The sequence below is a fragment of the Quercus robur genome, chromosome 3 (assembly GCF_932294415.1).
Source record: "Quercus robur chromosome 3, dhQueRobu3.1, whole genome shotgun sequence".
Classification (NCBI taxonomy): domain Eukaryota; kingdom Viridiplantae; phylum Streptophyta; class Magnoliopsida; order Fagales; family Fagaceae; genus Quercus; species Quercus robur.
Window position 1 is genome coordinate 68,908,339 of NC_065536.1, and position 72,089 is coordinate 68,980,427.

Genomic DNA, 72,089 nt, shown 5'->3' on the forward strand with positions numbered 1-72,089 from the left:
ACCAAAAGAAAAATATAATAATAGAAATAGAGAGAGTAATCATCTTTTATTTTTTGTATGGGCAGAACATGGAATGGATGGGAGAGAAAGTTATAGGGGAGTAATGATAGGTTAGATGGAAAATAAGATAGAAGGGGAAGAGTTAGAATTATGGGGGAGAAAAATAATCAAAAGAAGTAGAAAAAAGGTAGAATAAACTGCAACGTTAAGCTAAGATGGAATTAGAAGGATTGGGGCATGTGTGAAATTATGGGGGAGGAGAAGAGTTTAAAAATAAAAATAAAAATAAAAATATATCTAATAAGAAGAAAAGGTTGGATGAAGTGCAATAGTAAACTGGGAAATGGAATAGCCAAAAATTTAAGAAGACAGATTTTTTTTTTTTTTTGAAACAGAAACATATCATTCAATTAATTAACAAAATCAACATCTTGGTACACAGCTTCTCTAGCTATCAAAGGAACATCTTCCATCCAATACCTATCCTCATAAATATTCCTAGCAAATTGAGCTGATACATGTAAGAGTTTAGCAAAATAAAATGTAGATTCTCCATTATTATATATTGTATAGATCACTATATAAGATTTAAATGCCATAGGTTAAAAATCTCATATATATATATATATATATAAAAGATTTAAAAACTTTTGTATGTTTTTTTTTTTTTAAATAATTGCAGAATATATTTATTATTTTGATGTGATGCGTTTATTGTCATGTCAATTTCTAATTTTTTTTAATGCATTTATCACAAATTGCACATAAAAGTCGCAATAACTTTTAAATAATGTGAGACAATGGGAGAGGGAGATTCAAATCCTAGTTCTCCCAATGAAGAAGAACAAGCTACGTCAAAGAGTTATAAAGTTCTTGATGAATTTATAAGACTTTTTAAATCAAATTGATAACAGTTTTAGTATTTACTATTTTGCATAAAAATTCTCTTTGGAAGAACATTTGCGAAAAATGTATTCAACTATTTTCTCTTGATCAATCTATTATATGCTGCTTTGATACACTCTAGGCTAAGGTTTTCAAACCCGGATCATTCATTGAACTGTAAAAGGAAGAGGTTCAAGATTTTTAAGGTCGAACCGAGGTTGAACCGAGATCGAACCGTGATAACGTCATAATTAATTTAAAATATAAATAAATATATTAAATTAGTACATATAGAAAAATTAACTAAAATAATTCAATTAAATATTAAAACATATATTTCTTTATATATTATTAGTCAAAATCCATATAAGTTTTTCTAAGATATTTCAACTAATATATCAATATCAAACCCAAATCTCTGCTTCTCAATAATAATAATAATAATAATAACACCTAAATTTTTTAGAATATTATAATGATAATATGAACCTAAAAACAATGAAAAAAAAAAAAAAAAATTCGTTGACAATAAGATATCAATATCATATGGGCACTAGGGAGGGATTCAAAATAGAAATAATAGGTAGTCTTAACACTCTCAACTCCCACCATTCAATTTTCCACTATCCTTTGTCATTTCCAATGCAGTCACATGCTTGGGTTCATAAAACTAAAAATCAGTACAAAAGAAAGTAAAAAAAAAAAAAAAAAAAAAAAAGCAAAAGAGAAGTTAGCATCTGGAGGTGAGGACGAAACAAAGAAGAAGAGTAAGATGCTTGGGTTAGTCATTTGGAAGTTAGTCACATGGTTGGGTTCACATGATGAAGGCTGCTTGCTGTAAGGGTTGATTTCTTCATTTTTGCTTTTTTCCTTCTTCTTCGTTGTCTTCTTCTTCCTCTGCTTCTTCTTCTTCTCTGTTTTTTTATATATATATTTTTTTTCTCCCTTTCATTTGGTTCCAGATCTGAAAAAATCTGAAAAAACCCAAAGTACTGCTGAAAGTATTGGCTGAAACTTTGCCGAAAAAAAGGAATCGTTCGAACCTCAAAAACCGGTACCGTACGGCCCAACTACAGTTCGCACCGTCCCCTGCTTTTTTTCTCATAGAGCGGTTTTTGAAACTAAAAAAACCGCAAAACTGAGAGATTTGCGGTTTTTTCAGTCGGACCGTACGGTCTGGTCCGGGTTTTAAAACCCTGCTTTAGACATTACTTTCCTTTTTACTCGTATTGCATAAAAACTAGTGAGCCAGGTCGATGAATGACTCATAATTTTGCTATTATTTGCAGCTTTGCTCCATTGGTATTTGCAGGTGCAAATCTGCTGCTTAACTTTTCACTTAAATCCAAGGATCGTTGGACTATTTTACCCAAAAATGAAATCTGACGGATCTTATTTGCACATTGCCAATGCCAACAACTTCTTAACATTATTTTGCACATAATTATGTGAACCATGGCAATTGGGAATAAATGGCTTATTCATTTATAATATTCTCATTCCACAAAACATATCATCAGGGAGAAATTACAAATGGTATAGTATACAGAAACCAAGAAACGGAGTACAATTACACCAAAAAATCTAAAGTGGGAGAAAAAAAACACAAAAAATTCATAGGATACAATATGTGCAGTTGGAATGCAATAACTTCTGGTGTTAAGGCCATGAGGAAAGTTGGCCATCAAAACCAAATTGGAAATTCTGGTTAAACAAATATATTGCAGATACCGAAAGTAGTAAGGCAAATATTGCCATAAATATACAAATTCGGCTAGAGTGCCTGGTCTCTACCTTTTTCAGAGCCTTGGACTTTGAAACCTTGACATCAGCACTGTTTTCAGAAAAGGATGATCTCATTTTGGTCTCACGGATAGGTGCTTCTTCTGATGGTTTATCCAACTGATTAAAGAAAAATAACAAGGGGGAGATCTTTTAGATCATCAATCTGCAGTTACTAAATAAATCATAAATGTACAATAAATGTCAACTCACATAACTTTCCATCTAAACTATATAACAAGTCCAGCATTAGAATGTTTAATATCTGTACGAATCTTAAAAATATATAGAAGTTATCAGCAAGGTTAAACATTTAATTGTGGATAAGTTATTGATGAAATAAAATCTTTAATAGTTAACCAATCAACCAAATTTTTCACTTGACCTCAAGGTGCATCATTGTTGCAATCAGGTAGTGCACAAAGCTACAAAGGACCCATCAATCTAAGTAACAAACAGCAGCAAGGTAAGAGGATTAATTTTGTCAACAGTTTTATATACATTTTCAGAATGATGTATTCAATCTTTCACTACTAAAGTGACAGAAGGAAGAAAAGAGGAAAAATAAAAATAAAAAGAAGAAGAAGAATCATACTGAGGAGCAAAACTAGGTTTTAGGAATCATTTGTTTTGCTTTATTTGGTTGACTCCAGGACTAGCATCTCTTTCTAGTGTTTCATACACATTATCATATTAATGCTTCTCTAATCGCACATATGTTTTCTAAGTCAAAGAAGCCAGCAACAGATGACCCATTTGAAGTTGAGCAATAAAGTGTTAAACAGCAGAGAAGCAATTGCTTAACAAGACCAAACAGGAGTAAAGTGGAAGGGTGAACTATACAAGCACTGATTTTTAGCCAGCAATAACAGAGAAGTAAGAGACTATACTCTGAAGTTTTTCAATATGCCCTGAAATTATATTGGGCTATGTTTTGACTAAACCAGGCACATCATCAATCATGAACCGTGTACACACCTACACACACAGAGAGATTCAGACATATCATTCCAAACCAGCACTGACCAAAAATGTTTGTTTGGTTTTGCTGGGAAAGGTCTTTTGGTTACAATTTACTCTCACCATGATCCCCCAGGAACCTTTTTTAAATAATCAAATAAGAAAAAAAAAATGTTAACTGTTCTTGAGTAAAACAATAATGCTTGCCAATGAGCAAACAAGAATACTTAAATATAAATGATGTGAGGTTCCTCAAAGGACGGATTAGTGAAAAATAATTTCAATAACCTTGGTATAATGTATATGGTCATGTCCCAATTATGCAGAGTTCAGTCTTCCAAATGACAGAGACATAAGAACATCAAACAAGCAAAGTGAAACACATTTTTGTAAGACAATAACAATCAAGTTTTAATTAATTATACAGAGCAATACATCATAAAAATTATAAGCTTACACATATTATGTGATGTAAGTGCTATTTAGTCCGGTGCGGACCTAAATCAATGCCTATTTTCTGTCTCTGGCCTAATCCCATGGCTGTCTATCCTGGCCCATGGCCAGTTTTAATCTATAATCTATGAAAGAACATTGCAATCCCTACTTTCCCGTCAATCTAAAGACATACAAAGACACTTATCATACAAATTAAAAAATATCCAAGGAATACCTGCCTGGAGACTTTTATCCAATGACCCTGTGACTGCTTCCTCATATGTTTTTGCACAGGTAGCACTGATAGCATCACTCTTGGAAAATAGAATCTCTTTGTTGTCACCATCTATGTTGTTGTACATAATCTTAGCAATACGTAACTTCTCAACTAGAATTGTGTTCTCCTTTGCTAAATTATTTAGCTGCACAGAACATATTGTAATTGCAAACATTGAGATGAATGTTCAGTAAGTTTGCTATAACTATTAAAATTTGTTTATAGGAAAGAATAAAAAGAACTAAAAATACTATAAAAAAACCATTCAGGAGCCCCATGGGTTTCTCATGACAAGTGGAACCAACTCCTATTCTATACATTATCAGAAGCTACAGACTCATCATTTAAAATGGATTTAGAGGAACAAATGTGAGCAATCACATTGATAAGGTTTCTCATCCCATGACACATGGCCATTAGGATTTTCTACCATTATTTATGAAGGCTGCCATTTTCATTAGCATCCCTTTTCAGTTACAGACAGAACATAATGGAACAATTCAATGTCCATTGGAAATGCAAAAACACATTCAGCAAATGTAGTCAGTTCAACTTTAAGTGCTGACGGCAGAAAGAAAATTAATGAAATGATTATACGAGAATGTTGTACCTGCTTCTGGATGCGCTCCCTTTCAGTGGCTAGTTGCATTGCCATATCCTTAATAAACTTGGTCCTGACATTAATTTCTTTTGCACTTTCTAATTTTGTACTGTTAGCTTGATCCAGAGACGTCTCCAAGAATTCTATTCTACCTCTCAGGAAACTTAGTTCGTTACTAAGTTCTAAGTTACTTTCGGATAGTAGAACACATTGCTCCTCTGCAGTCTCAATCTTACTTTCAGCTTTTGAAACCTTGGATTTTAGATCTTCAATCAAAGTCTCCATATCCCATATTGCAGAATATAGCATGTTCTGCTGCTCTTGACTTGCTTCAGTGGAAGCCTTTGCATGCTGTAATTGGATCTCTAATTCCCTTGACTGCTTCTCAAGTAAACCTATCTTTTTTTCTGTGTTACTAGTACTTCCTTTATGAAAATTCAGTTCCTCAGTGAGCTCCATGTTTGTCTCTGTTAGCTGAGTAGCCTTGGCTTCTGCACTTTCAGCCCTACTTTCTGCGTTATATATGCTTTCTTTTAATGACTCAATTATATTCTCCATTTCACTAAGTTGCTCTTGACTTGCTTCATTGCAAGCATTTGCATTATTCAGCTGGAACTGAGATTCTTTCAGTTTTTCCCCAAGAAAATCCACCTTTTCTCTCAAAGTGAAAACTTCTGCACTTTGGGCAATATATTCTGCATTGCTGCTCTCAAGTTTCTCTAAAGCAATATCTTTTTCTTTCAGCTGTTCAATGCAATCTTCATGTTTAACTTTCAACTGAATTTCTCGTTGAATTGCACTGTTCATATTAAATTTAACTAGCTGGAGTTGACCAACCAACTCCTTTGAAATGCCCATGAGTGCCACAGAAGCATTTTCTGCCTCTAAAAACCTTCCCCAAACAACTTCTGCTGCTTCTTCCATGTGAAATGCTACTTTTTCTGTATGGTGTAACTTTAATTTTAGTTCTTCTTCATTTTGTCTTGCTTCTGCTAATTTCTTCTCAAGATCTATCTCCCTTGCAAGTGACTTTTCCAGCATCCGCAGCAAATGTCTTTGTTGTTTGGCCATCTGCATGTTTGATTTTGCATTTAGGTTTGACAGTTGACCATTTTCTGATAATTCCAAGGCCTTGTCAATTTCACCTGTGAAAATGCATGTTTCAGAAAGGCAAGAAATTTATAAGAAAAAAAATAGAAAAGTGCATCTTCATTATCTGAGGCAACCATCTAACTAGACAAGGATGTTAACATACCATTATCAGATTTGAAAGCAAAGACAGTTCCCTGAAACTTGGCTAACTGCACCTTCACCTCAAAAATCTGCCGTTGAGAATGCTTTAAAGATTCTTTGGAATCATGCAATTTTTCCTCCATCTTAGTAGAAAATTCTCTCAAATGTCTGCATGATGATATTTTATTATGGGCATCAACAATGTCTGCTTGAAGATTATCCATGAAACCACCCAGCTCTCTTACCTCAGAATCTAAAATGCCTGACATGAGATCAAACATCAATGCCTTCTCAATAGAGTCTGTCGAGACATAGTTCTTCTCTAGAGCCATAGCTTGAAGATCATTTTCATGAGCCAATAGGTACATCAAAATTATGTGCAAATTTACCAACTTCTCAGAAGAATATGCCAAGTCCAAGTCTACATTTATTAGAATTTTCTTGGACCTCTCTATCTCTTGTACACCATTTTCATAAGATGAGATTCCTAAATGTACATAAAGTTTTTCAGACTCCAAAGCCCCAGCATAGATGTCACCAACAGCTTGACTGTCCATTTCCACCGTTTAATTCTTGGTTCAAACCTGCTAAAGCAAGAAACAAAGAGGAAGGAAAAGTGAGGGAAAAAAAAGGCCCAACAAAATTAACCCCAGTAACTCTTTTTTTTTTTTTTTTGGGTGGGTTTGTGTGTGTTTGGGGGGGATGTTAGTATGCTACTTCCTTTTGGTACTACACACAACATAGCAGACTATAGGGAACTAATAAAAAACTAGAAATGAGCAATTTACTGTCTAGCATCAGTTCATTGCAGACCAAACACAAAGTGGAATTCAACCTTAGTCACCAATGGTCCCGTGATTACTCACTAGTTAACAGCCAAGACCAGTAATATGCAATAATTGAACGTGGTAGAAAATTGACCTCTTTCGAAAACCACTAGACTACAAGTGAAGTTCTATGATTGAGAACCAAAATTTATAACAGTAATGTCGTGGTCATATAAACATAATTTGCAACATCATTTTTTTTTTCTTTAAAATCAGGAACCCTTCTATCGTTGTAAATTCCAATACATTAATAATATTCTATATAGTGAATTCTTAGATCCAACAGGCAATAATCCTATTTCTCTCACGGCAGAACTTCTAAATTCTAATAGAGAACCCAAATTGTGAAAATGTCACCTAATGTCTCAAATCATTTAGAAAAAAAAAGTGATCATTAGTTTACCATTCACATTATAAAGAATTTGAATTATGATAATTAAGTATCCCTCTCCAACCATAAAATCTGAAAACTGAGTAAGATTCTGACTTTCATAATAAAGTTTAGACTCCAATGTCGTACATTTCTCAAACATCAAACAACACTAACCAGAAATTAGTAGCTGAATTCACCAAAAAAAAAAAAAAAAAAAACTACAGCTTAATATATTAGTTTCTAATTATATGCCTTTTAACTAAAAATATCAAATATAAGGGATTAGCAAGGCACCTAATTGGGAAAAAAAGGCCACTAATCCATGTATTATATTTCAGAAAGTACATCGAAGTTTCCAAACTAAGTAGTCCCAATTGTAAATGAGAATTCAAAACCCTTTTGAAGGTTGAACGCTTTAAACAAACACAGGAAACAAAAGTGGCGGAAATGCAATTACTGTGATGAATTTCCGGGGAAAACATAATCGATGGGGTTAAGAAGAAAGTACCTGCGGATTCGGGAAAATGTTTGGTGGATGTTGTTAGCTCCAGCCTCCAGCCTCCAACTCCACAGGCAAAGGCAAGCTGGGTCAATGATTGTTGAGAGAGAGAGAGAAATAGAAAAGGAAATTCTTAACCAACACCACTCATTTCCAAATTACCGTTAATCCGTAAAGACAAAATCTGTTGTGTAATACGGATGGAGCTTGGAATTGGAAGACTCTGTCTAAACTCCCAGTCTAACTCTTAACTCTAACGCTAACACTAACACTAACGCTAACGCGTGCCGGTGGGTTGGTGGGTACAGATCTTTATCACTAGTCAACCGTCAGTTCAGTAGTATTTTCGCTCGCTACCGTTTAATGCCAGCGCACGTTAGCCACTCCACTTCAATTATTGAGGTTTTAACATTAAATAGTACTCTGCCGTTTACTCTCAAAAAAAAAAAAAAAAACATTAAATAGTACAAGGTGGGTAAACGTACAATTTGTTCTCTTCTCCTTTGAATGGAAACTTGCCATCTTGCTTGCCTCTCACATTCACCTAGCCATGGCAAAACGGCAGTTTCGGGTCAATCGGGGTGCGAGTTAAAACGGATCAATCAGATTGTGGGTCGAGTCAAGTCGATTGACCTGTATTTTTCAAACGAGGTTTTTTTTTTTTTTTTCAATTACAAAAACAAATCAATGACAATCTATTTTAGAGAGAATGAATAAAATTAATGACAACATGTTTAGAAATAATGAATAAAATCAATTAAACAAATCAAAAACAATTTTGACAGTTTTGAGCATGACAAAAATTTTTTATAATCATAAATTCATAATGGAAAAAGTCTTCAATGTTAATAACTCACTGTCAAAATGCATGTAATTACAAGTATATATTTTAAGTTACATCACTAATAATATCACTCCCACAAAAGAGGAAAAAAAAAAAAAAAAACTACATTTCATGGACCATGTCAAGTTATCAGCCTCCTTAAGTACACTTGTTACTGTTACATTTAAAATAATAGTAAAGTTAGATTACTTAGAAAGATAAACTAAAAAAAAAATTAAGAATAAATATGACATATTAAGTAAAGAAGAATAAGTAAATATTTTATAAGAATTACACCTAAATCTCAATCTACTCAACGTTGGTAGCAGATTTAACACTGCAAATATTCATACTTGCAAATTGTAGCTCAAGTTGGCCAATTTCGTCAGCATTTTTATCAACAATACAATATTTTAATATAATTTAAGGTACCACAAAAGCAAATTAATAAAGAATTAAAATTGTATGATGGAGGCCGAGAAAAGAGTAAAGGCATAGAGAGAAAAGAGTAGAGGCGCAAGAGTCTTCTTTGAAAGACTAAAATTGTGAAAGGCTGAAAGCTCTTACCTCTTAGTGGTTTGTGCCTTTCAGCCTTTGTGGACTACAGCTACTACAAGTTTTTTTTTTTATTTTTTTATTTAATTTTTTTAGAATCAACTACAAGCCCTTAAGTCTAGCCATTTATTGTGTTAGTAAATAGTGAGTAGGTTGGTGTACTAGACTACTAGACTACATTTGATTGAAATTGTGAGTCAAGTTTGTGAGCTTAGAGCTGTGAAGTGTCGTATCATATTGAATGAGATTTTTTTTTTTTAATAAATGGGTTGTCTTGTCTTATGTCTATGAAGTGTGAACATTTATCTATAATCTATTGGTTTCGGTGCTTTGTGTTTTATGCACCTAACATCAGGACATAGTCTAAATATTTTTTTAGCGAATTTTTTAAACGGGTTGGGTAACGGGTTATCCGGGTCGGGTCGGATTGACCCGCAAAAAGTCGAGTTGGTTCACGGGTCAACCCGTTTTTTGCTTCGGGTCAAAAAAGTCAAGTTCGGGTTAGGTATTTTTTGGGTCGAGTCAGGTAAAAAAATTTTGACTCGTTTTGCCATATCTACATTCACCCATAGATATGTGCGAGTGTAACAGTTAATAAAGGATCAAAATCTCTTAGGGAGTAATTCCTAATTTTTGTGCATGTGAAACTTTCTACTTCACTCTCACCTATAAGCCTTTTCTATTTTTGTCTAATAAATAACTCAAAGCATTACCTATAAGAGAAATGCTACATTCATAATATTTTCATAATAATTTTATACTAAATTCTAGGTAACAAATTATTATTGGTTCCAATCTAAGCCCATCAATAATATTATTTTTTACCTACCACTAACAACTTACCATTTAAGATTTGCCATGCAATCGTTGAAAAAATATTGTAAAAATGTAACATTTTCCTTGTTTTTATATTTTACTTTACACTCCATCATGTATTTTATTTTATTTTTCTTTTTTAAACTTTGATTATTTTATTAGGAAAAAAAAATAGAAAACAAAAAATGAAACAAAAGGATTATATTCAATACCTAACCATCACAAATCCCCCCCCCCCCCCCCAAAAAAAAAAAAAAAAAAAAACCCTGAATGGAGTGTACACCTTAAAAACACATTAAAGGCTTTATTACTTAACTTATTTTTTAAGTCTCTTTCCCAAATAATTACTTACAAAATATATCAAAAATATAATCTATTAGAAAAAATCTTTTAGAATTATGAAATAATTATATTGTATTTGATACAATAAACTATACATGGGGTGCTTTTATATAGGAGGTAGAGTTGTACTAGTATGTGTGTAGTTATAGACACTTCATTTTGTATCCGTTAATAACCTTTAGTCTCCGGCCCCAATGATGAGCTTGATATATGTCAACTAAAGGTGATTGAAGTGTTCTCAATAATTTGGAGGTAATCACAACTCAAAAATGCTCCAAATCACTTTGAAAACAATGCTAAAAAATGACATTTGTTCACTTTTTTTTCCATAAAATTTTAACCACAATGAATATTTAATTAGGCTTTTTTCATTGGAAAATGTACATCTTGGGCTTCAATTTGAAAACAAATTGTAAGGTTGAATTTATTCAACCATCTAATTGGCTTTATTCCGTGCCAAATTTGCTTGTAATTCAGCATTTAGTAACCCTGTATTCAGGTGGGATTGTTGTAAGGGTAGTGAGTGAGATAGTGTGAAGATTGCTCAAGAGTGTGCAAGAAAACAGAGTGTCGCGGCTGGGACTCGCGGCTGGACTCGCGGCTTCAACCCGCCAGAAGATGCACACGTGCCAAGCATGCTGGAAGATGAACAGTCATGCTAGCTGGAGCACTACAGGACAAAACAGGACAACTGGCCATACGGTTAACTCGCGACTGGAACTCGCGACTTAGTCAAGCCGCGAGGTCAAGCCGCGAGCCACCCCTGTTTTGGAAAAACCTGACGTTTCGCATTCCACTCCACTTCAGTATAAATACCCTTTTAACCCACGATTGAAAGAGAGCTTCCAGAGAGAATTTTGAGAGAGAAACCCTAAAGAAAAACCAGATTGTTTCACCCACAATCTCTACCTTAGAGTCTCATCAAAATCCCTCACTCTCTTCCTCTCCATTGTCAAATCCTTGAGAGGCATTATACCAAACCTGGTTCTCACCATTATCATCTCTGTGAGACAGTCGTTTGGAGTTCTGGGAAGCAGTTAGGAAGGAGCCAATATTCATTGGTTGATGCTACGATGTAGTAGCGGAATCCGGAAAGCTAGAAAAGAAAAAGGTTCGGCGCAACCTCGTTGGAGCAAGAAGCTTGGAGGGCTTAGGTGCATTGGGTAGATTAGGCTTGGAGGGTCTATTGCTGTCCTTGTATCCCAACTGTATTTTCTAGTGGATTGATTACCGCTTGGAGGGCGGCGGAGAGGTTTTTCGCCGAGGTCTTCGGTTTCCTCTTCGATAACATATCTGGTGTTATCTCTGTGTTTGCATCTTCCTTCCTCTCTATCTCTGCCTTTACATTATCTGCTGTGGTTTATTTTGTTGTGGCTTAGATAGTTGTTTAATCAATTCCATGTTACAGCATATGTTAAGTTTCCGCACACTAGTTGTTTGACATATTGCTTGGGTTGGTTAAGTTGGTTTTTGGGAGTCTAAACGTTCAAAAGTGTATTTGTACACGTTTTTGAACTTTCAATTGGTATCAGAGCGGGTACACATCTGTTTGGTTTTATTACCATTGTGTGATCCTTGACTCCTTTTCTTTTTGAGATGGATAGGTCTCAATCCCTTAATGCACCTCCATATTTTGATGGAAGTAATTATGCATTTTGGAAGGTTCGTATGAGAGCCTTTTTATGCTCTATTGATGAATCCGTGTGGGATGCTGTAGAGATTGGTTGGGCCAAACCTGAGGCAGCCAAATCCACATGGGATAAGGCAGCACTTGCTGCATCTAATGCTAACAGTAAAGCACTAAATGCTATTTTCTGTGGTGTGTCTCCAGATGAATTTCACAGGATTTCTCACATTACTATTGCCAAAGATGCATGGGAGATTCTGGAAACAACTTATGAAGGCACGAAGAAGGTGAAAGATACCAAGTTACAAATGCTGACCACTCGGTTTGAGGAGCTCAAGATGAGTGAGGATGAGTCTTTCGACTCGTTCTATGGGAAGTTAAATGAAGTGGTTGTTAGTAAGTTTAACTTGGGGGAGAAGATGGAGGACTCAAAGATTGTAAGGAAGATCATTCGATCATTGCCGGAAAGCTTCCGTGCTAAGGTGACAGCCATTGAAGAGAGCAAGGATCTTGACGACATCAGAGTACAGAAGCTGGTTGGTTCTCTGCAGACCTATGAGATGTCGCTGCCAAATCAACGGAAGAGCAAATCCCTTGCTCTAAAGACCACTAATGAGAAGGTGGAAAATCAAGGCTCATCGGGAGAAGATATGGTGGACAAAGATGTAGCCTATCTTGTTAAAAATTTCAGAAAGTTTTTGAAATTCAAAAACAATGGAAAATTTGATGATAAGAGAAAATTCCAAAATTCTGGAAGGGAGAAGAGGGATTTCCAAAGGAAAGATGGAAAAGAATCCCAATCCACACAAGGTGTCACTTATTTTGAATGCAACGGGCATGGACACTTCAAGAAGGAATGTCCTAATTATTTGAAATCGAAAGGCAAGGTGTATGCCACGACCTTGAGTGATTCAGATTCGTCTGACTCAGAATCTGAAGAAAGCTGTGATGGAGAAGGGAACTACTCAGCTTTCATGACTATTGCTCATGATGAGTCTTCGGATGAATTGAATTTGCTTGTTCAAGACCTTGGAGAGCATAGTGAGGATGACTCACTGGGAATCGTTGAAGAATCGGAAGCTGAAGAAGAAGAAAGCACAGCAACTCTTCAAGAAAATTACAACTCACTCTTGGAGAAGTCAGGTGAATACACAAGGGTAGCCAAGGCTGCTGTGAGAAAGATGAAGAAGGCTGAGGAGGACTACAAAAGTCTCCTAATCCGGTATAGGGAGGCCAAATGCGAGATTGAAACTCTTAATGGTAAGCTGTCCGAAGCCTACACTAAAGTGAGATTCCTTGAGAATGAGGTTGTTCAAGCAAATGCAAAAATAGAGAGGGTCACCACCAAGAAGCTAGATGATGTTATATCTTCTCAAAAGAGCTCTTCAGACAAATCCGGACTGGGATATACCGGAGGAAGTAGCTCAACTGGAAATGTCACCAAAGAAGTGAAGTTTGTCAAAGCCAAAGATCCAGTTGTAGCTGACCCTACTAGTGTGAAGCTCGAGGTGGAGGAGAAGAAGAATGTGGTGGACCAACGGATGCTGAATCATCGTAATCAGTATGTGGGCAGGTCTGAGTCTCGTGCCAAGTCACGTCCTCGACCACAAAAAGGTCCTAGAGGAATGTATGTGTGCCATTATTGCGGGCTTCAAGGGCACACTCGACCAAATTGCCAAAAGCTGAGAGCAAAGAACAGTGCTACTCCTCAAAGGTCAGGAGGACCAAGATTTGATAGAAGAACTTGGGCAGGGGATCAACCTAGAGAGCAAAATGGAGATCCCGGAATGATGAACGTGATGAAGATGATTGGTGCATTCACCAACTGCTTGGAAAGCTTCTCACGAAGGTTTGAAAGCCCTAACTCCCGTACCCAATCCTTTAAGGAAATCACCCCAGACGCAAGTGACGTGTGGGTGAAAAGGGGTACTCATGCATAAGCATTACAACATGTCCATGCATTAATACTTCCTATGCTTTGTGACTATGTTTGTTTGGTATGCTTGTTGTTTTTGATTTTAGTTGTGTGCTTGATTATTCTTCTTGTGTTTATTTCTTAATTGTGTTTTATCAATCTTCTTGTTTCTTGAGTCAAAAATCCAAAAAATTACATAAAAATTTGAAAATCAAAAAGCTTGATTGACTTTGGTGAGTTTTGTCTTAAAACTCGTTTTGCCTTGTACCTTTGTGCTAATGGCTTTGTGCATTTTCGAGCATTGCTTGTTTTCATGCACTCATATCACTATGGGAAAAATCTTGAAATCTATGTGATTGTTGTAAATAGATCTTCAAACTTGTCATGAATGATTAGTGAATGGTTATGTTGATCTTGAAACATGCATAGACTTGTGTCTATATCTCTTCCCACTTTTTATTTTTTTGCTAAAAAGAGCTCACCAAATGTAAATCTCCAAATGAAAAGAGATATTGAGCTACAAAAGCCTGTCGCACATTCTAGTATTTGACTAGGAAAAAGGGTAAGCGACCTTATATTAAAAGTGAAATTTTATTCAAAAAGGCCAAAGGCCTGTTCTTCAAAGAGAAATGTTACATATCCCTCTCACAATGAGAGATGATTGTCTCAAAAACATCAAAAAGATCAAATGTTATGATTAAAAGTGGAGTCAAATGAAAGGCCCCAAGTTATGTTATCAAGTTGTGTGGGAGGTCATATATTCATATTTCTATAATTGAGATTGGTCACATGATCTAGTGCTAATTGTGTATGCCTTGGTTGAATTGATCATTGAAGCTTCACATTAGACAAAGGACTATTTCATTGTTGATATCCACACACAACACACAAGTTTATGTTCGATAAATGCCATATTCATTTGTGTGATTGTACTTGATAAAATGTGTTTTCACATACTCAATCTTTGTTAATTCAAGCACAAAAAGATTTTTGAGTGTTTTAGGTGTTTTTGGAAAGTGTTTTGTTGGAAAAATCTGAAAATCTCAAAAATACAGTTTTGCCCTGTTTTGGCGGCTCAGTCGCGGGTATGTCAAGTCGCGAGCCCCAATCGCTTCTTCGCTGGTTAGTTTTGGCGACTTGTTCGCAAGTGGAAGGTCCAGTCGCGAGGATCACTCAGAGATTTTCGCGGCTCTGCTCGCGACTCACTCGCGGGTAGACCTTCCAGTCGCGAAAAACACTTAGAAAAAATTTTCAAAATTTTCCTCTTGAGTGCTTTGGCGGCTTGAGCTGGCGACTATGTGGCGACTTAATCCAGTCGCGAAAATCGCGTGTTTTGCAGAAACAGGAGCAGTTTTTAAACCTCTTTCAGTTTTCCCTCGAACTTTTGTAACTGTTCATCTTCTCTTAAAACTGTTGTTTTCTCCCAAAACTCTTCGTGAATCCATTTTTCAAACCCTTTTGGTGCTTCGTTTCTTCTCCAAATCATCAAGAAAAGGTATGGGTTTTGCTTTCTCAATCTCAGTTTCTTTTTCCTGCATATTTTTGTTACTGTTTGGACTGGTATTGTGTTCGTTATTCTTATCTCTATGTGTATTGGGTATGGAGTGTCCTGTTTTGATATTATTCTCACCTGTTTTCATGCTGAGCAGTCACAATGTGTATTTCATTGTTCTTTTTTTTTTTTGCCTCTTATTGAATCTGAGAATTTTTTCTGAAATGGGTTTGGTGTTTATCTGTCTTACTCATTACACTTGCCTGATTATTGATGTTGGTGTTTGTTTTTGGTCACTGAGTGGTTTTGATATCATAATGTATGTCTCTCAACCACGTGCTCCAGTGTGGATGTTTTTTTTTTATTGAAATATTTTCCCCATGTTCATGTCTCTGTTGGAGTGACTTATGTTATTTGCTCAAAATGTTCTAATGCTGTTTCTTATTGCATATCATGGTCATGTTAACCTGTCTAAATGACAGTTGTGATGTCTTTCTTTGTCTTGGTGCACTTTTACCAAGTTTGTTGCACGTATTAGTTTGTGCCTCTGTGTATTGTTGGAAGGATTGGTTGGGTCTGCACTTTATTCAGTCTGGGTTTTTATATTGAAACATTGTTTTTACTGAATCTTGTTGACAATCTTTTGTGGGGTATTGTTGCTTGGTTCTTTTCTGTTGGCCTGTTTTCTTGCAGATGTCTCGTCGATCTTCCAGGGGTAAAGACATTGTTGCTGACGAACCAGCAACCCCAGTTGCTAAAAGGACTCGTCTATCATCTCAAGCATCTCAAGATCCCAATGAGGATAGATTCAGAGTTCCCCTGAACTCACACGCCTACTCAAATGTGTTTGACAAGTCAACAACTATAGTGGAGCGGGTAGTAGAGTTCAACACCTTAGGAACTACTTTCATCCCTCGAATCTTTGAGAATCGAGACTGGGAAAACTTGTTCGGAAACTTTGATGATCCAATGGATGAGCTGGTCAAAGAATGCTTCTCCAATGCATCTGATCTTGGACCTGTCCTTGTTTTCTGGGTCAGAGGAACAGAGTTTAGTGTTACCCCAGACTCCATCGCAAATCTTCTCGGCATCACCAGACCTCAGAATGTGAATTTAACTCCCTATGATGAACGAAATCCAGAGGTTGGAGAAATTCTACAAATCCTAGGACATGATCATGAGGTATCCAGTGCAGGAACTTCTATCAGCACCGCAAAGTTTGCACCTGAGCTGACCACATTGAAGTTGATCATGTTCACCAATCTCTACCCACTGTCCAACACTACATTCATCAATCTTGGGAGAGCTATATTTCTGTGTGATCTCATTACCGGAGCCCCCATTGATATATGTGCTCACATCTACTACAACTTGAGGAAGACCGCGTGTCGATCTACAGCTCGAGGAATCATTCCATTTTGCAGTCTTGTCATGAAACTCATTCTTAGTGCAGGCATTACTCCTCCTGCAGATGGTAAAATGTTGACTCGTCAACGTCCCATTTCTTTGTTCACTCTTCAAGCGAGCAGAAGTCACTCCTCCAAATCACCAAGAAGTGCTCACATCTCTCCGGTTCCTTCATTTGCCCCTGACTCAGAGACACCTGCACATACCACATCTGCTTCTCGTGATGTTCCTGAAGCTTCACCGTCTGGTATTCCGCAAGCACACACTGCTTCTCATACTGACAGAGTTGGCAGTGTTCTTGAGCATATTCAGAAACGCGTTGATGAGCTTGTGGCGCTTCTCTACTCCACAAACAACCATGTCCAAATGCGTCTCGAGACTATGGAGAATCAGCTTGATGAGATTCAACGGAAGCTGGACGAGAGTCTTTAGCTATTCGTGACAAAAAGGGGGAGAGCATTCAGTAAGGGGGAGAAAAGTTCAAAGGGAAGTGTGCATAGTGATAGGGGGAGTACACACATACACACATACTTTTGTCATTCCTTTGTTTTTAATCTTATCTTCTAAACTTATGTTTTTATGGTTTTAGATACACTGTGTTTTGGTGTATAGATGTTTCTAACACTTGGTTTAAACTTTAATATATGTTGTTGATGTTATTCAAGATATTTTGTTGGTTTGTACCCATATGCTTTTGTAAGCTTTTAGGGTTTATGGTCTATGCATAGTTTGTAGGCTTTATGGTATGTACCATGCTTAAGTGCAGCCTTTATGCTATATTGAAATCAGTACTTAATCTAAATGGTCTGCATTTTGGTTTGTGTACTGTCACTCTTGTGCCCTTGTAGGATTGTTCCTAGATGCATATGCCTTGTGTGCTATGCATTGGTTGAGTGTTGTACATACAAGTGTCTTGCCTTGTGCTTGTTAACTTGTATGTCCTTGTGTTCATTCCAAGTGTGAATGAACACTGTGATCACTACCTTGTGGTGTTCACTTGGTTGATCAAGCCATGGTTTGTTTATTAACTCCATCTTTGCTTGATCACATATTGCCTGTTTCATATGCATTTATAATTTTCTGCTTACAATGATCATGGTGTATTGTTGTGTTTCAGGAGTTTATGTTCATATGATTCAAGTGCTTCACAGCTTCTAGAATTAGGTGTGAGTGAGTTTTGATCAACTGTTCCCAACTCACATGTTAAGTCTAGAGTCTGTTTTAGGGTTTTGTCACGGAATAGCCAAAGGGGGAGATTGTAAGGTTGAATTTATTCAACCATCTAATTGGCTTTATTCCGTGCCAAATTTGCTTGTAATTCAGCATTTAGTAACCCTGTATTCAGGTGGGATTGTTGTAAGGGTAGTGAGTGAGATAGTGTGAAGATTGCTCAAGAGTGTGCAAGAAAACAGAGTGTCGCGGCTGGGACTCGCGGCTGGACTCGCGGCTTCAACCTGCCAGAAGATGCACACGTGCCAAGCATGCTGGAAGATGAACAGTCATGCTAGCTGGAGCACTACAGGACAAAACAGGACAACTGGCCATACGGTTAACTCGCGACTGGAACTCGCGACTTAGTCAAGCCGCGAGGTCAAGCCGCGAGCCACCCCTGTTTTGGAAAAACCTGACGTTTCGCATTCCACTCCACTTCAGTATAAATACCCTTTTAACCCACGATTGAAAGAGAGCTTCCAGAGAGAATTTTGAGAGAGAAACCCTAAAGAAAAACCAGATTGTTTCACCCACAATCTCTACCTTAGAGTCTCATCAAAATCCCTCACTCTCTTCCTCTCCATTGTCAAATCCTTGAGAGGCATTATACCAAACCTGGTTCTCACCATTATCATCTCTGTGAGACAGTCGTTTGGAGTTCTGGGAAGCAGTTAGGAAGGAGCCAATATTCATTGGTTGATGCTACGGTGTAGTAGCGGAATCCGGAAAGCTAGAAAAGAAAAAGGTTCGGCGCAACCTCGTTGGAGCAAGAAGCTTGGAGGGCTTAGGTGCATTGGGTAGATTAGGCTTGGAGGGTCTATTGCTGTCCTTGTATCCCAACTGTATTTTCTAGTGGATTGATTACCGCTTGGAGGGCGGCGGAGAGGTTTTTCGCCGAGGTCTTCGGTTTCCTCTTCGATAACATATCTGGTGTTATCTCTGTGCTTGCATCTTCCTTCCTCTCTATCTCTGCCTTTACATTATCTGCTGTGGTTTATTTTGTTGTGGCTTAGATAGTTGTTTAATCAATTCCATGTTACAGCATATGTTAAGTTTCCGCACACTAGTTGTTTGACATATTGCTTGGGTTGGTTAAGTTGGTTTTTGGGAGTCTAAACGTTCAAAAGTGTATTTGTACACGTTTTTGAACTTTCACAAATTTTGTCTAATTTGTGTTAGGACATATGTGTTTCACATGTTAAGAACATATGTCATGATTTTATGTAATTGGCTTATCTTTTGACAAAACGCACTTTACTTGTATTTAGGTAGATTTAGGATGTCTTTAAATACTTCAAGAAACCTTGTTTCAAGATTAAGAATTGAAACTTTCAAGTCTGTTCAAGAAAACAAGTTCATAGTACGAAATCATTAAAGCTCGACAGCTACATCTATCGAGCTTAAGAAAGCTGTTCTACATTCGGTGTGCTCGAAACCTGCTCGACAGTTGCTCAACACCTTCTATCTGTCGAGGTTTAAGATTTTCAGAATTCCAATATGATTTTCTTGGGATCCGTGAATTTGTCTTTGGGCTTTCTTTTCTCCTAACCCTAGACATATAAAAGGATCAATTTAAGGGCCGTCAAAGAGTTCACAAGTTGCACAAGCTTTGAGCAAACTCTATTCAAGCAAATTGTGACCAGAGACGAAGTTCTTGCCCTAATTCATCTCTTTCTCTTGAAGAAGTTGCTGTGTATGTGCACCGTAGGGTTTTGTGACCAAGTATCTTCTTGATCTTCATCATGTGGATGAACTGAAAAACTTTGCAACCAACAACCTTCTTAGTTGGTGATTGAAGTCGCATACTGGGATCTGCGCAATTGGTTAGTCACGTACTTGGGAGTCGTGCATCGAAAGGGGAACTGTCACTACAGAACAAGTCCAATTGGGTATTGGGATAAGGGTTCAACTGTAGGTTGGTAAGGTACTTGGATTCCATTACTTGTAACTGCTTGTTGTGATAATAGTGGAGTTTCAGGAGTGGTGACCTGAAAATCACCCGGTGGGGATTTTGCCGTTAGGTTTTTCCCATTCGTAAACAAATCACTGTGTTATTTATTTTTTGCTGCATATTTAGTTTATTGGTGATTTGTTTGTGCTACCACGCGTTTGCATGATAAATTGATTAATTAATAACTTGGCTAATTAATTAATTAATTTCTATCACAAGGGGTCATTCAGTTTGTGGCCTATCAATTTAGATTTAAAATGAGTGAGTTATGGTCATTTAAAGTCAGGCTCTTAGTGCTATCAGGAATTAGCATTATTGGTGTGTTTGCATACACGGCTTCAAGGCTGCGTATGCAACCTCACTTCCAGGGCCTTTTATTTTCATTTTTAAGGCCCCAAATGTCACGCCCCAAACTCAAAAGGGGTCCAAAGCATGAGAAATAAGGTACACGTATATTTTTCCTTTTTGACAAATCAATTCAAATAATCTATACCAAGCACCAACATCATGAGCTTTCAAAATAATTTCATTAAAGATACTCCCAAAGTAAGTCAGAGCTCTATACAATAATTACAAGGACCATTGGTCACAAAAGAAAGAAGGTTTGAATAAATATATTTATATATCATCAGCTTGTCCCATCAATGGGAATAAAGTCATTACCACTACTATTGGATACAAAAGAATGAGTCAAGCGTACTCTAGGATGTACATCATCTAAATATCACCATCACAAAAGTTTAGCCTCCATCTGTAGTTATTCTAACTACTGCTAGCCACAAAAACCTCTCTCAAAATAATCGTTGCCTACTTTGAAAAAGTTTGTAAAAGAATGGGGTGAGACAAAGCCCAATAAGTAGCATAATTAATGGGGTAAGGAAATGCAATTTTCATGATGATGAAAAGCTTACAAAGCATGTTATAATTTGGGAATTTCCAAATAAATTCTATAAAACCATTTCCAAAAATATTATGACAAGAATGATTAAAATGATACGGCACAATGCTTCTCAAAATACTCGCTTGAAACTACATACTATATTTTGTGAGCAATAAAAATACAATTCCAAACGCAAGGCCACATGACAATGCCATCACAAAGATAGAACTAATCTGCCATCACAAAGATGGAACTCTTCTCTGACACACAGCCGAAACTAAATATGCCGTTACAAAAACGGAACTCAATAATCATCACAAAGATGGGTATTAAGATACTAATGTCACATAGACTATAGTATATAGCTAGGTAATCACATGTTACAACACATGGGTAGAACATAAAGAGCTCACAAATTATATTTAATTCAAAATACGCAATTCACTTCCAAGTAGTTTCATAAAATATTTGAATACATAAGATATTCACAAGGTTCTCAAAGCCTTCAACTCATTTCTTACCAAAAAGATTTTGTATTAACTACCCAAATAACATAGGCCAAGATAAAACATCTTTATATTTTGAAAATAATGCAATAAATCCATTCTCAAGAATTTAATAAAAGATGCTAGTCTTTTCTATGCTAACAAATCATGCATTTCCCCATATGCAATAAGAAATATGATGCACTTTTATATATAATCATATATAGTAGTATCACAACACAACACTTTTTAGAAAAACATAGTTCTACAATTAATTTTCCAAAATGTGTTTGAACCAAAAACAATGTTTATGCAACATGGTTATTTTCCAAAAATACCATTAAAAAACTACTTACTTTGCAACCCGCAAAAGCATAATTTTCCAAGCTCCAAATAAGATTAGCTAGAACCTAAACAATACCAAGCAAACCTATCACAATAAGCATAAAGCTTGACATTGCATCTAGCTATAAATTAGAGATTTCTAACTAAGCAATTAATTAGGCAAGCCTAGTATTTAACCTCACAAATAATGTATTCCACTTCCAAAGTTTCTCAACAAATTAATTTACAAGGCATAGACTCCCATTATACTCATAAATCATTCAAGGTATTATCTCTAACATCAAAACCTCAACACTTTATGAGTAGTTCCGACAAGATTTATATAATATCATCAAGAGACCCATGACACCAAAATCATAATATTCTCCAAGACAACAATTAGAATCTTAACTAGCTCCAAATAATCAATAAAAATTATATTCTCCATTTATTTCACATTAAAAAGTCAAAACCCCTAAATCTTCATGAACTGGATAAAAGTCAAGGATGACGGATCCGTTTTAATACACCTGACGGTACTGAATTCGTTAGCTTTCAGGGATAAGGTAGCAAATGGGACGATGGACAGATAGGTCAAATGACGAATGGACCCCTTTCCATAGTAGACGGATTGTCCCTCTATATGGACGGATTCTGAGTTCTTGGGCCCAAGGTCGATGAACATCGAGGCTACATGGCACTCACTCAACGTGGGTAAACCCTACATGAAAATGTCTTGCGCCTTATAACTAACCCTAGTTGAGGTAATCCTAACATGGAAAGAATCTCGTAATATACGCACGCTTTATGAGGATCTTCCCCACAAGGAAACGCCTTCTTCACCAAGAAACAAAAGTCGATTCTACTACACTACTATAAAAACCCAAAGCTTTCAGAAATCAAGGTACGCATAATTCACCCCAACTCTGGCACGCTAGGGTTGTGAGAAGCTTTCTAACTTAACCTTTGGAGGGTCTTTGGCTGATACCATACTGGTACTCTCCTAAGGTCTTCTTGTTCTATGTTGTGTAGGTGTTGTCTTGAGCATGTGAGGATTGTGTGACTTACTGACAATTTTTGGCATCATCAATTGGCACCATATGTAGGGAAGAACAAGCACAACTTGCAAGCCATACAATCGCTTCCCAGACAAAGAGTTGCATGATGCTTACTCGTTCAATGGCGACCACCAACAATGTTCAAGGAGATGAACCACGCACCGCCACACTTGAGAGACAGGTTTAGACTCTTGCCACTGCCGTAGAATGCCTCACCAAGCAAAACCATGATCTAAAAGAGCAACTGTGCCAGAAGAATGCAGGGCTTAATACTTAGGAGGAGGATCAAGAAGGCACTAGTGCTGAAAGAAGGGACCAAGAGGGGTCAGAAGGTAGCAATGACGCAAGTAGACCAGAGCGATAAGACACGAGCCGTCCATCCATCGTAAATGCAGTTCCATATCATATAGTCGCGGAGATGCAAATGATGAAGGAACGGATGGACTTCATGATGAACGCCCTCAAAGGACGAGTATCTAGCGACCTCGATGACTTGGTCCATTGAACTGATTCACCATTCACCGCATCTGTCACTTCATTCCCCCTTCCATCGAAGTTCCGTATGCCTCAGGTGGAGAGCTACAACGAATCTAAGGATCTACTGGATCACCTGGAGTCTTTCAAGACACTAATGCACCTGCAAAGAGTGGTAGACGAGATCATGTGCAGGGCCTTCCCCACTGCGCTGAAGGGCCTCGCAAGGGTTTGGTTTAGCAGGTTGACACCCAACTCCATTGGTACCTTTAAGGAGTTGAGCGCCCAGTTTGCCTCACAGGTTATCAGGGGGCACAAGTATAAGAAATCCACTACATGCCTAATGAGCATTAAGTAACGGGGGGATGAGATGATGAGGTCGTATAGAGCCCACTTTAACAAGGAGGCACTCTCAATCGATGAAGCTAATGACAAGATACTTGTGACCGCATTTACGAATGGGCTACGGAAGGGTAAGTTTCTATTTTTCTTATACAAAAATGACCTAAAGACTATGTTGGATGCACTTTACAAGGCTACTAAGTACATGAACGCAGAGGACGCACTGTTGGCTCGCAAAAAGAAGCCTAAAAAGAGAGAAAGACAGGAGGAATCATAATAGGACAGGGGGCAAAAGATAGCAAGGACAGGAGATAGGAGGGAAGATAGGTGCTCTAAGCCTCCTACCAGAAGGTTCGCAAGCTTCACCCTACTAAACACTCCAATTAATCAAGTCCTTATGCAAATCAAGGACGAAGGAGTTCTAACATTCCTTGGCAAGTTGAAGGGAGACCCTAGCAAGAGGTCCAAAGACAAGTACTGTCGTTTCCACCGTGACCACGGTCATGACACATCTGATTGCTATGACTTAAAGCAGTAGATAGAAGCTTTTATTAGGCAAGGGAAGTTGCAAAGATTCATCCGTAAGGAAAGGACGGACCAGCCCCAAGAACCACCTACCCGGAGAGAAAATGAGCATCCCAAACCCCCACTAGGAGACATAAGGATGATCGTAGAGGGAACCATAACATTTGGCTTGTCCAAGAAGGCACGTAAAACCTACCTACGGATGGTTCAAAATGTCCAGTTGATGGGATTCGTCCCGAAGATGGCACGGATTGACAACCCTGTCATTAGGTTTATAGAGGAAGATGCAAGGCGTCTCCACCACTCACACGACGATGCACTCGTGGTTAGGGAGCAGATAATGGGAGCTTTGCTGACATCCTCTACTACCTAGCATTCCAGCAGATGAGGATTAATAGGGAATGACTGATTCTTGTTAACGCGCCACTTGTCGGATTCGAAGGAACAAGGGCACACCCCCTAGGAGTAGTTACTTTGTCCGTAATAGTCGGAGATTACCTACAGCAGATTACCAGGGATATCACGTTCCTGGTTGTAGACTGTTTATCCGCTTACAATGTCATATTAGGTTGTTCTACTTTGAATTCATGGAAGGCCATAACTTCAACTTACCATTTGATGATCAAGTTCCCAACAGAGTATAGAGTAGGAGAGGTACGAGGAGATCAAGTAGCGGCACGTGAATGCTACATTGCTATGTTGGAAATGGACGATCATTTGCAGACTATGTATATAGAGGAATAGTAGACGGTGGCAGAACCAGTGGAAGGATTGGAAGAAGTTCTCCTTGATGACTTTAAGCCTAAACGGATTACCAGAATTAGCACTCTGGCTAGCCTACCAGACAGGCAAGCATTGATGACATTTCTAAGGGAAAACTAGGACGTGTTCGCCGGAAGCCATGAGGACATGCTTGGAATTAATCCATCTATCATAGTCCACAGGTTAAATGTGTCTCCCTCTTTTTCTCCCATATGCCAGAAAAAACATGTGAACGCGCAGGAGTGCGACAAGGCCATAGCAAAAGAGGTTCGCAAATTACAGGAAGCAAACTTCATACGAGAAGTGTACTACCCTGATTGGTTGGCCAACGTGGTGATGGTTAAGAAAGCCAATGGAAAATTGAGGATGTGTGTGGACTTCACAGACCTAAACAAGGCTTGCCCCAAGGACAGCTATCCTTTCTTGAGGATTGACATCTTGGTGGACTCAATAGCAAGACACTAGCTACTAAGTTCATGGGCACGTTCTCTGGTTACAACCAGATCAAGCTGGACAAGGCCAACCAAGAGAAGACTTCATTTGTCACCAGCTAAGGCTTCTTCTGTTACAAAGTGATGCTGTTTAGGCTCAAGAACGCAAGCGCTACATATCAAAGGCTGATGAACAAAATGTTTGCACATCAGATTGGGAGGAATGTGCAAGTTTATGTGGACAACATGTTGGTAAAGAGTATATGAGAGGACGACCACTAGAATGACCTCTAAGAGACCTTTGACACCCTCCGATCTTATAACATGAAACTAAACCCAAGCAAGTGTGCGTTTGGGGTGATGGCAGGAAAATTCCTGGGGTTCATGGTATCCCAAAGGGGTATTGAGGTCAACCTGGATAAGATACAGGTCATAATGGAGTTAGTCCTGCCAAAGACCGTAAAAAAGGTACAGAGCCTAAACGGTAAGGTAGCTGCACTAAACAGGTTCATCTCAAGAGCGACATAAGTTCCTACATTTCTTCCGTACATTGAAAAAGTCCTTTGAATGGACAACTGAGTGTTAACAAGCATTCGATGACTTGAAGGCATATCTTTCTTCCCTACCATTATTGAGCCCGTCAAAACTAAAGGAAGAACTGTTCTTATACCTAGCCATCTCCCCTACCGCTGTCAGCGCAGCCTTAGTTAGAGAAGAGAATGGGGTGTAGAAACTAATATATTTCACAAGTCGAGCATTTCGAGGAGCGGAAAAGAGATACCCCCCGATGGAAAAGCTCTCCTTTGCATTAGTAACTGTGGCGCAAAAGCTCAAGCCATGTTTCCAAGCACATACTGTGATTGTCCTAACAAACAAACCCCTTTGAAAGGCAATGAGTAGCCTTGAAGCCGCTGGACGGATGGCGCTATGGGTGATTGAGTTGAGCGAATTGGACATACAGTACCAACCACGTATGGCTATAAAGGGACAAGTTATTATTGACTTCATCGTAGAATTCAACCTTGTGGAAGACTAGGGGGCAGAAGAGACTCCCTAGTGGAGCATCCACACGGACGGATCTTTCAGCAGGCAAGCAGGCAGAGCCGGTGTGGTACTCTATAGCCTGGAAAGGGATATGGTCGAATGCATCATCCGTCTTGGTTTTCCTATGACTAATAAATAGGCGGAGTATGAAGCTTTGATAGTAGGGCTGGATCTCGCCAAGGCGGCAGGAGCTATAAATATGGTCGTGTATTGCGATTGCCAAGTAGTAACCAACCAGGTCAATGGTGACTATGAATGTAAGAACGAACGGATGAAGAAGTACCTTGAGCAAGTGAGGGATCGAGTTAACGACCTCCAAGTGAAGTTTGTTCAAATACCAAGGGAGGAGAATGAGCATGCCGACTGTCTTGCTAAAGTTACCTCAACGAAGCACATGCTTATCCCTAGTCAGGTATTGTCTTTCGTTTAAATTTCACCATTGATAGACGGCACTAGTGTGCAGGAAATAGGTTTCGAGAACTACTGGATGACACCAATGACCTCTTACCTGAAGGATGGCGTGTTGCCTAACGACAAGGAAGCTGCAAGGAAGTTGAAGGTTCAAGCAGCTCGCTTCATTCTAATTAAAGGTGTTCTGTACAAAAGGGGCTTATCCCGACCATACCTGAGGTTCCTCATCCCTAAGGAGGAAGACTATGTCATGCGAGAAGTTCACAAAGGAGTATGCGAAAACCATTATGGATCACAGTCATTAGTGCACAAACTAATCCAGGCAGGATACTATTGGCCTACCATACAAAAGGATGCCCATGCATACGTTAAAGCTTGTGACAAGTGCTAGAGGTTTGGCAACCTAATCAGGAAATCGACAAAGGAGCTCACCCCAATGATGGCCCCATGGCCTTTCACTCAATGGGGGCTGGATATCATGGGCCTGTTCCCAATAGCGGTTAGATAGTTAAAGTTTCTAGTAGTCGGTATAGACTACTTCACCAAGTGGGTAGAAGCCAAAGCCCTGGCCACCATCACGGAGAAGAATGTGCGAAGCTTTGTATGGAAGAACATCATTTGCAGGTACGGTATACCTAGAGTACTGGTCTTAGACAACGGGAAGTAATTCGACAACAACGCATTCAAAGACTTTTGTTTACAGCTACGGATCAAGAATCACTACTCATCACGTGCCCACCCTCAAGCCAACGAACAGGTTAAGGTTATGAACCAATCCTTACTTAAAATCATCAAGATTCGGCTCGAGAGGGCAAAAGGTATATGGCCTAAAGAATTACCAAGCATCCTATGGGCTTATAGGACGACTATAAGGACGCATACAGGAGAGACACCATTTCATTTGGCATATGGAAGTGAGGCAGTCATCCCAGCCAAAGTAGGATTCACAAGCTACAGAGTAGAAAACTATGACGAGAGTAGGAATGATGAAGCTATGTGCTTGCAACTTGATCTGGTAGATGAGGTCAGAGCAACTGCCGAGCAAAGATTAGCACAATACCAGAACCTCATGGCCAAGCACTACAACTCCAAAGTTAGACACAGAGACTTCCAAGTTGGAGATCTTGTCTTGAGAAAGGTGATGGGTGCCACAAAGACATCTCCTAGGGGAAGTTAGGACCTAATTGGGAAGGACCATACAGAATTGCATCATGGCATAGGAAGAGGACCTACCACTTGGAGACACTGAACGGGCAAAAGTTGCATCACCCATAGAACACAAAACACCTAAAGAAGTACTACCAATAGACAGTTGCAAGGGCGACAACACTCCTCATTTCCAGTTTATTTCCTTTTAGTTTAATTTTTATTATCTACAATTTCTTTTAAGCCCGAAGGGTAGTTTTTTCATTTTTCAAAAGACAATTTTTATCCCCGATTTTTTCACAATAAGAGGAGTTATTTAGAAATTCCATGTGTATATTATCTACATTTCCACATTATCATTATTAAGTCCACAAGGTGGATAGGTTCATCCTAAGTGGTGATCGAAGATTATTAAGTCCCAAGTGGACGGGTTCAACTTATGGGTTGACCTTAAATTATGAAGTCCACAAGGTGGATGAATTCATCCTAAGTGGTGAGTTGAGATTATGAATTCCACAGGGTGGACAGGTTCATCGTAAGTGGTGATCTAAGATTATGAAGTCCATGAAGTGGATAGGTCCATCCTAAGGGGATGGCTTAAGTTTACCTAGTCCATATAGTGGATGGGTTCATAGCTTATGTTTAAACAAGTCCATAAAGTGGACAGGTCCATCCCAAGGAGATGGCTCAAGTTTACCTAGTCCATATAGTGGACGAGTTCATAGTTTCTGTTTAAACAAGTCCATAAAATGGACAGGTCCATCACAAGGGAATGGCTCAAGTTTACCTAGTCCATATAGTGGACGGATTTATCTTAACGAAATAAATTATATTTAAATAAGTCCATAAAGTAGACGGGTTCATCCCATAAGGATAGCCTAAGTTTGTCCCGTTCACTATGTGAACGGGATCATCTTAAATTGATGACTCAAGTCCATCAAAATAACACAGTGGACGGGTTCGTCCCATAAGATTGACATATGTTTAGTCTATAAAAAATACAGACTCATCCTAACCAATGCTTAATATTCATATCAACTAGACGGTTCCATCCCATGAATTAATTTACAAGTATTAAGTCCAAGGTAGACGGATATCTTGTAAGACAAATAATCAAAATATTATAAAAAGGAAGAAGTCTAGATACAAAAAGCAACGTTTACATTAACATAAATGCTATTCTTCCAAAAATTCTTTACATTGAAATAAGAAAAACTAAATTAAAAAAGAAAAAAGTAAAGGTTAATCCTAAACCACAAGGCCCTCTCCATCCTTCCCCTCAGCCGTCGGGTCCCCCTCAAGTGGATGAGCTTCATCACCAACAGGTTTGGCTTGATTGACAGGAGTCTTTCTGTCACCAAGTGGTTCCGTCATAGGGTTGTCAGCAAATAGGTCGTCGTACCCACAAAGGAGACGGGTTGAGCTGGAGTCTAGGGCTGGGCATCAATGGAGACGTGGGAGAGGTCAAGATTTGGAAAAGAGGCTTTGACCTAACGGATGCAGTCATCAAAACTATCAATAAAGGAGACGCCGAGCTCCCTAAAGAGGTCGTCGGAGTCATGATATTCCCTTATCGCAACCTCCTTAGCATAACGGAGTTGACTTTTAGCCTTCAAGATCTCCGCCTCTTTGTCCTTAAGAATTTTGTTCAATGCTTCAACTTGTGCCTTCGACTCCTTCAAGAACTGTTTGGTCAAGTCAAGCTTCCTTATTTGGACATCCTTCCAGGCTAGCAACTCCTGCACCTTTGTCTCCTTGGCACCTAGTTTTTCCCTCAGAGGGCCCAGTATTGTCTCATGTGACACACAACGATCCATGAGCCCCTTCATCATGACCACCCCCTGCAGGAAACAGAAACAATGTTAGGAGCAAGGCAATACAAGGACGGGACGAATAACAATGACGGATGGACATACCTGTGCCAGGCTGAAAAGGCCCGTCTCCCTCATGGCCTCTGTCGTATAGTTGCCCAGGTCCGAGTAGTCGTCGTCCTTAATGATGGATGAGAGCTGTTTAAGCGCATAGCTTAAGTCCTCGCGAAAGAGGATGGGGCGCTCTTTGGCGACTGGGATGGGGCCCTTCATCAAGCCTTTCCCAACCCCGGGGCCAGGCTTTGGGGCAACTTGGCTAGAGTCTCGCCAGAGTTAGGCCTCGTCACCACCCTTGGCTTCTTGGGTAGACAGTCAACCTTCTCTGACGGCTTCCTTTTGGTTGATGGGTGAGCTTAACCCGTTGCTTTAGGGGGTAAGCTCCCCTCTTGCTTTTTCTTTACAGCAGCTTGCTGCTTGATGTAGGCCCGTCTCCTACTATCTTCCATTTCTGCAAACGGATGGATAAGGAGTTACACAAAGTATTGAAGTAAACAAAATGAAGAAAAGCCAGGGTAACAAGCTTACGTTTGTGAACTTGACGGTTGTAGCGACATGTAGCTTCTGTAGGTTCTAGGCCGTCACAATACCAGTTAAGAGTATCTAAGGTAGCTAATTTAGCCCACGTCCTCTCTAACAGCTTGGTGGTATTGAAAATCTTTTCCAAAAAACTCCATTGTTCAAGGGAGATTTCTGGACGGTCCTGAGATGTGAAATGAACGGTTAGAACATTAAGGAAAGCAAGCTAGAAAATGGAACCTAAGGTAGACGGACACTTACCAGACAAGGGCATTATACCCCAGGTTTTGTCTACAGGCATATATTCATGGTCGCTGAGATGACACATCCAGTCATCCCCTTGGATGAAAAAATAGTGACTTTTCTAGTCTTTGTAGGAATCCGGCGTCTCGCATACTAACCTAAGTAGCGGACTCCTTGGTAAGAAATTGTACATCCCCCTAGACTGAATGATCTCAGACGAACAGTAGTAATGGAAAAACTCTTCCACTGTCAACCTATGCGCCCCATCAGACATCACCCTATATAAAACTTCCATGCCTAAGAAAACCCTTCAGGCATTTAGGGATATTTGGGTGACGGCCAGCCCTAAGTATTGAAGGAGATGATGGTGAAGGGCACTCAGTGGGAATCTGAGTCCTGCCTTCAGCATTTGCTCGTACACCTCGACGTCATCAACGCCCCTGTAGTAACACTTCTTGGACTTATTGTGGTCTCAATAATTATATTTCAGATTTCATAAGGAGTTATTAAAAGAATAAAAAACCTTAGGGTATAAGTTATTAGACTTATCACTTTAGCCTATGACCCACAGATAATTCAAAGGAGGAGACTTCTCAGAAAGATTTCAAGAAGAAGAAGACAAAACTCTCTTGATGTAAGATCCCTAGAAATCCATTTTTTCTTAATTGATATAGTCATCGGGGTAAATTTGTTATGCCGTTTATAGTTCCCTGGTGCCGATTTACTTCTCTTTTGACTTTTAAGGCAAAAAGTTTCATTTGTTTCTCTTGATAATGGAACTGTATTTGTCAATGGGTTGAAAAAAAAAAAGAAAAAAAAAATTAATTGGATTCGGCAAGCAACAGAGGTTTCACCAAATCACTTTTCTTGTCCACTTCTTTAGTGACACAAGTTGGAATCAATATAATTAATTAGTAGATATCTTTATATTACAGATGAAACTACATTGGACGGGTATCTCCATGTGATGTCAGTTTATTGCTAAATGTGATATCATTTATACAAATTGATACATTTTTAATTCTCAAAAAAAAAAAAATATATATATATATATATATATATATTGATACATTTTGGGTTTTTGAATAATCGATTTTTAGGTGAGACCTGTGGATCTTAAAAAGATTGCTTCAAGAGAAGCATTCGCATCATTATTTTCAAACCTGTAAATTTTGTTTTCATTGAAAATAATGTGTTTTTAGTTATTGATTTATATATTTACTTATTTATTTATTTATTTTTTATTTTTTGAGAAACATTTATTTCTATGTGTTTGATTTAGCTACTTAAGGGCTAAGGCTAGTGGTTACTTACTGAATTGTGAAACTCGTTGTTTGATGTCAATGATGAGTAGGGCTGTCCATGGGTCGAGTTGGGTCGGGTTTGGGCCTAATCCAAACTCGACCCGACTAGATCGGGTTACCAAAATTGTGACCCACAGTCGACCCAATATATGGGTCAGACCCGACGGTTCAGGTCATTAGTTAAACGGGTCAAATTCGTTGGTTAGGCAGGTTTGGGCTTTGAATTGGGTTGAATTTGTGAATTCACATAAATTTTTTTTTAACTCAATTTTTGACAGGCCTTTTGGGTCCAAATTAATGGGCTTACTTTTAACAAAGATTTATGTATTTTTGAATCATGTATATATATATCATATGTGCCTCTTTTCACATCCTTTATTTCAAATTGGGCCTTCAAGCTCAGCTTGTATGCCATTGCATAGCTTTGAATCTTTTGGGCCTCTAGGACTTATCAGTACAAATTTAATGTTTCTAGCTCACTCCTAATGACAACAAATACAGTAAATACATTAAATAACACGTAAAAACTTGGGCAATTAGCAAGCACATAAAAACACATATAATATCACTTTCTAACCACCTGTTAAAACCGCACAACACAAGAAAGAAAATTTTTTCAAAATGCCTTAGCATTAAGACCTGGGCAATACCTTAAAAATCCAAAAACAAATCAAGAAAGTCTAATAAGCACAAAAGCACATCTCAACCTATTAAACCTGCCAAGTTATGCCAACCATTCCATACATGTAACACAACTTACACAAACCAGCAAACAAATTTTAACAAATAATTCAATCACAACCACACCACAAGTATGGCAACAAAAGGTAACAAGAGCATCTTGCAATATTTCCATAGAGTCAGAGAAGGCTGAAAGGTAGTTACTTCAAGTGTTAAGGCAATAAACTACCAAGGCAGTAGCTAGTTATAATTAGTTACAATTATGAAATACCTAAGTATTTCCAAAAAAATAGCTTTTCTAAAGCATTAAAGAGCAACTACTCTATAGTTTAGTCCATGATTTATAGAAAAGAAAACCTATAAACTTAATAAGTTTTCTTTCCTATAAGCAAGAGTTCATTTATAAATTATAAGTTAGAAAAGCACTATGTCCAAAAGAACTTCCAATATGTATCCAAAAATTTGCCTCCTATACAAAATGTGTCCTTCCTCCTTCAAGAAAATGGGAAAAAAGATATTTATCAATAGAAATATAAGGACAAGACCAAAAAATACAAAATAGTAATAACCAAAAACAATAGAGAGGGCAGAGCCAAACTCAATAGAAATAACAGTAAGGGCAGAAACTTACCCGGTTAGTGATTAGTCATCAACACTAATTAAGATACGTTTGCTTGAGCTTGAACTTCCACCACTTGCTGCTGCTTGACGTATAACTAGAAAAGAGAAAGAAATGAAGACTATTAGATTAATTTTCATTTGCATAAGACACATTTAATAGCACTTAATAGACAAAAAGTTTGGAAATTAACATATTACCTAAATCATGAAATTCATCTTCCAAGGCCTCTAACTCATCCTTTGATTTGTGAAAAGAAATTGGAACCATGGCTTGAAGCCAATCTTGTGCACAAACAAGATTTTAAACCACGAGTGGAGAAAATGAACTCCGAAATGGATCAAGTATGCTTCCTCCGGTACTAAATGCTGACTCAGAAGCAATAGTAGAAACAGGTACAGCCAGCACATCCCTAGCCAATTTGGACAGCACTTGATACCTATTTGAATTGGCCTTCCACCACCCCAATATCTCAAATTTCACATCCCCCCTTCTACATTCACAATTTTTAGCCAAATATTTGTCAATCTTATCGCTACACCCTATGGACTGCTCAACCTCCAAGAAACGGTCAAACCTAGAATTAACCATCGCATTTGGATCGCTACAACCAATTGACTCACCTTCTATGTGTGTCCTCTCACTCCCACTTGGTACTTGTACATTTGGTGAATCAACACAAGAGTAATAATCATACAACTTGACCAAGGAACCCCTCACCAATTCAACCATCACATCAGCCACTTCATTCCCATAAATTTCAGAAAAGCAAAACTTCAAAAACCTCAACTTCTTTCTTAGATCAAGAACCACAGCCACATACAAGAGATGATTCATTTTGTCCCCTTTCCCCCAATACTTGTCAAACTTAGATTCCATTTTAGTTGCCATGTTTTTCAAGAGGTGGTTTTGAGATTTACCTAAATGGGAAATATTTTCTTGAATGACAAACACCTCCTCAAAAAAGGTGTTTGCAGTAACATACAAAGAACCAGAAAACTTTTTCGTTGCATTGTAAAAAAGCTTCAAAAAACCCACAAATGTCCTACAATTTTGGAAATCAATACCACTAGGAGATCCCATACCACCACTATTCTCCTTGTTCATAAAGTATGAAGAATAAATATCATCCTCAAAGTCCATTCGTATGAACACTTTCTCAAATTTTTGGGCGGTTTCTAACATGAGGTAGGTAGAGTTCCACCTAGTTGGTACATTTAAACAAAGAAGAGACTTAGACTCAATACCTAATCTCTCCACAAAACCCACAAAATTTTGATTCCTATTTGGTGAGTACTTCACATACCTCACAGCTTCACACACCTTAGCAATGGATGCATTAATTTCTCTCATACCATCCCTCACAATCAGATTTAGGATATGTGCATAGCACCTCACGTGTAAGAACTCATGTTCTAAAACAGTCCCCTCCTAATCTTTAGTTACATTTTCCAAAAACTTAATGGTGACACCATCTGAGCTAGCATTGTCCATTGTTAAAGTGAATATGCCATTAATACCCCACTCACGCAAACACATCTCAATCTTTCTACCTATAGTCTCCCCCTTATAGTCTTCAACTCGACAAAAATTCAAAATTCTCTTATGCAACTTCCAATCATCATCAATAAAATGACCTGTAAGGGACATATAACTCAGATTTTGAATATTAGTCCATGTGTTCATAATAAGACACACCCTACAACCCTTCAAGGCCCCCCTTAGTTTCTCTCTCTCAACATCATAAATGCCAATCACATTTCTAGCCACAGTTTGACGAGATGGGATATCCCTAATTCGCAACTTAGGTTGTCGAATATCTTTGAAATTCATAACCTTCAAGAAACCTAAAAGGCAACTCATCTATTATAACCATTTTAGCGAGTGCCTTTCTAGAAGCCTCAATAGTAAAGGTTGTTTGTACAAGCTGAAACCCTTCCTCCCCATCAATTTTGGGTTCAAATGCTAAGGTTTGTTGCACTGTAAGTGTATCTCTATTAGGGTTCTTAACACAAACTGGTGCATGATTCAATAAATTAGCAGTACCATGCCTTTTACTATCAGCTAGATAAGTTTTTGGTAGTAATTGCAAACAGTCTTAAAATGACCCTTATCAAGTCTAGTGAAAGAGTGCATCATATTTGAATCTCTATCTAATTGTCAAAGGATTCATATGAGTATCAAAATTACAATTAAGAATGGCCCTTTCTATAATTTAATAGGAAAAAATAGGACTTCTAAACTCTCGATTGATGAGAAGATAACCCAATCCTATTTAGTATGATAACTCTGATCAAGACATGAAGCAATGGATTGATATAACATTTTACACGTAAATAAACACTACATAGATTGGGTGGCCTAATAGCTCTGATGAGAAAGATAAAATAAAAGCCTCAAAAAGAAATTACAAAGACATATCATCGTCAATTTGCAAACACAATTATTGCAGTAAGATATTCCTCAAACAATGACAAAACTCAAAAGTAACACAAACAATAACAAGAAGTTAAAAGAGATACAACGGAAGAGAAATGATACCTTAGAGAACTCTTAGCTGTTAGGGATTCAACCTTGCAAAGTAAGCAAAAAGCCTACTTGAACAACTTTCAACTCCTACATAAAATTACGATTTCAAATTCTTAAGTTAGGAAAGCAAAATGAATCAAACAAATGAGCAATAAAATACAATTAGATAAGAAAATAAGAATGTGTTTGGATTTCATCTTTTTAAAATAGGGTTCATCTTTTTATTATTATTATTATTATTTTTTTTTTTATAGTGAAGATACAAGTATATTGATCATAAAAAAAAATAAAAAATAAAGGAATAAAACAGGCAGATAAGAAAATAAAAATGTGTTTGGATTTTATCTTTTTAAAATAGGGGTTCATATTCTTCTTTTACAGTGAAAGATACAAGTATATGGATCATAAAAAAAATAAATAAAATAAATAAAAAACAAGTAATAAAATAGGGCAGATACAAATCACACTCAGAGCACACTAAAATAATGAATCAAACTAACTATAATGTCTGTTTGTAAAGAGTAAACATGAAAATAAACACAAAGCACACTCAGAAAAGTGATAACTCAAGTCTTCGAAAAATGATAACACAAGCAAACACATTCAAATTAGGGGTTCCATCTATGAAAAGTGATAAATCAAGTCTTTGACCAACAAATCAAATAAATAAAAAATTAGGGTTTCATCTTTGAATCCAATCTATTGTTCAGTTTTGGTCCATAATCTTTAAGTTTTAAATCATTGAACAAGATCCCTTAAGTTGCTTTTCATATGATTCTTATTACATATCAAAAAATAAATTATTTAAACAAAATGATAAACCCATATCACAAACACAAAATATAGAAAAAGAAGGATGAAAAGGGAAAAAAAAATTACCTGATCTAAGACTAGGAAGCCGAGACTGAGAGGCTGAGAAGACCCATGGAGTGAAGATGGCGGCGTTAGGTGGGCTGTGAGGCGGCGGCAATAGCAACCAGCAACTCGGTGGAGTGAAGAAACTAGAAAGATTTTGATGTAAAGGAGTAAACGGCTTTGTTTGTTTCAAAATAAAAAGGAGAGATTTTGAAATCACTAGAGAGTAGAGAGAATGGAAAACACTCAGAAAAGACCAATTTATAAGAGAGAGAAATGAGCATTTTGAGTTTGAGCCGAGTAAGGAGGGGTATGGAAAATCTGATTTTGATTTTGATAAGTGTAGCTAAGTAGAGTCTTGAAACCCTAAACCTAAACCATGATTCATGACCAAAGGCATAGGAAAGTGAAAATTTGAGTTTGATTTGTAGGGTAGCCGACTAGCTGTTGGGGTGAGTAGAGAGAGAGTGTGTGTGTGAAGTGAAGACTGAAGTAAAGAGAGGCGTTCTAAATCTTCAAATGAAGATTTTCTTTTGCGCGGAAGCTGTGAAATTTCAGTACTTTTAGCCTTTTAGTCCCATCCCTTTTGCAGTCTTGTGTGTAGCACTAAACAATTCAGCTTTTAGTCCAATCAGTAGTACTCCTCTCTTCAGACTTCATGTGATCTACAAATAACCCACACACATATATATATAAATATATATTATCTTAAACCATCGGCCGGGTCGGCCTCTACCGGTTTTTAACCCATTAACTCGCCACCTGAACCGATTATTCGGGTTTTATTAGAGAGGGTCCCGAATTTGACCCATCATGGACTTTGAGTCCACCCGCTGGGCCTCGAGTCAGTCGGACTCGGGCGGGTTGGTTGGGTCTTTTACTCGTTGGACTCCCCATTGACGAGACATTCCCAGAGCCAAGAACTTGTCTCATATACATTTTAAATGGTTGGTTTCAAACTTCGTTGCTATACAAAAGGAATAAGAATAGAGTATGGAACTAGAGTTTCAGTAGGCAACCCCATGTTCGAGTGAAGAAGAAGAGGAGCTCATCAGGAGTGTGAAGAAATTCAAAGATAACAGTAGAGATAAGCCTTTCACCCAACCCCATAGTAGGCGAGCTATAAGGATAGTCTTATCGGGGCATTCCTGGCACCTACGCACAAGCATATTTAGTTTCAACAGAACTATGGAGATAGAGGATGAATCAGATTCTGAAATGGAAGATTTAACAGATGGTATGGCAGAAGTGAAACTTTCAAAGGAGACAAAGGCTCGAATTAGAGTTCCTTGGTCAAAGGCATTGATAGTGAAAGTGTACGGTAGAACTCTGGGTTACAACTATCTCATTTTCAAAATCAATACTTTATGGAACCCAATGCCGAAGATGGACTGCGTTGACCTAAGGAAATATTTTTTCCTGATTAAATTTAGTGATGAAGGGGACTATGATAAGATTTTGTGTGGAGGCCCCTAGGGAACATTTTTAAGCCATTAAACCATGGGAACCATACTTTAAAGCTTCAAAGGCCAGTTTCTCCTCAGTAGTAGTCTAGGTTAGATTCCCAGAACTGCCAATTAGGACATATGTGAATCATGTTAGGAACATATGTCAATGTAGAATTGGCTAATCCTTTGACAAACACACTTTACTTGTAATTGGGTAGATCTAGGATGTGTTTAATACTTCAAGGAACAAAGTTTCATGTCCAAGTGTTAAAACCATGCAAATCTGTCTAAGAATCAAGTGAAGAAGTGCTGGATTTTAAAGCTCGACAGCTATCTCAACAGATAGCATCAATCGAGGTTTAAAAGGCTGTGTAAGCCCATTGCTCGACAGATAACCTATTTATCAAGATTTACGAAAATCAGATTTTCAGTTTTGATTTCACTCCAATTCGTGTATATTTGTTTAGGCCTTCTTTTATCACAACCCTAAACATATATAAGGATTATTTTAAAGGTCGTTACAATTGATGCAACTTAATGCAAAAGTTTTTCACAATCATATTGTGACCAGAGACAATTTGCCCTAGTTCATCTTTCTCTTCAAGAAGTTGCTGCGTTTGTACGCTGTAGGGTTTTGTAACCAAAAAGTTTCGTAATCTTCATCGTGTTGATGAACTGAAGAACTTTGTAGCCAACATCTTTCTTAAGTTGGTAGTTAGTCACACACTTGGATCCGTGCATTGATTGGTTAGTCACGTACAAGGAGTCGTGCATTGAAAAGGAGAGATTGTTACTACAGAAAAAGTCCAATTGAGTATTGGGGTAAGATTCAACTGTAAGTTGGTATAAGGTACTGAGATTCCTTTACTTGTAACTGCTTGTTATGATAATAGTGGATTATCAGGAGTGGTGACCTTAAAATCACCTGGTGGGGTTTTGCCTTAGAGGTTTTCCCCATTCGTAAACAAATCACCATGTCAACTTTATTTTTCTGCTGCATTTAACTTAGTTGGTGATTTGTTTGTGCTACCATGCGTATTGCATGTTAATCGGATTAATTAATTAACTTGGCTAATTAATTAGTTAATTCATCATAAGGGGTCAATATATTCTTGGCCTATCACTGCCTATTGAATTCTATGATACTTCTGTTCTTATAGACATTGGAGGTGTCATTGGTCCAGTTCTCAGAATCGACTCCTTCATAGCCTTGGGCTTAAGAGGTAGTTACGCAAGACTATGCATTCAAATTGATATCATGAAGCGGCTGATAAACACAATCCAAGTGGGCCATTTGATGCAAAAGGAAATCTATGAAGGTATTTCTTACCTATGCTTTTACAGTGGTAGACTTGGCCATAAACAAGAAAACTGCTACTACAAAATTCACTCACAAGAGAAAGCCAGAAAAGAGGAACTTGCATCCCCCTCATTAGGAAGTCAGGAGGTACCTTTAGCAGATTCTAACTTCGGTGAATGGATGTTAATAACTAGGAAGAAGCATCTAGTCAAGAATGGACAAGCACGTGTTACTAATCAAATTGAAAACCAACCGGATAGGGGAATTAAGGGTAAAATGGTAAAACCAAGCCTTAACTTGGCTACCTATTCCGCATACAAGACTATGACTACACCTAGAAACTCCAAAGTAGCAGATTTGGCAAAGGTCAGACCTGTAAAACCACGTGAAAAAGAGACAAGTGGATGATTTGGATAGTATGATGGAGGTATGACAAAACTCCTTAACTAGTGAGTTGGTGTGTTAGACATCCCAATCTGATGGGACTGGAAGGAAAAATGCCAAGATCTTGAGATCTCCTCGTGAGATGAAAGGTTTTAGTTCCAAAGGATCAAAAGCATTGAAACGCTTAAGTCCAGGGTCAAGGACCAAACTAACTCCTTACCAAAATAATGCTCAACTAGGAAACAAACTCCCTTAGCTAGATGGAACCTCATGCCCGAGCCCTAACTCCTTTGCCCAAATTAAGGGTGGGCAATGTGGTATCAGGATCGTGCTATAGCTATACCAGACGAGATGCTTGCTTAGACCAGAGTAGCCCCCATGGATACAATGTGTTGGGTAGAGGAAGATCTTAGTCTAGCATGGAAGCATTTATTCCTGATCACATCTACCAATGTGAGAATAGGGAATCTTGTGCCTAATCATCTGGCATGGGGTGCAACCCCAAAACCTTGGTGGAAATTCCTTATAGACACCCTATTGATAACGGAAATAGAAGCAAAGGAGTTGAATAGGATAAGGAGGCCATTAATAATGCCACACTTGGACGAATCAGGGTAGCTAGTTCAAGAAAGGAAGGTGATAGATTTTAGGGGATCGATTTCATCCCACATAGGGAACTTCCCCACAATGAAATTGTTTCAACCTCTCAAGAAAGTGAAGAGATGCGATCTACTAGTATGTTGCATGGAAGACATACTAGGGATATTGAAATATATGGTATTATGGAAGCAAGATTGGGTAGCTTCCAAGGACCTTTTGAGGAGATTGGGATGGAGCATGATGGAAACTACAATAACGGGATCTAAATCGGTGCAAATTCCAAACAATTATTATACTAATGAATATCCTACTGTGGAATTACAGGGGTGCCTTGACTACAGATTTCAAGAGGAGGATCTTTGAAATGGCTGTCAACCATTTTCCTTCAATTATGGTTATCATGGAGACAAAGGTGAGGGGTGACAGGGCTACCAAGATCATTAAGGACCTTCCTTTTGATGGTTTCTTTACAACAGATACCATTGGTTTTGTTGGTGGCTTATGGCTGCTCTGGAAAATGAAGGAAATGGAGGTTTTTATGCTATCATCCACTGAGCAAGAGATCCATGCCACTGTAAAGGTATGTTCCTCTAACTTTACCTAGCTTATTTCCTCTATTTATGCTAGTCCTCGATTAGCAGAGAGAAGAATTTTATGGGCTAATCTCTCCCAAGTGGCCCAACTTCATAACCTCCCCTAGTTGTTGCTAGGGGATTTTAATGAAGTTCTTTGCGGAGATGACAAATTTAGGGGTAGACATATTAATCTTAATAGAGCTCTTGATTTTAATGAGTGTCTTGATGCATGCAATTTCCTAGACTTGGGATTCTCTAGCCCTAAATTCACTTGGTCCAATCTTAGACAAATCTCGGACCTAATACTAAAATGCATTGATAGATGTTTTGCCAACCCTGCATGGAGGCTCTTGTTCCCTGAAGTTGTTTTTACTCACCTCCCAGGGTATTCTTGAATCACTGCCCTATACTTCTAGAACTTACCAAACCTCCTCTTGTCCCTATTAGGAAACCTTTTAGGTTCTAAACTATGTGGATGCTCCACCCTGAATTCCCAGAGGTTGTTAAGGGATCTTGGGAGCAAGAACAAAACTTGTCCTATACTACTGTGAACTTTACCAACAAAGCTAAACATTTGAATAGAATTGTCTTTAGTAACCTATTTGCCCAAAAGAAGAGAGTTCTTGCTAGAATCACTGGAGCCCAAAAGGCCTTAGCCAATGGACCTAACCAGTTTCTTATTTAGTTAGAAAATAAACTCATTGAAGAATATTCCTTAATCAGGCAACAAGAGGAAGAATTCTAGGCTTTGAAGTCTCACTTGAACTAGGCTACTTTTGGTGATTGTAATACATCTTTTTTTCATGTATCCATAGTAGTGAAGAGACAGAGAAACAAGATCAGAGGTATTAAGAACCCTCTAGGTGAATAGGTCATGGAGGAAGAGGAGGTCAAGAACCTTATACTACTAGACTACCATGAACTATTTGCCATGGACAACCTATACTCTATCATCTCCTCTAACATTGATCACTTCTCATGTTGTTTCCTAACTGATGAAGAGAAAAAAAAAAGCCTCTGCCTCCGTATATCTAATGATGAAATAAAATGGGGATTATGGGCCTTAAAACCTTTCAAAGCCCTTGGTGTTGATGGCCTCCATGCAGGATTCTTCCAACACTTCTAGGGGGATGTTAAAGAATCAATGTGTAAGGATGTTAGTAGCATTTTTGAGTCAAAAGTATTGCCATAATATTTGAATGAAATGCTGATCACTCTCATTCCAAAGTGCCAAAGTCCAGAAAGTCTTAATAACTACAAACCCATTAGCTTATGTAACACTGTGTACAACAATGTGTCCAAAATTATTATTAGTCGCATTAGACCTTTCTTGGGAAAACTTGTTTCTCCAGTCCAATCTGCCTTTGTTCCAAGAAGGAAATACTTGGATTATATCATTATTGCTCAAGAGTTGATTCATTCCCTGGATAGTAAGAAAGGGAAGATGGGATTTATGGCGATTAATGTGGATCTTGCCAACGCATATGACAAGCTAGAATGGAATTTCATCCAGAAGATCCTAAAAGATTTTCACTTTCCCTAAGAACTTATTACTCTTATTATGAGCTGTGTATCCTCCACTAGCATCTCGATTCTCTTTAATGGAGGTAAGCTAGAGCCTTTTAACCCCTCAAGAGGAATTCGCCAAGGGGATCCCCTATCCCCTTATTTGTTCATCCTATTCATGGAGTATCTTGGATATCTCATCAAAAAAGAATGTATTGAGGGAAGTTGAGTTCCTAGCAAAGCCTCTAAAAGGGATGTAGGAATATCACACATATTCTTTGTTGACGATCTCATGCTATTTGCCAAGGTAAGTAAAGAAGGAAGTGAAGTTATTAAGGATGTTCTAGATAGAATTTGCTCTAAGACTGGGCAAATGGTGAGCTCAGAAAAATCTCGCATCTATTTCTCCCTGAACGTCTCAGATGAGCTTAAAGACAAAGTGTATGATTCTTTGGGCATTCAAGCAACCTCCAACCTTGGCAAATACTTGGGATTCCCTGTTAGACACAAAGGAGCACTTAGTAATCAATTCAATTTTGTAGCTGAAAGAGCTATCTCTAAGCTATTTGGTTGGTAGGCTAAGTTCTTCTCATTTGCTGGCAGAACTATGCTAGTCAAATTTGTGATGGCTGCGATTCCTAATCATGTTATGCAAGGGGTAGCCCTATCTGCACACTTATGTGAGAAGCTTGACAAGATCAATAGAGATTTCCTATGGGAATCTTCATTGGAAAAAAGAAAGTTACACTTGGTTGGATGGAACAAAATTGTGAAACCCAAGGAGGAGGGTGGCTTAGGAATTCAAGATGCAAGGGAAAAAAACATCAAATTGTTGGCAAAATAGAATTGGAGGTTATACCAAGAGAAAGAGGCTTTGTGGGCTAAGGTTATGTTGAATAAATATTGCTCTCAATCATGAAGAAGTTCTAAAGATCCTGACAAATTACCATACTCTCCCAACTAGATAGCTATTAGGTAGGGTTTCCCACATTTGCGAAAGGAATTTGTTGGAATGTGGGGAAAAATTCAAATCTCAAGTTTTGGGAGGATAGATGGGTGAAAGGAAGCCCTGTGAGAGAAATGATTGAAGATCCATTTACCGAGTCAAAGGCCAACCTTACAGTGGCTGAGATATTTCAAGTCGTGAGGTGGAACTAGGAAGCAATTTTTTTTTTTTTTTTTTGACTTGCTAAGGAACATTAAGGAGAAGATTTGTGCGATCCTTATTCAGATTATTGGGACAAGGAAGACTCTTTGATATGGAAATACTCTTAGGATGGAGAGTTTAACACTGCATTAGCATACTCTCTAGCTAGACTTGTGGAAGAATCTCCCCTACCCTTTGGGGGACAGTGGGTGTGGAATTGGACACATTGCCAAAGACGAGCCACTTCTTATGGCTTTGTCACCGTAGTAGTGTTCCTATGAGAGAAGTCATTGCAGCGAGAGGCATTAACTATGACACAATATGCCCGGTTCGCAAAGCAAATAGTGAATCCATTGTTCATAAGCTAAGAGACTACCCCTTTGCTTCCAATTTTTGGAGAAATATTGGTACTCCGTACCTAATTTTAAATTATCACTGGCTGGATCTCCTTCAATGGCTAGAAAAAAATTGTCTATGCTACCATCAATTCCAATCCTATGGAATTCCACAGAATATCTTATTCACTTTTGCGATCTGAGGCTTATGGAAACACAAATATAGGGTGGTTTTTGAGAACACAACACTCGATCCTACTCTACATACCTACTGTATTAAGCAAGCCACGAAATACTTCTTTTGTGGTAAACCTTTTAAAACCAAACATCATATGGCTATTCCAGTGTACTGGAACAAGCCACAAAAGGGATTGTTCAAATTAAACTTAGATAGAGCTTCTATAGGAAATCTTGGGGAGGCAGGAGGTGGAGGAATAATAAGGCACTCACAAGGAAAATGGGTGAAGGGTTATATGAGACATATTGGAACTGTGTTATTGCTGAATTTCAAGTCCTAAGAGATGGCTTACTATTTGCCTTTCAACTAGGAATCTCTCAATTAGCCATTGACCTATATGCCAAAATTGTTGTTGATCTTGTCCTTTCTAAATCTGTCACTAACAGAGCCTATTCTACTCTTTTAAATTTGTTAGGGACATATTTTATGTAATTGGCTAATCCTTTGACAAAATGCACTTTACTTGTAATTGGGTAGATCTAGAATGGGTTTAGTACTTCAAGAAACAAGAATTCAATCAAGTATTAAAGCCATGAAGATTGGACCAAGAATTCAATCAAGTACTTCAAGAAACAAGAGTATTTGTCTAGAATACCTTTTTTGGCTAGATTTAAGAATGAAGCTCAACAGAATCAGTACCTCGACAGAATCAGTATTTGTCTAGATTTAAGAATGAAGCTCAACAGAAGCTCGACAAAAGCTAAATCTGTTGAGATCTATGAAATCAGAATTTCCAGATCTAATTTTTGGCCTTAGCTGACATGTATGTGTAGGGTTTCTTTTCTCGTAACCCTAGACATATATAAGGCTTATTTTAAAGGCCGTCATACATGCAAAACACATGGAGAACACATGCAGAAAGTGACCTAGTGCCTTATTCTCTCTGCAAGAAGTTACTGTGTCTTTTGTGCCTTAGGGTTTTGTAATCAAGTACTTCTTAATCTTCATTGTTGATGAAGTGAAGAACTTTGCAGCCAACAACATCTTCAAGTTGCTAGAGTTAGTCACATATTAGGATCCGTGTAAAAGGTTGGCATTTATATATTGAAGAGTTCAGAGGTTCTGAAGTGGTAGAAGGTTTCTGCTGTAAGTTCATCTACTGGGATTGTAGAGTTTAGGGACAAAAGTTTTGTACTAGACCTGAAACTTCTCTTTACTATAGTGTATTGCTTTTCGGGAAGGTTTCCCCTCAAGTTTTTTATTGTGAAACTAGTTTGTTTCATTAGTTTTCTTAGGTCATCATATCTTTTCTTATTTACTATTCCGCTGTGCATGGTATTAACATGATATTGATGCTTGTTTGTTTTAACAAGGTTTATTCATAATAAATCTAATTAACAACTTGGGTTTAAAACTTGTTAATTCTATCAACCGGGGTCAAAATTTCCCAACAAAATTATTTTATGTTACTACTCGGAAGATTTTAGCAAGTCAAGACGAATCGTGTGTATTGGGAGGAAAATAGATGTGTGGAAACTCTTGCCAAAGGGGGCTACTCTTTATCCACTAATTTTGTTGTATTTGATCCCCCCCCCCCCTCCACCCCAAAACTTATTATTAATTTGAACTTAGATGTTGCTGGTCTATACTCTTTAAGGCTTTCAACCACTACAATACCTTTTTTGGCTAGTTAATCTCAATGCATTTTCCTTTTAATAGAAGAAGAAAAAAAAAAAAAAAAAAAAAAAAAAAAAAACTGTGAAACTCACCCCCCCCCCCCTCCCCCAATTTTTCCCCTATGGTTTCAAATTGATATGAATTTTTGGGACTTTTTCTGATGTTGAGTGCATTAAAGGAGCTTTGGAATTTTGGGATAATTTGGTCTTGTAATAATCAATACATTTTTTTGCTGGTTAGTATTAAATGTACATGTGGTTTGGAATTTTGTTCCTATATTGGTATTTTAGAGATCTTTTGACAATTGCAATATTGAGGATATTTTTAGATTTATTTGATGTAATTTTCTTAAGGATAATTGTTAGTCTCTTGCAAGCCTTGCACACTTGTAGAGTGAAAATTTTATAAGTATGTAGTCGTTGTCACATACCTAGTGATAGGCCACAAACTGAATGACCCCTTGTGATAGAAATTAATTAATTAATTAGCAAAGTTATTAATTAATCAATTTATCATGCAAACGCGTGGTAGCACAAACAAATCACCAATAAACTAACGGCAAAAACCCCACCGAATGATTTTTAGGTCACCACTCCCGAAACTCCACTATTATCACAACAAGCGGTTACAAGTAAAGGAATCCAAGTACCTTACTAACCTACAGTTGAATCCTTACCCCAATACCCAATTGGACTTATTCTGTAGTGACAGTTCCCCTTTCAGATGCATGACTCCCAGTACGTGACTAACCAATTGCGTGGATCCCAGTACGCGACTTCAATCACCAACTAAGAAGATTGTTGGTTGCAAAGTTCTTCAGTTCATCCACACGATGAAGATCAAGAAGATGCTTGGTCACAAAATCCTACGGTGCACATACACAGCAACTTCTTCAAGAGAAAGAGATGAACTAAGGCAAGAACTTTGTCTCCAGTCACAATTTGCTTGAACAGAGTTTGCTCAAAACTTGTGCAACTTGTGAACACTTTTACGGCCCTTAAACTGATCCTTTTATATGTCTAGGGTTAGGAGAAAGAAATCCCAAAGACACATTCATGGATCCTAAGAAAATCATATTGGAATTCTGATAATCTTAAATCTCGACAGATAGAAGGTGTCGAGAAGCTATCGAGCACGTGTCGAGCACACCGAATGAAGAACAACTTCCTTAAGCTCGATAGATGCAGCTGTCGAGTCCGCTATCGAGCTTTAATGATTTTTCACTCTGAACTTGTTTTCTTGAACAGACTTAAAAGTTTCAATACTTGATCTTGAAATAAGGTTTCTTGAAGTAGTTAAAACATCCTAAATCTACTCAAATACAAGTAAAGTGCGTTTTGTCAAATGATAAGCCAATTACATAAACTCATGACATATGTTCTTAACAAGTGAAACACATATGTCCTAACAATCTCCCCCTTTGGCAATCCGTGACAAAACCACAACAAACAAATGAACATATGAGAGAAGTCATAAATCACTCAACTCATATTCACTTGTTGAATACAATAAAATCTATTCTAACACAAACTCTTGAAAAACTTTGCAAGAAGAGAGTTTATGGCAAGTAGACTTTGACAACTTGTATTTTTGAAACAGTTAAAACAAAACTCATCAAGGCAGCTTTGTGTGAAACAGAAATAATATATTGCATACAAGTATAAGAAACATGTGTATAAAGAGAGAAAAGAAACAACACATGAAAGAATAGGTGAAAGAAAAACATACATCAATATAAATAAAGAGATAAGTACAATGTATGTCTATAAATGGTCACAAGACCTCATGTACAAGAGTAATGTATCTAAAAAGAAAGAAAAGAAAAGATACATACTATCCTCACTACATCCCTCAAAATGTATCAACACTCCCCCTAACAAAATGATCCTATACTAACTCTCCCCTTAAGATAGACTACTCTCATACCAAAACTACTCCCCCTTTATGTCACGAATGACAAAGGGTAAGAGTGTCAAGTAGACATCTTATCGGCAGAGCTAGCATCTCCATCAGCATCATCTAAAGCATCATCGTCATCACCATCATCATCATCCTCATCCTCAGAAGCAGAAGCCACGGGAGAAGGTGGTGAAGGAGTAGCCTCAGGAGCAAAGCCACCCATGGACGCCTGTCGTCATGCAATACGATCGACACGAACGTTCACCTGATACAACTCCGTAAAGAGTGTATCGAGGCGAGCATCCATGCGCTGCAGCTGTGCCATGATATCTCCTAAAGACACATCGCCCGAAGAAGAAGGAGGAGCCGATGTGGATGGAACCGAACGAGATGGAGTGGAACAGGAGGAAGGAGCTGCTAAATCCGACTACCGTGACCGAAGCTGGGCCTCACTACGTTTAACGGTAGTGTAATCTATGGCACACATGACGGTAAAGTGGTCGGAAGATGGAAAAGGAACAGAAAAATGGCGTAGAATCTAGATGAACATCTATAATAGAAAGAATGAAATGAAAAAGGAAGTCTATGGTAAGATGCTCAAGAAGAGACAACAAAAATCGAGCACGAGGCTCTGTGATGGAGTTATAGTGAGAGAAGGGATGCAAAACAAAAGTCATCACCATGTTCATGAATCTAAGACCTTTAGCAAAAGGTCAACATGGTGTAAAAAGACGCTCACCACAAGAAGAAAGGCGCTCACAAAAAGCAGACATGAGCTCATCCCTGGATACAGTCCTCAGACGCTCACAACTAGGATAATCAGGAAACTCTATCCTAGGGACCCGAAGCACATCCGCAATCAACTGCGGTGTGATAGGAATGCACGTACCTCAAATGCAAATGAAGAAAAGAGGTACAGACCGATCAATCCCGTGCATGTTGGAGTAGAACTCCTGGATAAGCATGAGAGGATAGGTGACCGGGACATCACACAGTGACTCCCATCCCCTAGTGTGAATGATAGAGGGAAGGTCGGTGTCTACAAAATCCGTCAAGATGACTTGGCGTTCCGAATAAATGCCTCGTCTATAAAAGTTCTCCGAAAATGCCTTAAAGGCATCATCATCACGAAACCGGATATGAGATAGAGTAGGATCAGATGAAGAAGAAGCACTAGAATGAAGAGGGTTCCAAGCTGGAGTGGATTTACGCTTAGGTGCCATAGACACAACTAACGTAAACAATAGAGAGGGAGAGAAAGAAAGAAAATCAGAAAAGTCCCAAACATTTTCAAATATATCAAATATATTGAAAAGAAGTATGTATGCATAGGAAATGCATGAACATGTGACATGCAAACGAAATAGCATCATGGGCTCAGCCCAATCCAAACCTATCAGCACACAAACATATAGCACACATTTAAATGCATGGCAATACCATTATAATGCTAATGTGATGCAATGTATGAGGTTTTACACACATTTAAGTGAAAACCCAACCCAAAATTTCAATGAAGTCTCATCAATTTTGAAAAACCCAAAAAATTTCCAAAAACCCCAAATCCTAGGTTTCAAAACATGAAATGCATGAATGAGAAAGGATTAGAAGCTTACCAAGTGAAGAAAAAACTTGAAAAACCTTGTAAAATCCTTGAGAACCAAGATAGGAGTGAGATTGGAGTGTTTTTGGGAGAGAAACAGAGAAGTATCAAGAGAGAGATCGATGGAAATGAGATCCGGATCGCGCAGAGGCTTTATATAGGAAAGCCAGTAAATCTCGACAGATGCAAGTACCGAGAGGTATCGAGCGGTCTGTCGAAGAGGTGTCGAGGAAATACATGTCGACAACTGAGGTGTCGAGGAGGTATCGAGGATCAACACACCAGAATTAAGAACAAAAGCTCGATCGATCCACCAGGTATCTAGAAGCTATCAAGCATACAGACCCAATCTCGATAGATCCACCAGGTATCGAGGTGTAGGCGAGATTCTGATTTGAAAAAGCTTAAGGAAGCTTGACAGATAGCCAGCTATCGAGGAGGTATCGAGGAGGTGTCGAGCCAGCTTTTAAAAACAGTTTTTCGAGATGTGAAGAACACAAACATGAATGCAATCCAACATGCAACTCAACCAACGATCCAATCAACATATTAAGCACTCAAAAACATCTCTCAAATGAAAAAATAAGCACATGGATCTTCAAAAACACACACACACTAAACACGTCTAACCAATTTTATATTTCAAAAACAAGTCTAGACAATTTAGTGAGCATACACCAACACATGTAAAACCTGGTGATGGCCAAATCATATTGTACCTGCACATGTATCAAGAATAGCAAAGAATATTGCATGTTGTGTGTGAAAAATATCGCAAGATTGCATAAGTGTATACATGTTATGACGATTTGAGATATGAGAAAATCACTTTAACTCACACACAATCATAACTGCTTAATAGGGACTATCACCTTTGAGGTACATCCTATAACTCCCACACCTCCTAGAATACACGCTTGCAATCATGTTTAAAGTATTTTTGATCTTTTTGCTTTTGATTCTTTGCATATTTTTTCTTTTAAGCATATCATGCATGGTCATATTAGAGAAGGAAAAGAAATACCCAATGATATTTGACGTTCTAATTTTGCTATGCCTAAGCACACAAATGTCATTGACACTGCACTTTTGCTATGCCAAAGCATACAAGTGTCAAATTATGATTGGCGAGCAACAGTGGTGAGATGGTTATTTATGCCTTTCTCTTAGGATTTTTTAGTCCTTCCCGTCAAAAAGAGTGATATGTGTGTTAAGTTTAAGAGACAACTTAATCGTACTCATCACAAACACGAGCCACAAAACTCACTTGCTTAGTTGTGCATAGAGATACTCATCTAAGCTACAAATGATACAAATTTTAGAAAACTTTGTTTCAATGGCCATCCAAGGTACACAAGTACCAAAGTACACAAAACACACTATTTTTGTATTTTTCTAATTGTTCATTTTTTTTTTTTTTTTTTTTTATAAAGAAAAAAAAAACAAAGCAAAAACTGAAAAATAACCAAACAAAAACATGTTAAACAAACAAAGCATAAAAACTAGACTAACTTAAAACATGAAAGTAAAACACATAAGTAATGCACACATAAAAACAAGAAGAGAGAGAGAAAAGTGACAGAATCAGTTGGAGCCCTTTTCCTTCCACACCTTGGAAGAATCTTTTTGTCTAGCAAACCCTTGGAGCGACGGTGAAGGGGAAGAATTAAAACCGTTCAAGTTCGAAAGGAATATGAGAGCTTTGAGAAGATCACTAAGGGGAGCGAGAGAGGATTGAAGCTGATTCTGGTTCCCAGATGCTATCATGCCGTTGCTTTGTTGAGTGGCAAGCCACCTGTAGTAATTTGGTTGAGTATGATCGGCAGCTCCATAATGATGACAGAGATGCTGCTTCTTTTGTTTAGGCTTTTGAGAGTTAGCCTTCTTAGCACTAGGGTTTTCAACATCTTTCTTCTCAAGCTTAGGGGGTGCTCCTAAGATAGATTTACCCTTGTCTAAGTTCTCACTAGCTAATTCAGTTTTAATCTCATTGTTCTCAGTTTTAACATTATTAGTAGGAGGAACAAAAATAGTGGTACTAGAAGAAGCAGTATTAGAGGAAGAAAGCCCATACCCTAAGCCTGTTCGATCTGAAGCAAATTTCTGAATGCTTAGCATCTCATCCTCATTGTCTGTCATCCTCATTGTTAGAATCATCCTCAGGCTCAGTGTCACTCAAGGTAACAGTAAGTGCCTTGCTCTTCCCAATGCTCTTGAGGTATGTAGGACACTCATGCTTCATGTGACCGAAGCCTTGACACCCAAAGCACTTAGGTCCTGAGGGAACAATGTACTGACCACCTTCCTTAGCATCATTCTTCCCTTTGTCTTGGCCTTTAAACTGAGAAGAATTGGATTGCCTGCGATCCTTGTCGAAACCCTTTCCATTGGCGTTCTTCATAAACTTCTTGAACTGCTTGGTGATGTAGGACTTCATCTTGGAATCTTCATCATTAGAAGATTCATCTGTTTCACTGCTCTTGGCCTTCAGTGCCATACTCTTGCTTTTATCCAACTTGCCTATTTTTGTCAATCCTAGCTCGTAGGTCTGCAAGTTTCCAACCAGCTCAGTCAGAGGAATCTTGTCAATATCCTTCGATTCCTCTATTGCTGTAATCTTGGCATGAAATCTCTCAAGCAGAGATCTGAGCACTTTCCTCACAATCTTGGAGTCAGGAATGGTTTCCCCAAGATTGAAGGCTGAGTTCACTATGTCCTTTAGCTTGGCATAGAAGTTATCGAAAGACTCATCCTCCTCCATCTTTATCTCTTCAAAGCTTGTAGTGAGCTTCTGAAGTTTTGAGTCCTTGATAGCCTTAGTACCCTCATAGGTTATCTGGAGAATGGTCCAAGCCTCCTTGGTAGTTTCAGTGGAGGATATCTTCTTGAACTCCTCATTGGTGACAGCACTGAACAATGCTTTCAAAGCTCTGCTGTTGGAGTTTGCCGCCTTAATCTTGGCATCATCCCAGTCGGCTGGCGCTTCTGTAAGCTTAGTCGATCCTATCTCCACAGCTTACCACACTTTCTCATCTAAAGACTGTAAGAAAGCTCTTATGCGTACTTTCCAGTATGCATACTTAGTGCCATCAAATAAAGGAGGTATGATTAATGACTGTCCTCTATCCATGACAAACAGGGGTCAATGGATTAACACAACAAAGATTAAACCTTAATCAGAGTGTGCCCACTCTGATACCACTTGATAGGCCACAAACTGAATGACCCCTTGTGATAGAAATTAATTAATTAATTAGCCAAGTTATTAATTAATCAATTTATCATGCAAACTCGTAGTAGCACAAACAAATCACCAATAAACTAAATACGCAGTGGAAAATAAATAATACGATAATTTGTTTACAAATGGGGAAAACCTAACGACAAAAACCCCACCAAGTGATTTTTGGGTCACCACTCCCGAAACTCCACTATTATCACAACAAGCGGTTACAAGTAAAGGAATCCAAGTACCTTACCAACCTACAGTTGAACCTTTACCCTAATACCCAACTGGACTTATTCTGTAGTGACAGTTCCCCTTTCAGATGCACGACTCCCAGTACGTGACTAACCAATTGTGCAGATCCTAGTACGCAACTTCAATCACCAACTAAGAAGGTTGCTGGTTGCAAAGTTCTTCAGTTCATCTACACGATGAAGATCAAGAAGATGCTTGATCACAAAATCTTACGGTGCACATACACAGCAACTTCTTCTAGAGAAAGAGATGAACTAGGGCAAGAACTTCGTCTCCGGTCACAATTTGCTTGAACAGAGTTTGCTCAAAACTTGTGCAACTTGTGAACACTTTGACGACCCTTAAACTGATCCTTTTATATGTCTAGGGTAAGGAGAAAAGAAAGCCCAAAGACACATTTACGGATCCCAAGAAAATCATATTGGAATTTTGACAATCTTAAATCTCGACAGATAGAAGGTGTCGAGCAGTTGTCGAGCAGGTGTCAAGCACACCGAATGAAAAACAGCTTCCTTAAGCTCAATAGATGCAGCTGTTGAGCCAGCTGTCGAGTTTTAATGATTTTGCACTCTGAACTTGTTTTTTTGAACAGACTTGAAAGGTTCAATACTTGATCTTGAAACAAGGTTTCTTGAAGTATTTAAAACATCCTAAATCTACCCAAATACAAGCAAAATGCATTTTGTCAAAGGATAAGCCAATTACATAAACTCATGACATATGTTCTTAACAAGTGAAACACATATGTCCTAACACCTAGTTTTTACTCTGGTTGGGAGTGTGTTAGTTTAAGTTACACTTGGTGTCCCTTTGGAAATTGCTTATTTTCAAAAACTTATTTGTAAAGTGTTTATCAAAAGATATAGTTATTGGTAGCCATGTCACAAAAAGGCTAAAACTAGTTTATTTTCAAAAAATTAATAATTATCACATACTTATTGTTGATACACACTTATTTGAAATCGTGCTTTGAAAAGACAATTTCACAATTTTAAGTGAAATTGTCTTTTCAAAACATGAATTCAAAGGAATGTGTACGAAGTGTGTGCAACAGTGAGTGTATAACAAGATTTAACCTTTCAAAAAAGCTAAAAGCTATATTAAAGTTGAGACAAAAAGAAAAAAACAAAACCTTTTTCAACAAATCTCAAATGCACACTTGATATAAGTTTAAGTAATGTTATACCTCTCAATATTTTTTCATTGGATGCAAATTTTGATAAATTCACGATTGGATTAAATTTTCTTCTAATATCCTTTATATTGGAAAATTTTCAAGATGATTAAAGATCAAAAACTATATCATAAACCAAAAGTTTAATTTCAAGTTTTTGTAATTTGGAATCTATATATATATATATATATATATATATGTAAAAGTTGAAATGTAGTATTTATCATTTCTACGCTCCTGCTAAGCCATATCAGCAGCCACGTCACTATTTTTTTTTCCTTTTCTGGTTTTCCATCTTTATTGATTGTCTATTGCAAAATTAATTATCTATGGCCAACATGATGCACTACAAGCCATCATAAACTCTAATTGTTTATTGTCTATATTGAAAGAAAATGACACTTAATGACACTCAATCAGGAGAGAAAATGACACTAAGGATGGAAAGAAAATGGCACTCAATGTTGAAAGGAGCTTTCAATATATATATAAAATAAATTTTGCTACTCAATCATTAAGCCACACATACATTTATTTTCTACCTCTTATTTTCTCTTTTAAACTTTTCTTCTCACTACCCTAAAAAAAAACAACAATAGCAACAACAACAAACAACAAAACTCTCTTCTTTTCCCTATTAGTTCACACCTACGGTTACACTTCCTCTAATCTTTCCCTTTCCTCTTTGCCTCTTTACCTCCCCCATTACTCTCTACTTCACCATAACACTTCTTTCATCCTATTAGTCCACACCTACGGTTACACTTCTTCCAACCTTTCCCTTCCCTCTTTGCCTCTTTACTACCCCCACTACTCTTTACTTCACCATCACACTTCCTTCGTCATTTTCTCTTTCTTATAATTTGAATCTTCTTCTTCCCATTTTATTTTATATAAATTTGATATTATTTCTTCCATTCAATTTATATTTTCCCACACAAAAATATTCTCTCTCTCTCTCTCTCTGAAAATATTTTCCCATTTTCTCTCTCTCTCACTCTCTTTACTTTCCTTGGGTGAATTTTTGTTCTTTCTGATAACTCTAATTAAAGTTGATAGTTTTTTTTTTTTTTTTTTTTAATTTGTGTTTTGGTATTGCGTTTTTTAAATTTCCCATCACAAAGTCTTCTCTCCTTTTTATAGCTTAGGTTGAATTTTGGTTTGGGTTAATACTTAGTTAAAAAAAAAAAAAAATAGGAATTTGACTTTAAACATAAACTACATGGCTATGAATTTGAATATAATATAACACACTATAACAGAAGTTAGAAGGATATACAATTAAATATTAATAGAATGATATATTTGTAGAGATAAAAAGATTTAAAAAAAAATACTTGAAGTAAGTGTTACTTTTTATATATTACACCACATTACATAATATTTATATACAATCTCACGCATTGCGTGGGTCTATGGCTTCTTATGCACAAAAGATGAGTTTATGTATCAAACGGTAAATAACATCCAGTTGACATGATATTTGACATGCATGTTAAGAACATGTAATCAAATTGTAGGATTTTAAAAATATGAATTTAGTAAAAATTTATTAGGTGGTGTAATCATGTGTGTATTTTGTATTAGGGTCCATCGAAGGTTCTGATTATGAGCATAGATGTGTCATTTGTGAAGGCGTTCACATATTAAAGAGTTTAAAGGTTTTGAAGTTATAGAAGGTTTTATGCAATATGTTGATCTACCATGTAGGGTCTAGGATTAAAGGTTTTAATCTTAATTGTAAAACTTTTCTTGATATAGTGAATTACTTTGTTGGAGAAGATTTCCCTTGTGGTGGTTTTTTCTTTAGGCTATGTTTGGTTGGGTTGATTATTGGAAGGATGGAAAATTTAAGAGAGAAAAGTGGGGAGAAAATGGATGCGGAGGGTGTTTGTAAAATTGTAATTTACAACTATGTATTTTGTTGGTTTTTATTCCATGCCAAATTTGATTGTAATTTTATTCAATCTTTTGTACCCTATATTTATTGTGGGTTTTAATTGTAAGGGTTGTGTGTGAGAGAGAGAGAGAGAGAGTGTGAAGACTTAAGCAAATTGAAGACTAAAGAGTTTTTGCAGGTAGCTCACGACTAAGCATCCCACGAAATGATGCATGTGCCCTGCACATGATCGGAATGCGAAGAGTCAGGATAGGATAGAGACAACTATGTTTTACGAGTAGCTCGCGGGTAAGGCCTTCCCGCAAGACACTCACGAAATATTTTGTTTTGCCAGATTGTCCTATCTGACACACACTATCTGTACCCACTCCATATATACCCACATTACCCACAAATGTTGAGGAGTGCTTCTGAGAGAAAACCCTAGCCACAAACCTTGAGAGTTAGAGGTTGTTATACCCACATATCTCTACACAATTGCTTGTGGATTTTCCTCAATTCCTACCTCTCCATTTCCATACCATTGAGAGGTTGATAGCCCAAACACTTACCACACCCTTTTAGAGTGTCAAGTGAGGATTTGGTGCTGCTGGGAAGCATTGGAAGAAGCCAAGCTTTGGCGGATGCAATCGAGCATATTGCAGGATCCGGAGAGCTAGACAGGACACGGTTCCGAGAAGTCTTGTTGGAGTAGGAGCTTAGAGGGCGGCGGAGAGGTTTTTCGTCGAGTTCTTCGATTTTCTCTTCGATAACACATCGGCGTGTTATCTTGTGTATGCATCTTTCTTCCTTACTCTTTTACCTTTCATTTTACTGCTGTGTTATTATGATTATGGGTTAGAGTAGCTTGTTTGTTTATATGCTTATATTTACTCTTTTCCGCACTTAGTATAAGTTAGAGTAAAATCTATCGAGCCATAATTTTAATTTGAGGGTCTAAATAGCTCTTGTGTTTATACACATTTTAAAGCATTCAATTGGTATCAAAGCAGGAACACTCGTTGTGGTTTTAATACCTAAGTGTGATCCTTGACCCTTTGTGATGGATCAGTCACAATCACTCAATGCCCCACCATTTTTTGATGGGAGCAATTATGCCTTTTGGAAGGTCCGTATGAGGGCTTTCTTGTGTGCTATAAATGAGTTGGTATGGGACTCCGTCGAGAATGGGTATGTTAAACCCATGACTGCCAAGTCCGAATGGGACAAGGCAGCTCTTGCATTGCCAAAATACAAACAGTAAGGCTATTAACGCTATATTTTGTGGTGTGTCTACTGATGAGTTTCACAAGATATCACATGTGGGGACTGCGAAGGAAGCTTGGACCATTCTTGAGACTACCTATGAAGGTACCAAGAAAGTAAAGGACACAAAACTCCAGATGCATACCACCAGATTTGAAGAGCTTAAGATGGGTGACGATGAGTCTTTCAATTCATTCTACGGAAAGCTCAATGAAATCATAATTGCCAAGCTTAATCTCAGAGAGAAGATTAAGGATGCTAAGGTGGTGAGAAAGATTTTGAGGTCCTTACCAGAGAGCTTTTGAGCAAAAGTCACAGCTATAGAAGAAAGTAAAGATTTGGATGAGATCAAAACCCAAGAGCTCATTGGATCTCTCCAAACATATGAGCTAGGACTACCTTCTCATAAGTTGAGCAAATATCTTGCTCTTAAAATCATCACCGAGAGAATGGATGACTCCTCCGAAGAAGATGATGTGGAGAAGGAGGTAGCATTCCTTGCAAAGAACTTCCAAAAATTTTTGAAGATGAAAAACAGTGGGAAGCCATTTAGTAAAGGAAAGTTTTAATCCTCCAAGGGCGATAGGAAGGAGTTGAAGATGAAAGATGGAAATGAATTTCAATCCCCTCAAGGAATTGTATGTTACGAATGCAACGGCCATGGGCATCTCAAGAAGGAGTGTCCTAACTACTTGAGAGCGAAGGGGAAAGCATTTACCACTACTCTTAGTGATTCTGACAGTTCAAATTCAGACACGGAAGAAGAGTGTGACAGCGAGGGAAACTACCGAGCCTTCATGACAATTGCCTTTATCGATTCAAAGAATGATTTGAGCAAATTGGTTGATGACCTTGGTGATCTTTTCAAAGATGAGGAAATTGAAGAATCAGAAGATGAAGACGTGTGCCAAAATGAACAGAAAATCAACTTACAAGAAGCATATGATTCTCTGCTGGAAGATTGTGGCAAATACGCTAAAGTTGCAAACCTTGCTGTGAAAAAGATAAAAAAGATTGAAGAAGAGCATAAGGGTATACTTGTGCAACTCAAGGAAGCAAAGTGTAAAGCAGAAGGATTCAAAGGAAAGTTGGTGGAAGCATACTCTAAAATCAAGTTCCTTGAACTTGAAATTATCCAAGCTAATGTCAAGGTTGAGCGCATTTCCACCAAGAAACTTGACAATGTGCTGTCTTCTCAAAAGTCTTCACATGATAGGACCGGTTTGGGCTATACTGGAGAAGGAAGCTTTAGCAACGAACCCAAGAAGGAAATATGGTTCATATCAACCAAGAATGATGAGAAACTTAAAGAAGTGAAGCTTGAGATTGAGACCCTTGTTGTAGTTAAGAGAATCATTGTGCAAAGCCAAAGGAAAAAGGGAAGTCATTACCCAAAAATCAAAGGGGGCCTCAAGTAAAGCATTTATGTCATCATTGTGGTGCACAAAGACACACAAAGCCGTATTGTTTCAAGCTTCATACACTCAAAAAGGTTGATTCGATGCATGGTCAAGAAACTTCAAGGAGAAGACCAAGGGGAGCACAAGCTAAGGGAGATAGTGAAAAGCATATCCCTATGCCTTGCTAGCTTCACTCCGAGGTTTGAAAGCTATGTTGGTCGTACCCCACCATCTAAGGCTCTCACCCAAAACACTCGTAAAGTGTGGGTGCAGAAGGGTACTTATGCATGACCACTTCCTATGCCCATGCATTAATACTTCCAATGTTTAGGGTCATAGGTTCATGCATCATGTCATGCATTGCTTCCAGTTTATAGCATGTCTCTTTTACAAGTTTTGTTTTATACTTGTTTTTGTTGATCTTACTTTATTTGTTCTGTTTTTTAGTGTGTTCAAAAAATTCAAAAACCCATAAAAATTGAAAAATCTTCAAAAAGTTTGATTGCTTGTGTTGTGTATATCACATGTGAGTTTGGCCTAGTACCTTCATACTAATGGCGTAATGCATTTACAAGCTTAGCTTGTTATGTATGCATATATATCTTTGTGGGAGATATCTTGAAAATAGATCTTCAAGCTTGTGTGATTGTTGTAAATAGATCTTCTAGCTTGTCATGAATGATTGGTCAACAGTCTAGATGGTCTTGATACTTGCATAGACTTGTGTCTATATATCTTCTCACCTCTTTTATGTTTTGCAATAGAGCTCTCCAAATGTAAATCTCAAAATGCAAAAGAGATTATGAGTTGTAAAAGCCTGTCGCACATACTAGTATTTAACTAGGAAAAAAGGAAAGCGACTTTTGTATTGAAATGTATGGTGCTAAAAAATGTTGAAATATCAAAAACTTCATGCACCGATCTCAAAAAGAAATGTATTATCCAAAAAGGATCAAATATTATGATTTATGCAGAAGCCAAATGAAAAGCTTCTAAGTTTTGTAATCATTTTCTTGTGGGAGGTCATATATGTTCATTTCTATAATTGAGATAGTCCACTTGACTTAGTACCAGTTATGTATGACTTGATTGAATTGATCATTGAAACTTCACTCTGGTCTACGGACTATTCCACATTTGATACTTACCCACAACACACAAGACTTTGATTCAATTAATTTTTATCTCATTTGTGTGATTGTACATGTTCAAATGTGATGTGTATGCTCAATTACTTGTTGATCAAACCCAAAAATATTTTTGAGTGTTTTATATGTTTTTGAAAGTGTTTTTATACTTTCGTGCTTTTAGTTTTTGTTCAAAATGCATTTTTGTGTTTTTCTTTAAAAACTGGTTCAAAAGCAATTTCGCGAGAAGCTCGCGACTTAGAGCTTCCCGCGAAAAGTGTTTAAGAGAAATTAAAAAGTTAGAATCTCATACAGAGAGTATTGTGACTGCCTCGCGAGTATTTCACAACTAAACCCTTCTCGCGAAATGATTTTTAGGCAAAAACTGGAAATTTTTCAATTTCATACAGAGGCTATCGCGACTGTCTCGCAACTAAAAGCTTCTTGCGAAAGCTTCTGTGCCTTTCGCGACTAATATCACGATTGCCTAACCCGTGGAAAACGTATGTTTTAAGTTTTATATAGCAGATGTAACAGTTTTTCAAACTTACTTCATTTCCCTTGCACTGCCTCTCTCGAACCCTTCTCAACCCAAAATCATTTTTCACTCAAACCCCTTCACTCTCAAGCTTGTTTTCTACATTTTCATCTTCAAGGTATGTTTTCTAAAGCATTTTCTTTTCTTTTGTCTTAGATTATGCAGAAATTAAGTTAGGGTTTCCAAAATTGGGGATTTTTCAAAAATGGGTTGGGGTTAACGTTTTTTGTGAAAATATCTTCAAAATTTTGATTGGGTTGAGTCCCATTTGATCTTTATGTATCTGTATTGGCCCTTTGTGACAATCTAAACATGTATTGAGGCAGATTTCATCATGTTTATACATTGTTCATTTGTGTTGTGCATTATTGCATGCTATGTGTTTGATAGAATGTTCATATGACATTCTTGTGTTGAATTGGACTCAACTGAGCTCCATTTCTTGGGTGTACCCTTGATTAAACTTGGGTAACATGCTTTGGTCAAAGGGTGTGTGTTTTACACACTTTCCCCATATTGTGCCATGCAATGCACACACTAGGCATTCTCCAGGCACACCCCATGCATCACCTGCTACACACACATGCACAGTCACTTATTTCATGCATTATGATATTGTTTACATGTTTTAATAGTTATAGCATGTTGTTTTGAGTTTGTTATGCTCTCTGTTAAGCTCTTTTACTTTAGCTTGAACTAACTTGAATCTAGTCAAGTTTTTGTGCTCTGTTTTTGTGTTTTTGCACTTGTTCCTTTTTCTTGTGAATCTGTTTCTGCAGATGTCTCGTCATTCCTCTCGAGGTAAAGAACCTGTGATTGATCTTACATTATCACCAGTTTCAAAAAGGACACGACATTTGTCTGAAGTCTCCAACAGCGAGAGACTCAAGACTCCACTGGACTCTCAGACTTTCTCCAGCACTTTTCAGGACGCTCCCACTGTGGTGGAGCGGATTGTCTAGTTTAACACCTTAGGATCAACCTTTATCCCTAGGATTTTTGCAGTCAAAGATTTGGCGGATCTATTCGGAAACTTCGAGGATCCGATTGATGAATTGGTTAAGGAGTTTTACTCAAATGCTAGATTCACTAGAGTAGAACTAAGGTGTTGGGTTCGAGGAAAGGAGTTCATCATTACTCCAGACTACCTTGCAATGATCCTTCACATCATTCGACCCAAAAATGTGGATAGTTCTCCATATGATGACAGACTTCCCCAAGTGTCAAATATTCTTCAAATTCTTGGAGATGAACATAAGGTCTCAGCCAAAGGCACATCCATTAGAATAGCGAAGTTCAAACCTGAACTAAAAACTCTCACATTCATCATATTCTCTAATCTATATCCACTCTCCAACACGAGATTCATCAATCTTGGAATAGTACAATTCTTGTGTGATCTCATCACAGGAACTCCAATTGACATTTGTGCTCATATCTTCCAGACTATTGGTAAAACAGTAGCACGAACAGCAACGCGAATGTGCCTTCCCTTCTGCAGTCTTCTTATGAAAATCATGAAACATGAAGGTGTTCGTCCACCAAAAGATGGAAATATCATGGTTCGTCATCACCCAATATCCATAGCCTTTCTTCAAAAGAGCAAAAGTCATTCTTCTGCTAAGCGGAAAAAGCAAAATCTGTCCACAACACCAAAGAGTGAATCTGTTCAACATGTCACTCACTCAGGTCTTGGCTTAGCTACTCACACTACCCCTGGACATACCGAGACTATATCTCCTCACATTCCTAAGCCTCAAACAGCTAGCACTCAGCTAGCACAATCTAGTTTTCACGTCGACCAGTTCACTATTCTAGTTGAAAATTTACATAAGCATGTTTCAGGACTTGCAAATGCCATCTACTCCATAAACAACCAGGTTCAAATGCGTCTTAGTGCCATTGAGACACAACTAGATGAGATTCAACACAAGTTAGAGGAGAGCCTTTAGCTATTCCTGCCAAAAAGGGGGAGAGCAATCTCTATGTATAGACTGTATAGATTAGACGATAGCATATAGTAAGAAGGAGAGCATCACTAGAAGGAAAGTGTGCATAGTGAAAGGGGGAGTTTTGTGAGCTCAAAAGGACAGGAAAAAGTTGACGCACACCATTTTTTTTGGTCATATACTCTTGGATAGTTGTTTTTACTGCTTTCATTTAAAACTTTAGTATATTGTTCTTAATTTCAGTTTTATATTCAGTATTTGTGTTTATCTTAATGCTTTGTAGCATTTTTAAGTACTTTTAGATGTTGATATTATATCTTAAGTACCTCACACTTGTACCCTAGTAGGATCTTGTATCCTAAATGCATATACTTTGCGTATTTTACATTGGTTGTGTGTTGGACATGCAATTGATCATTGTGATTGGTCTTGGTTGCATTGTATGTCCGGATGAGCATTTACTTGCTAAATGTTCATTGCAGTCTTTCTTTAATGACTGACCTTGTTTGATCAAGATATGCTTATATGTTTTATAGTGTTTACAAACTTGATCGCACTTTACTTCTTCATGTACGTACCATTTATTCAACTTGTCATAAGCTTAATGAAAGTTTTGTTTGTGTGCAAGTGTTTTAGGTTACAGGTATATACGTGCAAGTGTTTCACAGCTTCTAGATTAGGTGTGAGTGAGTTTTGCCACTTTCCCTGTTGGGAAATTTAGACCCTGGTTGATAGAATTAACAAGTTTTAAACCTAAGTTGTTAATTAGATTTATTATGAATAAAACTTGTTAAAACAAATAAACATCAATATTATGTCAAAATCATGCAGCGGAAAAGTAAATAAGACAAGATATGATAACCCAAGAAAACTAATGAAACAAACTAGTTTCACAGTAAAAAACCTAGGGGGAAACCTTCCCGAAAAGCAATCCACTATAGTAAAGAGAAGTTTCAGATCTAGTACAAAATTTTTGTCCCTAGACTCTACAATCTCCGTAGATGAATTCACAGCAGAAACCTTCTACCGCTTCAGGATCTCTGAACTCTTCAATATATGAATGCCACCCTTTTTGCATGGATCTCAGTACGTGACTAATTAATGATGCACGGCTCCTAGTACGTGATCAACACACCAACTTGAAGAAGATTGTTGGTTGTAAAGTTCTTCATTTCATCAACAATGAAGATCAAGAAGCATTTGGTTACAAAACCCTAAGGTGTAAAGACACAGTTGCTTCTTTCAGAGAGAATAAGACATTGGTCACTTTTTGCATATGTTCTCCTTGTATTCTCTTATGTGATGACCTCTAAAATAAGCCTTATATATGTCTAGGGTTGTGAGAAAAGAAACCCTACACATACATATCAGCATGGGCCAAAAATCAGATCTGGAAATCTGAATTTCGTAATTCTCGATCAATTGAGAGGTGTTGAGGAGGTGTTGAGCCTATCTGTTGTGAGTTATCAAAAGCTATTGAGGAGTTATCGAGGGGACAGAAAGTTGCTCGATCGATCGACCTAGCTATTGAGAGGTGTCAAGATTGCGATAAAATGCAACTGAAGAGCTCGACAAATAAGCCAAGTGTCGAGCAACTATCGAGCTTTAAAAAATCAGCACTTCTTTACTTGTTTCTTAGACAGATTTGTTTGGCTTCAATACTAGACTTGAACTCTTGTTCCTTGAAGTACTAAACTCATCCTAGATCTACCAAAATACAAGTAAAGTGCATTTTGTCAAAGGATTAGCCAATTACATAAAATAATGACATATGTTCCTAACAAGTGAATCACATATGTCCTAACATTCCCAAACTCACGTTTAAGTCTAGAGTCTGTTTTAGGGGTTTTGTCACGGAATAGCCAAAAGGGGAGATTGTAAAGTTGTAATTTACAACTTTGTGTTTTGTTGGTTTTTATTCCGTGCCAAATATAATTGTAATTTTATTCAATCTTTTGTACCCTGTATTTATTGTGGGTTTTAATTGTAAGGCTTGTGTGTGAGAAAGAGAGTGTGTGAAGACTGAAGAGTTTTCGCGAGTAGCTCGCGACTTAGCATCCCGCGAAATGATGCATGTGCCTTGCACATGACTAGAATGCGAAGAGTCAGGGCAGGATGGAGACAGCTGTGTTTCGCGAGTAGCTCGCGGGTAAGGCCTTTTCGCGAGACACTCGCGAAACATTCTATTTTGCCAGATTGTCCTATCTGATGCACACTTTCTGTACCCACACTAAATATACCCACAAATGTTGAGAAGTGCTTCTAAGAGAAAACCCTAGTGTCAAACCTTGAGAGTTAGAGATTGTTATACCCACATATCTCTACAGAATTGCTTGTGGATTTTCCTTAACTTCTACCTCTCCATTTCCATACCATTGAGAGGTTGATAGCCCAAACACTTACCACACCCTTTTAGAGTGTCAAGTGAGGATTTGGTGCTTCTGGGAAGCATTAGAAGAAGCCAGGCTTTGACAGATGCAATCAGGTGTATTGCAGGATTCAGAGAGCTAAACAAGACATGGTTTCGAGAAGCCTTGTTGGAGTAGGAGTTTGGAGGGCTTAGATACAGCGGGTAGATTAGGTTTGAAGGGTCTCTTGCTAACCCATGTATCCCAATTGATTGTCTAGTGGATCGATTACCGCTTGAAGGGCGGCAGAGAGGTTTTTCGTCGAGTTCTTCGGTTTCCTTTTCGATAACAGATCGGCGTGTTATCTTGTGTTTGCATCTTTCTTCCCTACTCTTTTACCTTTCATTTTACTGTTGTGTTATTATGAATATGGCTTAGAGTAGCTTGTTTGTTTATACGCTCGCATTTACTCTTTTCCACACTTAGTATAAGTTAGAGTAAAATCTATCGAGCCGTAATTTTAATTTGAGGGTCTAAATAGCTCTTATGTTTTTACACATTTTAAAGCATTCAGTGTTTGATTGGGGGTGGAAAATAGTAGAGAAAATAGTAGGGCCCAAAAGTTTTCTCACCGAGCTCAACAAACACCAAATTAGGGAGAAAATGAGTGATTTGCTTGAGGCTTTTCATTTATAATTTTTTATCTCATTTGTAATTGTAACATTATTTGTCTTTCAATTTTTTGTCATTTTGTTTCATTCCTGCCACGGTGCCACCAGTTTGTTGCTTCTTTCTTTCTTTGTTTTTCTTTCTTATTCTTCTTTCTTTGTTTCTTTCTTCTTCATTTTTTCCTACTTGTTCAGCAGTTAAATTTGTGCTCACTTTTTTATTTTCGTTGTTTTATAATTTTTTTAAATAAATATAAAACAAAGAAAAATAAAACAATATAATGCGTAATGTGTTAATTTTTATAAGATATAAAATTATTAATTTTAATTGATGATAAATAATATTTTCCTTGTTTATTATAATAAGCACATAAGGGTAAATTTATACACTTCATTTTACATCCTCTTATTTTTCCTCTCAACCAAACAAATGAATTTTCCATCTCTTCACTTTTCTATCCTTCCAATTAAACAAAAATGAGAGAAAACTAAATTTCTTCTATCTTTCCACTTTTCTATTTCTTCTTTATTTTTTATCCTCCTACTTTTCCATCATTCCAACCAAATGGACCCTTAGGGTGTTGCTCCATTAATTTTCCCCTTTGTCACCATATGATTATGTTCTATACTTTATTACTATTTCTTAACATGTAGTGATTGTTAATCTGTGGTAATTAACATATGCCAATCAATTTATCATAATTATTTAATTTAAGTTGAGTTATTTCACTGTATAATCAACCTAGGGGTCTAAATAAATTATGAATAGATTAATTGCTTGAGTATGATCTTTGATCCTTGTTGTCTTGGATAAATATCTAAGTTTTTATTCACATGACCCTAAAGATTTGACTTTTGAAGACCCCAATGGTGAAGATGGCCTTGTAATTGTATAGGGTAAATTCCTTAGGGATTATCTTAAATATTAGAAAATTGCAAAGAACTCTCTAGAAAAATTAAATACGCACAAACTTAAAAATGGATTATAAAATTAGATGAAAGACCTAGAAAACGTGTTGGGTCTAGTTAATCAAGTTATGGGTCATATTAGGTTCGAGTAGTCAAAAACAAGTTGTCCTCAATAGGTTTTGAATGGGTCGAGTTAATTGGGTTGTGGGTTAGGTTGATCAGGTTTGGTAGTGACTCCCATAATTAAGTGAACCACTAAGAACCCCAAACATAGTGCATTCATACAGTTCACACATTCACCACACGATTATTCATACAATCGTTCTCTTTCTTCTCGATGAGAAGAAAATGAGGGAAGGAGAGGTCCTCATTGCCTCTCTCACCCAATACAGCAATACTTTTACTAGTACTTATTAGAAGTACGAAACTTCTAGCACTCAAATGTAATTGTGTGTGTGTGTGTGTGTGTGTTTGTGTGGTTTTTTTTTTTTTTTTTTTTTTTTTTTGTGGATAGATACAATAGTAGTTCAACCTATAAATGTTTGCTCCATGACAATTACGATAAATTTTTTTACCAATTAAGATAATTGGAACCCACAAATGTAATTGTGTTTTAATTTAACTAGCATGTAACTCCATGCAAACGTATGAATACATTTAAAATTAAACAAAATTTTTATTATAAAAATATAAATAATTAGTCAATTTTTTTTTTAAAGCATGTAACACATGCATTCATGCATACATATAGATACATTTAAAATTAAACACAATTTTTATCATAAAATATAGATAATTAGTCAAATTATTTTTTTAAAGTAAACGTAATTAGTCACGTATTAAAATTCTAACCTAAATTTAATACTATTTATGATCATGTTTTTTTTCTAATTTTTAATAAGATAGAACATGTGGTGATTTTTGTTATGTGGTGATTTTTATTTTATTTATTTTTTGAGAAACATGTGGTGATTTTTATTGAGTATATGTGATTTTTTTAAAAAAAAAAAATTATAATTCATTAATATTAGATTATTAGTATATTGCACTCATTAAGTCAGTTGACACAAAAATTTAAAAACTTAAGTAGACACATGGCACAAGCTTAAGTGGATAATTATGGTGTAGTTCCCACATAAATTTAGACACATGGTGCACAATTGGATTATAATTTCAAATTCTAATTCAATTTTCTCTAAACTTTACCTATTAATATATATATATATATATATAGATGACTTATAAATTTGAATTTTTTTTAGTTATATGATTGTGCTTTTTTTTATGGTTTATTTTATTGGACTCCTCGTTTTTTACACTAAATGAAGTAATTTGGCACCAAAATTTAAAAATTTAGATTAGATGGGACACGTGGCACAAAATTAAACTCTAACTGAAATTCAATTTTTACACTAAATTAAGTCACTTGGTACAAAATTCTAAAATTTAGATTAGATGACACACATGGCTAAAATTAAACTTTAAAGGAATTCCAATTTGAAATTTAATTGGATTTTTTCTTTGCTTTATATATATAGACTAGTGTGTACTCGGGCATATGCACACGTATAATTAGAAACAATCATAATTACATGGTTTAAATTGTACTTTTTTTTAGAAGAGGTTCAACTATATATATCTTATGTAGGCTTCATTTATGACAATAGTGTTTACTAGGTGGATTTCTAGGGCTTGAAGGGTTTTTTGGAAAAGGGTGTGGTGTTTTAGGGTAAAAGCAGCATAGAGGTTGTCAAGGATAACTTTAATAGAATTTGGTAATTCAGTGTAAGTTCCATTGTGAAATTGCAAGTTTTGGGACAAAACTTTTTGCAAAGCAATAACCATGTCACCATTGGAATATGTCATCTCTGCCGGGACAAATTCCTGAAGGGATTTTGATCCATCTAGGTTAACCTTGGAGGATGTGCCTTCATGCATTACAAAAGGAAGTCCTGCTGAACCCCTTTTGTCTTGATATAAATAAATAAATATATATATATATATATATATATATGTAAAGCTAAGAGAAAATCTAATTAGATTTCAAATTGAAATTCAATTAAAGTCTAATTTTGCGCCATGTGTCCTATCTAATCTAAGTTTTTAAATTTTTGTGTCAAGTGAGTTAATTTAATGTAAAAAACGAGGAGTTCAATATAAATAAACCTTAAAAAAAACCTAATTTTTAGAGAAAATTTAATTAGATCCAAAATTAAAATTTTCTCTTGTTAAATTTCCATACAAATTAAATTGTTTAGATTTTTGCTGTTATTTTTTCTTTGAACTAATGAGCATATTTTTTATACTGTTTCTATTAAGATATTTCGTATGTCAGGATCTTGAACGTAACAAATTTTGATTGAGCTGAACAATCCCATACACTTATCCCCATTCAATTTAGGAGATACAATTGGACCAATTTATTCTTTTATTTTGTATTGTATTTAGTAGAATTTCATAGATAGTGATTTTGAATAGATATTGTATATATAATATCTAATAGGGATTTTCAAAATTATATACATAATAGCAGTGTAATGAGAAATTTGGTGTAACCAATATCATGAAAATTGCAAAAAAAAAAACTATTATAGTACCTTTGAATGTCCTGGTCGAACTAATATCCTATATATTTTATAACCCAAGCTAACATCAATAGCACCACTACAATTCATCATTTTTGTGAGTAAGCATGAGTTACATACTAGTTTTACATAATATTAGCTTACGACTTTTTTAAACCATACATTTCTAAAATATATAATGGTTTCTCATTATATATATATGATTAAGAATTTAATTGGATTTAATATCTTCAGTTTTTGCATCTAATAATTTACCTACAAATATCAAAAAAATTAGATGGACATGTGGCACAAAATTGAATTTCAATTGAAATCCAATTTAGAATCTAATTGGATTTGGATTTTTTGATTTTTACACTCAATAATTCACCAAACCCAGTGAAAAAAAAAAAAAAAAAACAGATCAGATCACTGAACCTAGTGAAAAAACAAAAAAAAGATCAGATCACCGAACCCAGTGAAAGAAGTAGAAGAAAAAAAAAAAAAAACCCAGATCAGATCAACGAACCCAGTGAAAGAAGTAGAAGAAAAAAGAAAAAAGAAAAAAACCCAAATCAGATCACCGAACCCAGTGAAAGAAGAAAAAAAAAAAAGAAACCCAGATCAGAAGGAAGAAGAAGAAGCCAGCTAAAGTCTGAAACACAACCCAGTGAAGAAAGAAAAAAAAAATGGTCAAAAGTTGTGGCTAAAGTCTGACAATGGGTCCCTCCATATAGTGTTATTTACGGAAATGTTATTGAGTTATGAATTATGGAAACTGAAAACAACTAAAATGTGTTTTCAGTTTTCATAACTCATAACTCAAAAATAAAAAAATTGAGTGATGAAAACAGAGTTATAGAAACAGAGTTATAGTGGTGCCAAACGGACTTCTAGTTATGGATTCCATCATTTTTGAGTTATGAGTTATGAAAACAGAAATATAAGTTATGAAAATTGATAAACCAAACACTCTCTTAGTACCTCCCCCTCACATAAATGCATAATACACACTGCATTACACAAAATACTTTCTTTATTAATGAGAAGCGAATATACTAGTATTTACTATTTAGCGTGTGAATATGAGTTAGATTTTGGCATTGGTTTCTTGACCAAACAAACCATATTAAAGATCTTAAGCTCTTCTCCCAAGGTGTATTAAAGGGCGATACAGTAAGATAAAGGAAAATCCCCGATGAGATAGTTGGCAATGTCAGTTGCTGGCTCAAACTGGTATAATTATTATCAAAATAAAGTTCAAAGATTAAAAGTAAACTAAAGTAATATACTAATAAATACATCAAATACTCTACAACAACAAACAATAGAAATGGTGAAGAAAGCGTTTATTATAATAAGCAAAAAAGCTTGGGAGAAGAGCTTGGGGAGGTGTGTTTTAATTAATATATTTACAGTAGCAGTGGCGGTGGTTAATCATCAAGAGCTCTCATTTTTATGTAAGCGTGGGTATAAATGCAGGACCTTTGCCATTACTCTTTTCTCTTTCAAAATACATACTACGCTACATTACACTACTCATCGCCTTAATTTCTCTTTGGACTGCCTCTTTCAGTCTTTATCTCAAGACTGCTTTTTTATTTTTATTTTTATTTTCTCTCTCTCTCTCTCTCTGTAGCGTGACAGTGTACAGCAGGGTTTCTGAGCCGAAAGGACAGGAAGGGGTTGAACAAACAAAAGCCCAAATTCAATAAAAGTTGGGAGTGAAAAGGTTGAATGGAGGGCAGAGTACCAAAAGTAGCTCAGAATCTCAAATGGGTATCTTTCTCTAGCCACTTTTTAGCTCTCTCCTCTCTCTCTCTCAGAGCTGGTCTGACTAGGGTTTGAATGGGTATTTACTATACTGAAATCAATGTTCTTTGTATAATTGACTGCTTCCATAGACCTTTTCTCAGCTCTCCTTTGAACTGTCTTTTTTAGTTTCTCTGTCTTGGTTGGGCTTCTTTCGAGTATTTTTGGTACTTCCAAGTTCAGTGATGGCTTTGGGAAATAGTAGCTTTTAAAGCTGTGGTTTCAGTGTTTGAGCTCAGTACTAGTTGATGTGGGTCTCTCTTGTTTACTTCTTCTAAGCTGCGTTCCGTGTAGTTAGTTTTACAGACCTACATGATATGGTCCTCTTTTGGTGGGAGTCATTGGGCTTATTCGGAAGATCTTACGGCCAATGTGATGGTTCCTATGTTGTTGTAACTTGTAAGTATCAATTACATGGTTGAATTGAAGCCTGTTAATTTGTGTGGTTGAACTTGTCTCGATTTGATTTGAATTTAGTTTTGTTCTGTTTATCCTCCCTTTTATTTAGGTCTTTGATCTTTGGGTGTTCGTATCTAGGATTGGGCAACCAGATTTTTGTTGAGGGTGGACAAAATTTTACGTATTTGTTTGATTTTCTGAGGATTGATTGCCGGTTGTTTGAGAATAGTTGTAAAGAGAAAAGTTACTTTATTTAGTATTTAGCACTCTGGCTGCTTTTGGTATTCTCTTTGTGAAGGTGATCAGATGGATATGGTGGGTGACAAGGATAAATTTGAGCTAGAAAATAGGAATGAGGAGGATCCTATGAATTTTGCTGCACCTAGTCCTAGTCCTAGTGTTGACTGGCGATTTGGTGGTTTGGTTCCCACCGGAAATCCAATGGCAGTTAGCAAAGGATCCACTTCAATGGTGGTGGAGTCATTCGGGCCAACCCTTTGGGACCAAAGCCAAACCGCCAATCCACAAAACTTGGGGGGATTATTTTCTGACATTAATAATGTCCAGAACAGTGCAAGCACTTCAGACACATTAGGAATTAGAAAAGGTACTCCTGCAGCTGTGGTCTCTTTACCAAGTATTGATAATAAAACATTTGACATGGGTTGGAATCCAACAAGTTCAATGTTGAACTTGAAAGGAGGAGGGGGAATTTTCTTACCTGGAAATGGAATGCTCCCACAGAGCTTATCTCAGTTCCCAGCAGATTCTGCCTTCATTGAGCGAGCTGCTAGGTTTTCATGCTTCAATGTCAATGGTGGGAATTTTAGTGATATGGTTAACCCTTTGGAATCTATGGGGGGGTACTAATTATTTTAGGGGTGGGGGAATGATGCAAGAGGTTTTTGGTGGCAATGGGCAGTCTCACTCTCAAAAGAATGAGGTGATGAATGTGGATGAGGCTTTCAAAGATGTGTCTATGTCTGTTGATGAGCATGAGCAGGAGCATGGGGCTACTGGAGGTGGAGGGAGCCCCCTAAAGAATGTTAGATCTCATGATGAAGCTAAACAAGGCATTGGTGTCGGTGGGTCTGGACCTGGTAATGATTCTGATGAAGCTGAGTTTAGCACTGCAGGTGGTCTAGACGAGCCATCTGTGTTGGAAGGTACTACAGGTGGGGAACGTTTTGCTGGGGGACTTGAATCAAAGAAAAGGAAAAGGAGTGAGCAGGTAAACCATGCTTCTCAATTTTCCTTATTTAGTCTGAAATGACTGCCTTCTTGTTGTTATTGTTTGGTTTTTTTCCTCACGGTCATATTAAAATCTTGTGCTAGGATACTGAATTGGATCTAGCCAAAGTAGATCCACAACAGCCTGGTGAATCTGCAAAGGATGACACTGAAATTCAAC

At 37.3% G+C, this 72,089-nt stretch overlaps 3 protein-coding genes and 1 long non-coding RNA gene across 6 annotated transcripts in view; 1 reads left to right on the forward strand and 3 right to left on the reverse strand.

Annotated features, from left to right (window-relative positions):
- Positions 1–2,347: 2,347 nt before the first annotated feature.
- On the reverse strand, positions 2,348–8,158 carry LOC126719102 (WPP domain-interacting tail-anchored protein 2). Of its 3 annotated transcripts, none has more exons than XM_050421692.1 (5): positions 7,882–8,158; positions 6,196–6,757; positions 4,950–6,085; positions 4,302–4,484; positions 2,348–2,787 (listed from the first exon to the last, which is right to left on the reverse strand). In XM_050421692.1, the coding sequence occupies exons 2-5, from the start codon at positions 6,728–6,730 to the stop codon at positions 2,545–2,547; spliced, it is 2,097 nt and encodes a 698-aa protein (XP_050277649.1). In that variant the 5' UTR covers positions 6,731–6,757; positions 7,882–8,158; the 3' UTR covers positions 2,348–2,544. The 3 variants fall into 3 exon arrangements, with proteins under 3 accessions (XP_050277649.1, XP_050277650.1, XP_050277651.1); XM_050421693.1 differs by having other exon boundaries at positions 6,196–6,760; XM_050421694.1 differs by having other exon boundaries at positions 2,482–2,787; positions 4,298–4,484.
- Positions 8,159–20,520: 12,362 nt separating this feature from the next.
- Positions 20,521–25,797, reverse strand: LOC126719104 (uncharacterized). The gene is made up of 2 exons (XR_007653184.1): positions 21,734–25,797; positions 20,521–20,819 (listed from the first exon to the last, which is right to left on the reverse strand). It is a non-coding gene; the product is annotated as an uncharacterized LOC126719104 (long non-coding RNA).
- Positions 25,798–33,431: 7,634 nt separating this feature from the next.
- Positions 33,432–34,271, reverse strand: LOC126720008 (zinc finger BED domain-containing protein RICESLEEPER 3-like). Its single transcript, XM_050422494.1, has one exon. It carries the CDS (start codon positions 34,269–34,271, stop codon positions 33,432–33,434), a length of 840 nt encoding a protein of 279 aa, XP_050278451.1.
- Positions 34,272–69,962: 35,691 nt separating this feature from the next.
- Positions 69,963–72,089, forward strand: part of LOC126719105 (transcription factor bHLH49) — a 4,436-nt gene continuing 2,309 nt past the window's right edge. Inside the window, 3 exon segments of the mRNA XM_050421695.1 lie at positions 69,963–71,539; positions 71,541–71,909; positions 72,014–72,089. The exon segment at positions 72,014–72,089 is cut by the window's right edge and continues 155 nt beyond it. Coding sequence (XP_050277652.1) covers positions 70,985–71,539; positions 71,541–71,909; positions 72,014–72,089 — 1,000 coding nt within the window. The 5' untranslated portion in view covers positions 69,963–70,984.

What these genes read in the sequence shown, in the direction of transcription:
- LOC126719102 (XM_050421692.1), bottom strand. Translation starts at nt 6,730, where the DNA reads ATGGACAGTCAAGCTGTTGGTGACATCTATGCTGGGGCTTTGGAGTCT. An exon ending in TGCTTTCAAATCTGATAATG is followed by an intron (nt 6,086 to 6,195) that starts GTATGTTAACAT and finishes GCATTTTCACAG; the next exon opens with GTGAAATTGACAAGGCCTTG. An exon ending in GGGAGCGCATCCAGAAGCAG is followed by an intron (nt 4,485 to 4,949) that starts GTACAACATTCT and finishes TGTTCTGTGCAG; the next exon opens with CTAAATAATTTAGCAAAGGA.
- LOC126720008 (XM_050422494.1), bottom strand. Translation starts at nt 34,271, where the DNA reads ATGGACTTTGAGGATGATATTTATTCTTCATACTTTATGAACAAGGAG.